This window comes from Anopheles ziemanni, chromosome 2, assembly GCF_943734765.1.
Source record: "Anopheles ziemanni chromosome 2, idAnoZiCoDA_A2_x.2, whole genome shotgun sequence".
NCBI classification, from domain to species: Eukaryota; Metazoa; Arthropoda; class Insecta; order Diptera; family Culicidae; genus Anopheles; species Anopheles ziemanni.
The window spans coordinates 13,074,840-13,146,928 of record NC_080705.1 but is presented as its reverse complement, the minus strand read 5'-3'; the positions used below and the strand labels follow the sequence as shown (position 1 = coordinate 13,146,928).

The following is a 72,089-nucleotide window of genomic DNA, read 5'->3' as shown; positions in this document are numbered from 1 at the left end:
TACTCCTCCTTACTACTACAGGGAGCGAGCCAAAGAAAGGCAAGGGATTTCTCAGAAACGCACTCCGATAGGCTCAGAACCGGAGGGGGAACTCGGTGGCGACCTTTTGCCTACGTGGACTCCCGCGGTGTGACGGATCAAAAACATCGTCGTCCATTCACGGTCGGACGAAGTCCCTCTCCTAACAAGACCCCGTCGTGCTTGGCCGGGGGTACATTCTTGAGGAACTTCTTTTCTTGCCAGTCGCGGAACGCGGACCGCACTCGTGGACGTACCGCTCCGAAAAGGGATCCCATCGACGTCGCATGGTCACCCCCGGGGTGGCCTATTGGAGTGAAGATGAATGGCACAGTAGTCGCTGCCGGTTTCATCGGTCCATCATTGTCTTGAGCACACGCACCGGACAGAGCGATTTGGGCGAACGGGAACGATCCACCCCCGGGTGGGTGATCCGTATGTCACGTTAGGTATAAACCACCCAGGGCTTGGCTGACGCCATTATGTCAAAGCGAGGCCTATTTACATCACGAATATTGTTGGTGCGCGCGGTTGGAAATCCAATTTTGATTAGAAAAGACAAGCGATCGGATGTGGTGTGTGACATTTTTTTTAAATAATTTAAAGGGTGATCGAAGTAACATAATTAAAATCACCTAAAGAACACAACAAATATTCAACGAATAATGTAAATATTTGAGGAAGAGAAACTAAATAAATAAAATATTTTTAATATTCACTTATCTACATAAACATAGTGATCTGTCAATCATAGAAATATTCCTTGAATCGCAATGTGACTGTCGGACTCCAACAACGTCACATTCTCCGATCGGGAATGCGAATAATATCGCTAAGGCATCCCTCCGAAATAGCCCCACCAGGAATGTATCACCCTCCAACCCACCGCCCGGATGCTTCACGTTCCTCCGTATCAAACAGAGCACGGTTAAATTCACTCGGTGAAGGAATTTCCAGCCCACGCGAGCTTCCCGGTCGAAGCTCATCGCCACCATTGGCATTAGGCAAACATTAGGCAATTCCGTCGGCATGGTGGACTTTAATGGCGATGGCATCTTCCGTAGATTGGATTGACGTCTCGTTCCAAGGGTTGCCGGCCGGGTAACCCGGTGTGCGCAGAAGAATTTGGAAATGGAATTCGCCAACCGTGGGTTTGGGTGAAGTGGGTTAGCAGTGAAAGAAAGAGGAGGATATCCAAGACACGGCACTGTGAAACAGGGAATGAAAAGGCTTTTCTGATTGGACCGTGGATGGATTCATAGCCGAGTAGCGTTAATTGCAAAGATGGTCTATGTAAAAACGTAAACAACGTTGTTAATTTTTATGTAGAAATGTTACGTCTCCAAGAAAAACGAAGATTCAAAATATGTTGTGGGAAAACTTGGGACGCGAAGGTCAAAATTTTCTCAAACAAAAGAAATGAATAAAAGTAAACTCCCCTCAAAGATCATCATTCCCCTGAAGCTACTAATGTTTTCGAAAGAACCGAGGCTGATATATCATGTTCAAAATTTCGTTGGTTCCAAACTAATTATTAGTTTATTGTTGATTTTCACACGCTTTCAATTGGTTTTTGCATAAGGCTCAAGTGCTTATCAAATGAGAAAAAATAAAAAGCCAACCGGTCTAGCACAAGATTGGAAGTTAAGGAAAGACAATGATGCTTAAGTTTTCAAATTCAGTTCCTGTGATGTAGTTCTATTTTTATCCATTAAATTATTACCATCTCTGGGAAGATAGCAACTTTAATTTTGTAAACCAAGTGAAAGCCATTCAGAGAAAATAATTTAAAATAAAATGAACATATTTTGAGGGGGCTTAAGTTTTACATGCACAAAACAGCGGTTACGAGTTCGAGCTCATCTTTTCCTCACCGAAATATCCATATGGCCCCTGCTCAATTACACTCCCCCTCCGACCGACCAACCGCAACCGCCACCAACATCATCACCCTCGTCATCCTCCTCATCATCCTCATCATCATCAGCGCAATCAACATTACCTCCTGGAGTCGGAAAAGTGCGTCCACAGTCGTTAATCACTTCCGAGCCTTGCCGAGGCAGACAGACAGTCGGACAGGGCCTGCCCTCCCCATTTCCCGTCCCATCCCCTTTCACCACTGATTGCAAACCCGAAGTATCCTTTCGCAGCGGTCCTTCAGCTCGGTCGGCACCACGCGACTCACGATGGAGGAAAAAAAAGCAGAAACGGATTAGAATCCGTTACAATTACAACAATATTTCCCTGTTTTCCAAAATCAAACCAGCGAGCGGCGGGCCCGCCTGGAAGCGGAAGTCGAGGCTGGGAAAATGAAAGAGTGTGCCCCTTCGGTGTACGCTCGTACGGGGTCGATGTGATGGTTTTGCGTCGTTTTGCTTTGCCCTTTTTTTATTTTTCTATTAATTCCAGCCATACTTCATCTTCCCAAACTGGCCCTGTTTCGAGTGTGATTCGATCCGAATCCCGGCACGGAACCGCACATTCGCATCATGCTCGATCGTATCGACGTGCCACGAGGCGAAGGGGGAAAACGATAAAAAATGATTCTACCAGACCAGGAGCGAGCCGGCGAGAGTAGGCCATCTCGCCTTTCGAGGACTTCCCTTCCCCTTGGAGGGTTCACCATTCCTCGACGCATACACACAATTATGGACCGAAAACCCGTTTCCCCTCCGCTCTCCGTCCGTTCGTCCTTCGCGCCTGATTGCATCCGTGCCATCCGGTGCACACGCAATGACATCGCATAAAAAACGCATTGAAATTATTCCGTCCATCAAATCTGGGTCGGGCGCTTTTCGTCACGGTTGTTTTTCCGTTCGCGTTTTCGTCCTCGATTCGAGTGCCGCTATCATTACTGCCATTACGGCCGGCCCTCTGCCCGCTGGGATGGTGGATAAGGTTTTTTAAGCGGAGGTAAAAGAGGGAAAAGAAGTATTCCGATCCTCCTACAAGGCGGCCTCGGAGACGCACAATGATGATATTGCTCAAAAATCGTCACGCTACGCCTTTGTCCCGTTCCCTCCTCACCCGACGAAGCGATGGAGGGCGGTCAATGGTGGTAAAAACAAGTAATGATTTTTTATTACATACTTACCTACTAGTTTCTTTTTTTTCCATTGGTTTAGCGGCATTCGCTAAGGAAAGCTGTGTCAAAGTGTCCCAAAAACGGCCTAAGGATAAAACATTCCATGACGTTCCCTTTCCCGCGTGGTATTTCCAGCTTTTTTTATCTTTAATTCGAAACTATTTTGCGTGGAAAATCCGTTCGAGTGTCCGTTCGCAAATTCATCTTCCCGGTCTCCAGCTTTCCACCCAACCGCAATACCGCTTTCCATCGATTCTGCCGTTCGATCCTTATCAAGCCGCCTGACGGGCGATTCTCATTCGCAACGGCGCCGAGATGAGCGGAACGATGATTAAGCATAGAAAATGTTGCAGCTGCTGGATTGTCACGTGAGCATAATTTTTATGATAGGCCTGGGGAATGTTTTTCCCTTCATTTTTTTCCCCCTCATTACCCCTCACCCTTCGTGTCGGTCAACTGCGAACCCGCTGTAAGAGTATGTTTGTCCCTTTTTGCTCCTGTGTCCCCTTGGCTCCTGTGCGGGACTGCTGTCATGCGGTTTCTCGTGATTTTTTGTGCGCTTTCGTTCCATCATGGGGCGATAATCGATTTTCGCTCGATACTCGAAGGACCTGCTGGAAGAGCGGTTTTTTTATTGATTTTTATATCTTTTTACCCATCTTGGATGTTCCGCACGTTCTACCTATTTTTTATATAAGAAATGCCCAAGCAGAATTATACTCTTATGCGGGATCAGGAAATGTCCAGACATTGAAAAACGACATCTAAACATGATCGACAGATATTAAAATCGATGCTGGTACAAATTTATCTCGGTTTTAATTAAACCGATGCGTACAGTTGCAAAATGCAAATAAATTGCACCAAGATACTTTTTGGTTTTTACATTGATCCTCTTTTCGTTAATTCAAACTTATTGTGAAAGTCATATTAGCTTATACTTTGCCAATCGCTCAGCTTACCACTATGTTCATCATAATATCATATTTACTCTGACCATGTTTTGCTCTGATTTTCGTTGTAATTTGTTCAAATATTCATGGAGTTTCCCAATATTTAATACTTTCATAGTAAGGCATGTTATGAACACTATATTCAATAACATTTGAATTTCCTTCATATTCGAGGCCTGGACATAGTTTGTATCATTTGATTATATCGTATTCAAATATTGATATTCACTTTAATAGGCTTTATCCTGTTGTTAACTGCGTCTATTACTTATGGAAATTAAAGTGCTTGTAAAACGACATCATTTCAACAATATATCCTTATTTAAACTCTCTTGTACATGAACTGAATGTTCCTTTCGTCCAATACGATATTATACGATTATAATTGCTCAGAAAACGTGACCCGAAGTACCACGAATTGCACTTCGGGAACTCAACTCGACCGACGAGTTCATTATCTGCCCATGCAAAGCGGTAAACCTGTGCTGTAACGAAGTGGAGCATAAAATCTGCATAATTAATAAGACATTTTTAGCTTTTTTTTTTTGTTCCTGAAGCAGTGAAACATGTTTTATGCTGTAATTTCCAACACTCAACGGTACAGTACACAGTCGCTGGGAAATCACCTGTACCCGGTGCGACAAATGTTACCCTCTGGCCTGCAGTCATCTTTCCGAGTCGTGCTCGTTAGGAACTTAAAAACTGTACCACTGCTCCCTGTCGCATTTTTAAGGAACATCGTTTCTTCGAGGACTGCATTTTTGCCATGATTTTCCCGCTTTTCCTCTAGCGCCCTTCTGGAGGGTGCGAAGTGGATTCCTGGCGCAAAATTCTAACCACACAATTGGTGCTCGAAAAAATCTCTACCCTCTCCAGGAACGGGATAAGTGAAACTGGAAGGTCCACGAGCGGGCTAAAGAGGCGGCAGAGTCCCTCGTCAAAAACGCGGCCCAAAGCCCTTCGCAAACAGCGTTTATCCCGTTCACCCCGTACGGGGCGCAGTAAGTCACCGCCGACCACACTTCTCTCGAAACTCTTCCAAATATCATTTGCACTGGTGATTATCCGGCGACCAGGGTTTTGGAGTGCCGAACAAGAAGAGCCTTGCAAGTAATAAAAACCGGGAAAACACCCCCTATACCGAGGTCGGATTTGGAAGGCACGAGCTCAACGACGTAGTGTAAACGTAGCTTCCCGGCGGTGGATTTCACGCGAGGCACCAAAAATCCTCGACCCGGACACGGAGGACGCCACCACGGGATCAGCTTTCGACCGCTACGTGATTGAGTGCGCGTGTGGTGATTTTCTGAACAAGCGCTTACGAACGACTTGTGTCCTGAGACTGCGGTATTTCGGGGGTTGATATGGAACGCCTTGCCCAAGTTTGCCCATGAAAATTCCCCCTCGAAAGTCAACCTGTAAAAGAGAAAAAAAGAGAGAGAGAGAGAGAGAGAGAGAGAGAGAGAGAGAGAGAGAGAGAGAAACTCTTTGCGGTTGATAGTTTTTTTTTACTTCGGTCGACCGCATGTGACACTTATTTGCATGCGGATTTGCCGGCGAACCAATTCTCGACCAATATCTGGAAGGCACCATACATTCCGTGCGTTTCGGTCCCTCGCCCACTTTACAGGGCGTAGAGCCCTCACCCTACAAACGCTACACGAGTACTTCAGATGTTCACCCTCCCACGTATTTATGTCCGTTTTTTATGCACAACGCACAATGCTAAAAACTAGCTGTGTGCGGTGGTGTGCATCGTCCAATAAAACAAAACCACATCCCAAATACTTATAAGTTGCAGTTAAATATGTAAAATTTAAATAAATTCACAAATTAAAGAAACTCTGTAGCTCCATAGGAACTTGAAGAAAAACAACGTTAAGCAGAGAAACTTTAAGAGGTACTTCGGTTTGATGTAAGTTCAGATATACCCATACTCACCCTGATACTCTTCCTCGAGTGATCATCAACGGTCAAGTGGAGATGAAAGTTCTCTCAGCTTCCACGGCGAACTGGTGGGCCTGGTGTTTCCTACCTACGTGAAATGCGAAGAAACAAAAACATCCTCCGAGATACCGGATTCTCTGAAAACACAATTTCCAACCAGCGACATCCGACGAGCAGAGGAGTAAAGCCGTACTTCGAAGATTTCAGCTACCAAAAGGGAAGGCCCCGGTGCCGGCGGAAGTGGATCGGTTTTCACCACAGGCTCAGGTCGTCGATTTTCCGGCTGCATCAAGATGCAGATCCGTCAATCTGTTCGCTTCCGAAAAACCCCTCAATCATACTCCCAAGAGCCCAGCCACTACACTTGAAACGATCTACAAAGGCGTACAAATCCGGCTGGTGAGTTTCTTGCGCGGAAAATCCTCTACTACTCGAAACGAATCAAATGCGTCGGGCGAGGGGTCGCAATACACTTTTTTATTGATTTGTATCCACCGCAGATTTTCATTCCTCTCTTTTTTTTGTAGAGGAAACTTGGCTTAGGTGGGTGAATCTTCCGCTTCGGGAAGGTCCTGTTAAGACTTTGGGCAGCCCGAGAACCGCATCCCTCGGTTGAGGAACGGTAAGGATTAGCAGTGCGCTAAGCTGCGATGATTGCGAGAAACAGAAGGATTAGATCCTTATCGTCCCCTTCGTCCGTAGGGTGGTGGTTTCCAGCGTTCCCAGGCCGTGCGGAGGGTTTATGCGTCCAGATTTGTTTCACGATATCTTTTTTTATGGCGCATCACTTCTGCCTACTGTCCGATTGGTCCGAGTACCTTGTCTAGCCTGAATATTGCGAAGGGATCATGTGCTCAGTAAAAAAAAACTAGGGAAGATTCATAAAACATCGTCCAAATTACGTAAAGTAACATGTGCAACAGGAATGAGGGGCTCGGCTGGAGACAGATTGTTATCATCAAAGAATGTCTCGGTGGAAGTCAATAGCTTAATCCGATGTCCGGTTGCTTATGGCCAGTTCGATGGGATGGTGATTATGCTGTGCAATCAAACCGAGACCGCAGCTGGAAATTGGTCAAAAGATGGTGGTAGAGTAAGGAAGGAAACCAATTTTTATGTTGACAAATCGTTTTCCTTTTGCGAGTCCTTGAGAATTCATTGTCAACTATAATAAATGCAATACAGGAACAGATGTTCAATCAATGATAGATTAATCGTTAGCATTTTAATGTTTTATTTTATAAATTCATTCATGAGTTGGTAGTGAATGAAACTAGAAAAAGTGCACCACACTAATTCCCGCAATTACCTCTCTTAAATTCTGTTTCCGGAGTAAATCTCGGGAGAGTTTACAACATTTGTTGATCTTTATGTCAAACTAGTACAACTTTTGGATTTTTTTTAGATGAAATATATGGATTTGAAAAAGAGTTACAATATTTATATTAGGCACATACTTTGCAAGTATTTTAACAAAATTAGGTTATAAATCACATAAAACAAAATTAAACTTTAAATTGTTTGTTTAGCGTGTTCTTTTCTCACAAATTAATCGAACCGTTCGCGACGAAGTTTGAGATCGGAAAGAATCGAATTTTATTCCTACTTCCTAAATTACGCTAAGCACACTACTACATGTTTAAAGTTAAAATTCAATATTTCAATTCGTTTGATGTAACGCACATTTTTATAAAACCTACAGTGCTGTGCGCAATTGTAAGGCTGCCACAATACTCCCCTCCTAGACTAGGATCCCTCTACTGGTATCTGGAAGGGATAATAACTCGTCTGCCAGAGCGAGTTACTCTAGTCTGTGGAATCTCGGCAGGAGTTGTGGCTGCTGGTTCTGTTGACGCTGGCTGTTCACTGCATACGTACGCGGGTTTCAAACGGTCGATCGAAATGTTGACTTCACGTCCCCGTATGCTCAATTTGAAAAACTTTTCTGTTCGATTAAGAATCTCGAATGGTCCTTCATACGGAGACGATAACGATGGTCTTATTGAATCGTTGCGAACGAAGACGCTCTTACATGTTCGCAGGTCCTGGTGCATGAAAATGTTTCGCTTCCCGTGCCTGGCAGTCTCTTGGGGGCGAAGATCACGCATAGTCGATCGGAGTTTAGCGACGAATTCTGTTTCGTTAGGTCTCTGCAGGTTGTCAACAAAAAATTCAGACGGTATCTTGAGAGTCGTACCGTATACCATTTCAGCAGGCGAAGTTTTGATGTCCTCTTTGTAGGTTGTCCGTAATCCAAGTAAAATTATCGGTAGATGTTGACTCCAGTAGTTGGGATCGTGGCAAAGGATCGACGACTTAAGGGTCCTATGCCATCGTTCGATGATTCCATTAGACTGGGGGTGGTAGGCAGTCGTGCGCAGGTGTTTAGATCCGATCAAACGAGTCAATTCGGTGAAGAGCGATGATTCGAATTGTCGTCCTTGATCAGACGATATGTAGGCGGGAACACCGAATCGGGATATCCATCCGGAGACTAGAGCTTCGGCGATTGTAGACGCGGTCATGTCCGGCATGGGGAATGCTTCCGGCCACCGAGTAAACCTATCGATGACTGTAAGACAGTAACGGTTTCCTTTACTCGGAGGGAAGGGTCCAACGATGTCGATATTTATGTGCGAAAATCGGCTGTCCGGTGCTGGGTACCGCGCTATTGGCGACTGCGTATGTCGGGTCACTTTCGAGCGTTGACATTGGATGCAGTTTCTGGCGAAGGCGATGCTGTCCTTTCGAATGCTCGGCCAAACAAATCTCTCAGTCATTAATTTGGCTGTTGCACGAGTGCCAGGGTGGGATAGATGATGCGTTGCCTGGAGTGCTGCGTTGCGAAACCGCTTTGTAATGAAAGGACGAATGCTGTCACTCGAACAATCACAAAGCAGTTGATGCTTTCCGCCTGGAACCGAAAAATATTTTAGAATCAATGAAGATTTAATTTTACCCTGCTGAATATCCTGTAGTTCGCCGTCGGTCTTTTGGTCCTCAGCTAGCGCGTCGAAATCAAGCATTGGTACAGTTTGGATGCTTTCGATGCGAGAGAGTAGGTCTGCTACGATGTTGTCCTTGCCCACTATGTGCCTGATGTCTGTCGTTAATTGCCCGATGAAGTCCAATTGGCGAACTTGTCTGTTGGATGCTTTATCAAGCTTCTGCTGGAAAGCGTAGATGATCGGTTTATGGTCTGTGTATATGTGGCAACTCCGTCCTTCTAACATAAACTTGAAGTGCCGCACTGCGAGGAATATCGCAGTGAGTTCACGATCGTATGTACTGTAGCGTAGTTGAGCGGGGTTAAACTTTTTCGAAAAAAATCCAAGCGGCTGAACCTTATCATCGACAATTTGGTGAAGGACCGCACCTGCGGCGATATCTGAAGCGTCAACCCAGAGGGACAATTCTCCTGTTTTAACGGGGTGAGCCAGTAGGGTTGCTTCGGCGAGTTGAGTTTTGCATTTCTCAAATGCAGCTTTTGTTTCGTCGGTCCACTTCAACGGCGTACGATCGTTTCGCTTATTGCCAGGTGTCATTGCTAATAACGGTATTTGCGTTTGGATTGCGTTCGGTATGAATCGTCGATAAAAGTTAATCAAGGCTAAGAATTTTTTTAGTTGCTTAACTGTAGACGGCAGCTTGAAGTTTTTAACGACCTCGACGCGATCCGAAAGTGGACGGATTCCTTCGGTGGAGACGGAATGTCCCAGAAAGTTTAGGTTTTCTCGTCCCAGTTCGCTTTTAGCAACGTTTATCGTTAAGTTATGCTGCTTGAGTCTCTCAAATAGCAAGCGCAAATGTTCTCTGTGCTCCTCTAGTGATGACGACGCGATGAACAGATCATCGATGTAGGGAAAGATGAAATCAAAACCGCGAACAACTTCGTGTATGAGGCGTTGAAAGGTTTGAGCTGCATTTCTTAGCCCAAAAGTCATAAAAGAGAATTCAAAGAGTCCAAAAGGAGTGGTGATGGCCGTTTTCGGGATGTCGTCAGGATGGATAGGAACTTGATGAAACGCCTTCTGCAAGTCAACTTTTGAAAAAATAGTTTTACCTTGCAAGTTCGACGTAAAATCCTGAAGGTACGGTAGGGGGTACCGATCCGGAATGGTCTGCGCGTTTAAGGCGCGGTAATCCCCGCATGGTCGCCAAGAACCATCTGCTTTCTTAACCATGTGGAGGGGGCTGGCCCAATTACTACTCGACGGTCTGCAAATCCCGAGCTTCATTAAGTTTTCAAACTCCGCACGAGCTGCTTCTAACTTGTCCGGTGACAAGCGTCGCGGTCGAGCATAAACAGGTTGGCCAGTAGTCTCGATGCGGTGGCAAGTCGACGATCCGTTGACTGCTCCCGGGGTAGCGGGACGGGTAATTGTCGGGAAATCGGCTAATAGATCTGCATACGGCGATACTTCACAAAACGTTTTTACGGAAAGCGTGCTGGTTTTGTCGAGTGATCCGCTTGACTCGAGATAGGTGGTGTTATCGATGAGACGATTGCGTTTTAAGTCGATTAATAGATCGTAGTGACTTAAAAAATCTGCACCTATTATTCCTGATTGCACGTCCGCAATCATAAAGTTCCATAAGAACTCTCGACGAAGACCAAGATTTATTTTCAATAGTACTTCTCCGTAAACTTTTATGGGTGTTCCATTCGCGGCAAACAATTTTAAAGAAGAGGGCTTCACTTTCGCTGAATGTATTCCTCGCGGCACCACGGATACGTCTGCTCCCGTGTCGATCAGAAACTGTTTCCTGGTGGTCGAATCCGTTACCCGTAAGCGAAAGATTGTGGCAGTGGTGGATTGTTCGCCGATGTCCCCCACTGCTTCAGCTGAGCAACCTCATTCTTGGCTTGTTGGACCACGTGCACCGGCGGTGCATGGTTTTCGGCACCTTCGGGCGTCGTTCCCGAACTTTCTATGGTACCAACAAGGTCCGTTCGAAGGATCTCTTTCGTGACGACTTTTGTTCCATTCTCCGCCACGAGAATGTGAACGCGATCGCCCACGTGTATTTTTTCCGGTGTGCAATACTTTATCCAATCGCTTAGATAACGATGCGATTTCACGAGTAAGCTCCGCAATTGGGTCAATGACCGCTTTTTCTCGAACAGGTGTCGTTGGTGTCGGCGTTTGCACGTGATCGATGGCGTCCACTCTACGAAGGCCCATTGAATCAACGATGGCATCGGCTATTGTTATCTTGTCCGACGCATCGCCTCGAGAAGCAATGACCGCTACCTGTGCATGCGGCGGCAGCCTAGCAGCCCACAAATCCAGCAATACCGTTTCGCCTAAAGCATTGCCTGCCACACGCTTCATCTCGTTGAACAATTGGCTGGGCTTTTGATCTCCTAACGGTAATTCTGATAGTACACGTTGGAGGCGGCGCTGTTGGCTATCGGCAAAATATTCGATCAATTTGCGTTTTATATACGAATATTTTTCACTTGCCGGTGTTCCATCGATAATGGAGCGCAACTCGGTTAGCTTGTTGGGCGGCACTTGCGCCATTACGATATTGTACCGACGTGCGTCATGCATGGAACTAATGCCCGATGCTGCAAACCAAAATTCCAACGAGAGGAAATAAGTCTCGATATTGGTATCCATCATGCTGGGCGGGTTTATTCTTGGCACTTTAACAGATTCGACGAACGGTTCCGCGTGCCCGCTGACACCTTCAGCGACAGGAGTTTTATTGTCTTCGGTTGCCATGTCACTTTTTGTAGATTTTTTATTCACAGGGTCGTCGGGTCACTTTCGTCGGGGTCACCACTTTAGCGTGTTCTTTTCTCACAAATTAATCGAACCGTTCGCGACGAAGTTTGAGATCGGAAAGAATCGAATTTTATTCCTACTTCCTAAATTACGCTAAGCACACTACTACATGTTTAAAGTTAAAATTCAATATTTCAATTCGTTTGATGTAACGCACATTTTTATAAAACCTACAGTGCTGTGCGCAATTGTAAGGCTGCCACATTTGTAACAACTCAACTTACTTTTTATTATTTTTCTCATTTTATTAAAAAAGTTAGTTAGTTATTAAAAATAAACTGAATGTCTTGCTAAAAGTGTAATAACGTTTAAAACCTGGCTTTAATAAACAGGAAGAATGTAAATAAGATAAAAGGTAAATACATACGAATAAACGTAGCATGAAAAATTAATCGTTCCGCTAAATTCACTCCATGACAGGTTCTGTTCATGGAGTTCCCCTTTCCAACCGCACCCCTCAGGAATGTAATCCACCAGGACATCCGACGCATATTACGCAAAACCCTTCCCTTCCGGTGTGTTCTTCCCATTAACGTCCCTTACCGGGGAGCCGTCTGACGAACAATGTCATCAACGTCACCGGTTCGACAGGGACAAGACCAAATCAATCCGACCGTTCTTCCACCCACCCAACCCCACCCGCTCCAGCGCCGACGGCCACGCTGGGTTAGATGTAGAAAATTTAATTATAATAATCCGCATATAAGATTATCTGTTAATTGAATTTCCATTTCCCGTGCGCAGCGTCGCGCACGGAACGAGCAAGCCGATCGAGCGAAGGCCGGGATTGGTTCAGACAATCATTACACGAGGACACATTTCCTACGAAGAAGGACACTCGCTTCGGCTTTCTCGGCTCGGTGGAAATGGCGAGCCAGAATCCTTCCAGAAAATCCATTGAGAATTTACCGCCCGAAAGGACCCACATCAGCATCAGCAGCCGGTTCCGGTAGGGCTTCTGCACTATGGCTTCCCGGGACCGCATTCACGAGCATCCATTCGATTGCCGTTGGTTACCGATCATCCTCAACGTCAGCGCCATCGCCATCACCATCATCGTCATCATCTTCAACGCCAACCCCCGAAACCGAACTGCGTGCAACGTCAATCAAAATGTGTCACAACAGATTTAAAGCGATATCGAAAATGTAAAAAGTGCTTCATTTGGTTAAATAAATTAATGTCACGTGGCCGACCGTGCGCCGTCCGGTCGCCATCCCTCCCCCTCGCACCCGCTTCGCAAATGATGGCTCCGTAATCTGCTGGGTGGGTTTCCCCTGCCATTGATTGAGTGAACTGACAGCCGCAAAATCTCACTTCCTGCCAGGCCTCGAGGCCTACTACGGTGGCACACGCGAGCCCCGTGTCACGACACGTCGGTCAGTCAGGCTAACCTCAAACGGTACGTACCGCGGGACGCGGAACGTGGACGCAAACTAATCCGCCTCTGCGTAGAGGCGATTCGAAATTAACTTCGTGCTCCACGTGTGCCTTATTAACTGACGATGATTATCGATTTCATTACATCGCATCTCGCACGGGGGGCGATGTACGGTCACACACCCACCTGGGTGGAAAAGTAGTTGGCATCTTTGGCAGAACGGATGGACGTGTAAGAGCATTAGCTCAATGAATATCGAGTTACGCAGTGACTTGCCAGCAGGGCATCGGCAGAACTCGTGCCAAAAACGGCTATCCTTCACCCCTTTGATTGGTACAAGAGGTGAACAAACTAGTGGAAAGATGATATCACGAAATGTAGTACTCAGGATTAGCTAACAATCTAGCGGTATTGAGCTTTCATAAATAAAAGAACAAATATTAAGTTACACTTATTCATCATGCAATTTCTATAAAATTCTAGGGAAATGTTAAAATTACAAAAGACATATACACCTTATACACTTAATTTTATCAAAGAGGACTGCAGTGAACATCGATACAATTCATCCTAAAATGATCGTTATTCATCTTAAAAGCTATAAAAAAGAAAAGAGTTATTAACATAACATAATGCCTTGTTTATAAGTATTTTTTCATACTTATACTACAAAAATAAGTTAAAAATCAACTGTTAAGCTAATTACATGAGTTTAATTTTGGTGCTGTTGTGCATAGTTTATCATCATTAAAATATCTTGGTGTTAAAAGAGTTCGGTAATTTGTAAGCGAATTAAAGATTAATATAAAACAGTTTCTCATTTTGAAAATTCTAAAATGAAAGCTATCTCACCTTTGGAGCTTTGTTCTACATATTTGACACAGAAAATTTTCTCAATAACCGACAATATGTTAATTTGTTGGGAGTTTTCTCGACTAGTTTACTCCATCAGCTTTTTCCAACTCGCACGCGCCATTCCCTTCCGAACACATGTTTTCCTGCATCGCGTGGCCAGTTGTCATTATCATCATTTTCTGCGTGATAATAAACACGCGCACACACACACACTTACAGGCCGAACACTCTGCGGGTCGTCGGTCGTCAAATGCAATCCTAGAAGCAGTCGGCTAACAGCGTCGTAACAGGAAGCGGATGATAATCACCATTAGGAAGCCATCGAACGTCGTCCGAGCGCGCTGATTACCTTTCGCGTCGATCCGACTGACTTCCGGCAAACGACGTCACACTGAACGTGTGTACGCACATTACCATCTTCCCGACTCATCCTCATCGAGCCGCAGGCTCAACCCTCCCGAGGCCACAGGAAGCGGCAGTTCATTCCTACATTCGGGCCTACAGCCTGAAACGGGTCTGATAAATGTGCGGATAATGAAATTCAATTTTTGCACCCAACCCGAAGGCGTCACCCTCCTGGCGAGTCATCCGGAGGGATTGGAATACAGCCATCGGGATACAATCATCCGTCAGGCGTCAGTTTTTCATCGGGCGGGCAGAAGCCGGCGTCATCGCGCAGCCGATGAAGTCTATCAAAAGTCTTGCGCCTGACACCGATGGCAACCGACATTCTCAGAGCCGTCGCTAACCGTCGGGGCGTTACCGTTGAAGTGCGTTTCGGCACGTGACGAGATTGTGGCGAAAATTTTACAACACCCACCCGGGTGCCCCACGGTCTGACGATGCTCGAGGGATGCTTCGGGACACGTCTTAGGGTTGGATTGCACGGCTACCGGGCCAACATGCCCTCGATGGTGAGTTTTACCACGGTTGTACAAACTCCATCTACCGGTAGATCTAAATTAATTTAAATTAAGTGTTATGTTAAGTGATTTTCTCCTATATTAGATTTTCACCAACTTATGCACAAGTTCTATATAAAAAATCTTTTTCTTTACATTCTTCTAAATGTTCTGCAGATTCGTTCATATATCTCTTTGATTTAATTCATAATAAAATCAATTGCTTTTATGTGTGTTTTTACAACTGACAGCAACAATGTGTGTATATATTTTTTTCAGTTCAAGTGACATGAGTATTAAATCGGTAATATTGGTTGCCCAACATGATTATCCTTGATCAGGATGCGATTAAGTTCATATAAAAACCATTTACCTACATTGTCACGCACGTTCCATTGACTAGCTGACGTTGGCTATTCCCAGAACTACCTACTGCTGGACTTTTCTAAACCTTGCTGCCATTTACCATTTCTGCGAATCAAAACGTCATGCAATCCTGTCCCTGTATGGCCATTTTCTAGCCCGAAGCAAGGCACGTGATGTACGCCGCTCTCAAAGCTGATTTTTTCACTTATTGTCGATTCGGTTCCTTCTTTTCCTCTCCAGTAAACGTACCGTCAATAACCTGTTAATCAACGGGATAAATTAATTAGATCCTACGGCCGATTTGTTCGTACACTCCGAGGACAAAAATAACAACTCGAACGATGATTTTATTTTCGAAAATTTCGTAAGTTGCAATTTGCGAAGCTTTACATTTTTATTTAACTCGCAGGAGTATTTTTTTAGAGATTTTAAAATTTTAATAAACAACAATCAGGTATAAAAAATCACTGACTGGCTTAACTGAAAACAGAAGTTGATCACTCATCGCTCATCGCCTCCAAAATCCAAAAAGCACGTTTATAAATGATCCGAATACATCCGTTTGCCTACTTCAACATACCACTGCTCTGCGGTAGCGCCATAGCAAATTCATACAGTAGATTAATTTCTCATTATTTTCAAAAACCTCACGGTTAAACACGTTTTCTATGAGGTTTGCAAAACCATACTCCACACGAAAGAACCGCACAGGTAGCCGCCAATCGTCAGTGGCCGATGAAAATGAGTGGAAAATAGTCTCGAGCTGACGACTCGAGGCAAAATGGCCAGGTGTACAGCCCTTCAAAAACTTTAAACTCAATTACATGATCATCACCGCTCGAGCGCTCCGGTCCGATGTCGCTCTACTAAATTTCCCTTTCGCATACATTCCCAAACCCTTCCTGGATTTAAAAAAGAAAAACAAACATCCTCTCCAGTGCACGTTCAACGAGTACTAATGGGAGTTTTGGAGTCCCATTTTAAATTACCATCGTCCGTGTAATGCTGCTGAATCGAGTGGCTTCAGATTTTTCTAGCTTGGCCCCAAACGATCTTGGTGTTGGTCCTGGTCAACGTCAAACGTCCGCATTGGGGTTGGACGGCTGGTGATTTAAAAAAAAACTGAACGTCAATTGGCCATGGTTGTCTTCGCTCTTGGCGACCCCCCAATCCGTCCGGAACCACCGGGAACCACCAACATGAGCAGGATGAAGGCTAGGAAGCATAATTTTTCAACAACCTATTTTAACCTGCCGTTTGTATCCTCCAGGCAAGGGTGGGAGGTTTTCTTTTCATTTTTGTTCCATGATATCCATCTGGAACGAGCAAAATACCGGACGAAATCAAGTCCAGTAAACCAGTAGAATTATTGCGTACTTAATAATTGTGCTGTTTTGCGTATTTTATGTCATGCCTTAGCAATATGCCACAGCATTGAGTCTCCTAAAAAACCACTTGTGATGGTAATTAAGCAGATAGGCTATTACGTTTATTCAAAAGCTATATTTGTATAGGCTTTCTTAAAGTAGTGAAATTATAGAATATTTCGGTAGGGTTTTTTAAACTTAAAAAAATGGTTTTAGAAATGCCGATGATACATTGCTTTCAAGCATGAACAAAATCTTTTGGAATTCTATTCATGAAAATTAAACATCGAATCTAAGAGCAGATTTTTGCACAAATTGACATTTTCCAAGTGGTCCGGTACCCAATTTCTATGAGTTATTCGAGGCAAATCAAAATGACCATGGTTGGCTTCCCAGATGACCGCTTCGGTCATCAAAAAGGTAAACTCAGCCATCCATCCCTTTTTTTCCGAGACGTGCATCATAAAAACGAGAATAATTCACAAATCAACCTACGCCTGCAACCATCGGAAACCGGGAACCAAACGAAACAGAAAAAAAAACATCTCTGGACAGGAAAAGTGAAATGTCACACAAATCTCGTCATCGTCTTCCTCAGCCGTCAATTTGCCGGCGTGCCGGCGTCCGTTTCGGTCGTCATTATTGCACTATCGCTCCGTTCCGTGTCATTACACATTTTTCACATCATCACGTCAGCAACGGGAGACATGGGACGGTCGTAAAGGATGCGCGAGTTCGGCCAAATCCTTGACGGATGCCTTGCCGGAGCCGTTGAGCACCATAACATCATCATTAGGCGATGTCGCGATGACAAGAAACCACATCGCTGGAGCTGGACATGGCCAGCGGTCCATTTTGAATGACGGAGGTAGAAGGGAAAAAAAGTACTTAATATTGGTGGGAATTTCTACATGCTTGCTATAAAAATAAAATAAAATGAATCCAGATATGTGTCTTCACAAACACATATTAGAACGTACGAGATACAGATCATAACGGAAGATATACATTAATTGTAGAAGATAAGAACTGTATAATTTAAAGTCAATTTCTTCGATAGTGCTTTGTACATTATAAAAAATAAAAAAAATTGTCTGCGCATGTCTTTTGTTAAAAATTTACTCAAGACGAAATGGACAGTAGCGAAAGGAATCCACTTTTCATTTACATCGTTTTTTTTCAGAAAGAAACTTAAATCTCACAAAACTATACTCAAGATACTGTTATGAAGGTAAAAATTCGAATCATATTTCTTAAAGTAAACATATAAACTTTAAAAAGAAACTTCATTCGTTCATTCTCTATGACTGAAAAATATAAAATAATGAAACGTTTTCTGGATTTATCAAAACCTTACAATAATGTGTTAAAGTTGCATAAATAAAGAGTAGTATAAGAACCATTTCTGATAAAACCATTTTCTTGCATCAATACCTTTTCCCACACTATCCACTCTTCCTAATCCTTTATGAATGTTCACACAACTGTTACCCAATGGTACATTTACCCTCAAGTAATTTTCCAGCGAGAAGCATTTCACGCAACACATCCAAAACCAAATTCACTTTTTTGTGTACCCTAATATGATGTCTCACTTCCCCAAACACCTGCGGCAACAATTTGATGCGGTTTATCAGCTCATTAAAATCAATTTGGAGGTGATTTAATTTTTCCGTCCCACCGGTCCATTTCTACCCACATCAACAAGGTAAGGGTAGGGAAAAAATATCGTCTTACAAACACACAAAACACACTTTGCAGTTGTTGTTTAGGGCTAAGATTTTCCTCCATCGTGGGTATCATCGGGACGCTGCTTGACAGCCTACATGTCCACCTTTCGCGCGGGACGAAGCCGACTGATCTGCGGCGGGTTTCCATGGTGGCCGCCGGGGCGAGTGGTAAATGTGTACGCCGGGCTCGGGTTTGATTGATTAGGCCCTAATGCCACGGCTCCGGTTCCGGAGCTCGCCGGTAACGACCGTCATAATTCGCAATAATTTATTCATGCATCCCTGCACACGATAAGCCGCTCGGCGTTTCCGTCCATCCGTTGCGACGCAGAGCTCAAGAACCGGCCCAGGGCTGCCACGGCCGGAAAAGCCGTCAATAACTGCCTACACACACACACAAGCATGCACACGAAGATACAAACACGACCCCGCAGAGGCAACGGAACCCCGGCCGCCGAACGACAATCTTTATTAGATATTATTACATTATTATGTTGTTCTCGGGCATGTAGCGAGCATATGCTGCCCGATCGGGACGAGGTGTTATGCTTCGACACCGCCGGTGCACCGCGCCGGAAAAGCCACCTACGAGCCCGCCCGAAGCCAACTACCCAACCAACCCTCCCTATCCACACGCAGCGGCTTTGGTTTTCCTTCCCTATTTTTCCTCCGATGGATTGCCGAATCGTTCGGATGGGTTACTGGCACTCACGCAACCCTCCCGAGCTAGCTCCCGAGAATTCCACCCCCCTGTGACGGAACCAGATTTTCCTCGATCGAAAGGGGTTGGAGGAAAAATTCAATTTTGCCCTCCCAAATCTCGCCGTCGGAGCGAGATTTTTAAGCGTTGGGAAGGAAAAAAGATTAGACACGGGAGAAACTCTCGCCGGCAGCGTCGTTCGGGCACACGTCTAACGGATTTTCCAACCCGATGAATCGACCGACGCTTAAGACAAACGGTGTGCACCTCAAGAACGGTTCTGGGAGATTGTAAGGGATTTCAGCTCCCACCGCCCGAAGGCACATCACGAAGGCAAACGGAAGAAGCTGTGCAAATCAGGCATAATTAGAAGTAAATAACAATCATTAGGAAACAATCCACAACTTCCAGCACCGTATGGTTCCGCAGCTAGCCGCAGGATTCCGAAATTATGGCCCAAAAGTTTACCGGCACAGGTCTGCCAGCGAGCGGAAATAGTTATGGCGAAAGTTATAATTAATTGTCCTTACACTTGGCTCGTGAGAGTTTGAAGAGAAAATAGATTTAGGTAGGAGATTTTGTTGAGATTTTGAAAAAGAAGAAAAAAACAGAGGAAAGAAATACCAGAATTAAGTGGCCAAATCTTTACCCTCGCTTGGCTTTTGATTTAAGAAAATGTTTTGTTCATTGTCTAAATGCTTTAATTGCTTAGTTTTTAAATATATTTTTTTAAATTAAATAAAAGAAAAACACCGTAAATAATGTTCTTCATTGTTAAAACCAATTTAATTGAAACAACTATTCCAGTTAAGTAAATTTAAACTCACTTATACATTCTACTTTATCCTTTTATTTTAAATTTAAATGTGTTTCATGTTAGTTAAGAAGTAGTTTATTTATTCAATTAGATGCGCGTGCATTAGAAAAGGAATTTGATACCGCCAAACACTTTAACCCTTACTCTTAAGTTCTTATCTACACGGCAATAGATCAGAGTTGCGCATTGGAAAAGTCTTTTAAAATGTCACCATACGCAGTTGATAATAACACGTCGATACCAATATTGATTCGATCCGAAGAAACCGAACGCACCATTAACAACTTCGCAAATCATGAAATATCACCCGATAAAACTGTAAAATAAAACACGCGACTTGCCTTTCCACCCTCGGTCGGCTATCCCGAGCTCTCTCTCTCTCTCTCTCTCTCTCTCAACCTCCAAAACGGCCACCGGAAGGGACACACTTTAAAACTACCCTTGGCGGAAACGCGCAAACAAGCACACCAAGCTGCTGCCAGTCTGGCTGGCGGAAAATTCAGGTTATCCGTCTGCCCATGTTTCGGTTTATCTAAATATTTGCTCACTCAATCAAACCAATCGTCTAAGAGGGTTTACACGCAACGTAAACCCGCGCCAGAACTTCCGGCACCGAAAGAAACAACGAAAAAAAACTACAAGATGTTGCGAAAGACGATCGTCGCCTCGAGAGGACCGTGGTGGATGTCCGAAATGGGACCAGGTCGGCCCACTCCTAGCCATCCCGAGCTTGCCAAAGAGCCGCACGGTGTCTAGAATCTGATTTATATTTACCTCTTTGCTGTTATCTAATACTTTAAAATGTTTCTTCTGCCCCGTGCCTCGCTCGTTGCAATCTTTCCCGCCAACCGCCACATCCTCCCGTTGGCGATTTGGATGATTTTTCCTTCCAATTTCCCAGCCCGATTTCCCAAGGGTGCCGTGCACGGAAGGATAAACGCCCGGCCCCTCTGCCCGACCCCGAGCGAGTGGACCGTTGACTTTTCGACTGCTTCCGGCCGCCTTGGGACGGTGAGACGGTGTTTAAAATGGTCTGCACACAACCGGGCTGCCAGAAACCCATTTTCCGGCGCGGTCGCGTCATTTTAAAAGCGACAGTGGCATGGGGTGTTCTTCTCTAGCAGGGAGGATGAGACGATGTATGCAGGCGGGACCGTGTGTCCGTGTTCGCGTGGCTTTATTTGTTGAACTTATCTTTATTGACAGTCATATTTCGTGAACTTCATCCCTGGGCGAGCGCGAAACGGCGGAAGGAAAGCTGATATGAACTGTAAATGGTTGGCCGGGCCAGGGAGCCATAATGTTGGTTTTATGTTAGTACGCGCAGTCGGTGGAAAAGGCCAACGAGAGTTCGTCACAATTTACAGTAAAAAAAGGAGTAAAGGAGGAAAACGGTCAACGGACAAACGAACTACTTAGCAGGATACTCACAGTTTGGAGAGAAAGAAGTCATGGGAACTTTGTAACATCTTATGCATCACAATGTGTGCTGGACTTTTATTAAGTTTGAATAATTATAACCAAACATAAAAAAATATAATTTTAATTATACGAATAACTAGTGTAAAAATACAAATAACTCAAAAGGCAAAAATGTAACGACGCAAAGTTTATCGGACGGAGCACAAAGAAACGTAAAAAAATACTCGTTTCCACGGCCAAACGCCCCACTATAAATACTTATAATAAAGCATAAATATGTATAGTGCTTTCATGCTGTAGCCAATATGTTTCGATGCACCTAACTTTCCCGATACACCGACGCTGAGCAGTGCAAGAGCAGCTCGCTTCCAAATTCCGGTTGAAAAGGATTGCCGGAACTATAAATTAACGATAACGCTTATGTTTAATTGGATACTTTACAACCGGGCGTTTTCCTCATCGTTGGGAGTCTTCGAAACGGCTGGCCCTCGAATGGTTCTCGGTGCGCGGAAACGATCGGAACCACCTCCATGGGGAATGGCAAGGGAAGGGAAGGTTCAAATCAATAATTCACTTTCCAAGCGTATACATAAATTAACCATCGTAACGAACGTAACGCAACGCGTACCATAACGCCAAAAAGGGTGAAGGGAGGGGGCACAATTTATTGCCTCAATTATGCTATCGGCACCGACTGCGGCATTCGGTGGTCAAATTCTTCACATTCCTCCAAGCACACACACATAGTGACACGCATACCAACTCGGTCGGCTCGAGAGAACCCCAAAGGATTCTCGTTCGGTTCTCCACCGATGATGGCCATTTCAATGCCAACGCGCGACTCGTTCGCGGCTCGACATAATAAATTAATGGGCACCGCTCGTTCAATTGCACATGCACTTGCAAAACGGCTAGGCAAGGTTGGGTGCTCCATGATAACCCCTAGCGCCCTGGCTGCGCCATTATTCCAAGGCTTCCCGCAACTGCAGTTGCTTTCACTTTCCCACCGAGGGCCTGCAAACTTCGACTGCATGCAAGTAATAACACACATGAGCTACATTGTTCAATACGCTTTCTTGTTTGCTCTTGCACTCTCTTTCTCTCTTTCTCTTTGTTTTTACCTTTCCTCCAGAACAACACACGGTTCCGCCGAAAGTCAACCTTCTAATTTATGAAGGACCCATGAAAACTATCGTAACGTCGTCCGTCGAGAAATGAACCATACGAAGCTGCCGAATCGCGTTTGAGTTAGTTTTCGGCACACCGGGAAGGGTAAACATCGTTCGGATTGAAATGCAGGAACCCTCTTTGCCCCTTCCCCCCCTTTGAACCCTTCCCCTCAATAAACCAAATGCTTATGGTGTTGCTTTTCCGGAACTTTCTGATGCACATACTTTTAGTGCGACGGGTCAGAGTTAGTCTATGTAGTCAAATAAATATTGGAGAAGTATTTTAAATGGTTATACTTTATGTTAAAACTGATGACAGTTTGCAAATATTGCTCACTATTCTTGAAGCGATAAATTTGATTTGACATGTTATTACAGATTTTATTCTAAATATTATTGGATTAAAACTTTCATTGGGAATAAATTTTATGAGACAAAACAATCTAAACGCATTACACGTGTTACATAATTGCACCGAAAGAAAATGAAAGAAAACATTTCATACTTGGAAATGGGAATGAATAGAACCATCATTAGGCATCCGTGCGATGCGACCATCATTAGCCTTATAATATAAAAGATATCTTAAAGTGGATATGCCACTGGTTATATTATAAGCATGCACCAAATAATTCATAGGAATCAACGACACTGCTCTAGCGTGAAGAGCAAATGACACTTCTTGGGGTGAATAATGCGGATGTATGCGGCTAATTAACGGAATTGGCAGAAATGCTCGTTTCAGCTCAATCGTTAAACAGCTGAATCGTTGTGTGTTGTATCATTCTTTGGCATTTTCTCTAGTGTTAGGTTTATTGGAACTCCTCACCATGTCATCATCCTTGGCAGCATCTTTGTAGGCAATCCTTTCGGCATCTTCATTCTAGCAGCAGACCATGCACAAGATATTCACTTCGTTACGCCATCGCCTACACCGGGGTCAACATGCCGAGCAGAAGACGAGTGTTCACACTTACCACGATTGTTAGATGTTATTCATATCAATTTTGTAATTATAATCTCTCGCTAACCTGCTCGGCGGGCAGCGGCATCCACCACGGGCGGCACTTATTAGTTCCGGGCCTACACCTGCTGCGAACCCTCGTCGAGTCTTGTTTTAACTTTTTTAATTCTTTTGTGGCCACAAATCAGCCACTTCAGCGCGCTGACTTTTGATCTAGCATTCCTGCACCCGCCTGCCGGGAAAGTTCTTTCCTCGACTAATTGGACACTTCAAAACGAGCTGCAATGTGAAGGACATACTTCTGCGCCATGGGTTAGCTCGTGCTCGCCGAGGTCGGAGATGCTTAATCCAAGAACTGTACCACTTAGGCCGTCAGGCTCCCCAACAGCATTAAAAGCCAATGTCGCTAAATTGCCGCCCTGTTAGAGCATTAATTATGTGCACTTTTCCCACCACGCACGTAAATTACCGTCGCATTCTTTACCAGCATCAAGAAATACAACTGTATGAAAAGAAACGGTCTTGAAATGGTTTATGCAACTGCAAAATCGTTCATGTACAAGTGACCGAACTAACACTAGATGCAAAATTGTAACCACAGCATTTCCATTAAGAACGAAAGAGAAACGACTTTTATGTTTACAACATTGTAAGAAAACCAAGTCAGTTTTTAAAGTTAAGTCAACAATAGTCTAATAATAAAATAAAAAGTTATAAAAGTAGTACTGTTTAAAAATAACAGTCTAAATAACTTTCATATTTAATTATCTATTGGAGTTATACACATTACGTACACTTTAATCTTACAAAATAAAGCTACTATTAAATTTAATTTTTATCTTATTACTTTCTGAAACATATGTTCAATCGTCAAACAGCAAATCAACCAGAAGACACCTTTCAATCAGGAAACAGCAATCAATTTTGGATTTATGGTATTCTATTTAATCAATGATGGAGGCGCCCAGTCTTTTGTTCCAACCAATTAGTTCGTTCGACCTATCGCTACTGTGTTTCAAGTATCATTAGTCAAATTACATGACAGTAAAAAAAACGTTTGAGAAAAGTGTGCAGCAGTTTCGTGTCCTATTTTGCTATGAAGAATTTCCTCATTATACCATCTGCTTAATATTCGTTTCTTCATATCAATCCAAGAGTTCAATCCAATTGGTGATCAATCCAATCATATCTTATAGAATCAAAGCATATCTTTATAGAATGACAACATACGAATATTTAAGTCAACAACCCAATGAATAACGAAGGATGAGTTTAATAAATTGTTGTGGAATAAATGTGATAACAAATCTTATATTTTATATATTTGATTCTGATCATGACAGATGAGGAAATCTTTTGTAATACGAATCATAACTCCGGAAAGATCAAGTACACACTTATCATTGTACTAATCTTCCTACGAGAATGAACTCTACCGTACATCTTGGCAAAGAGTAATTACCGCTTGTTAGCGCGTAGCAAAACCAGAACTCAATTAATCCACTTTCATGTCGTTCTATTTCAACACCTTCGCGTCGGGCTTGTTTCTTGACTACGGTGCACTTTCCTGCATCATTCCTTTGGAGCCTCCACACGGCATTTCGCACAGAAGCTAGGCAATGCATCGTTCTGGGCCAGAGACGCATTTCTCCCGCAAGACAGGCGAGCCATAATGAAACCGGGGTGTACTAAATGAGATCTCTTTCATCTTTTACATCCGACTGGCCATTGTTTCTGTATTGGCAGCCGGAAAGTTACGAGTGTGCACTTGCACTGCGCTGGAACGCCACGCCGAGTGGGTGCCCGGAAAGAATCAACTTGCATCATACGCTCTGTCACTTACGTGCATGCGCATGCGGGAGGCACAGCAAGGTTCGTGGGATGGGAGAGGAGTGGCCACCTTTCGCGAAAGATCCACTTGGCGGCAATCTTGTGTCCAATTAATATTTCATTTTCGTTGTGTGACTCCTGTGACACGCAACAAACTGTGAAGAAGTAATTTCATTCATATGCAACGTGCATAGATGCACTTAGGCTCACGAGTGGAAAGGTCTCTCGCGTTGATGTATTTTTTTGTTCTACAAAACCACAAATGAGGAACAGGGCACTAAACCTTAATGCAATGAAGAACTCTTATATTCTGTATGATAATGTTTGGATAAAAATATGAAAATTTTGTTAATAAACCATTATGGGAGTTTTATGGTATAATTATATGACCAGTAAAATTAACTCAAAGGAATATTAATTTCATATATTTCTATCGTCGTTTTGATCATATTTAGTAAACAGATTTAACCAATTAGATATACTAAAAAAGAAAAAAGGATCCAAGAAATTGTACATTATGTATGAGTATTTTTTTTGAATTAATCTCAATGAATCTTCCTGTACATAGATTCTAAAGAGACAACATCGTTTCCCACTCAGACCACATTGACATTGTTTTGGATTCAATCACCATGGCCAGAGGCCAAAAAGAGCACGGAAACCATTGCCGACAATCTGCAAAGCAGTTTTTTTTTTATGCTCTTACGAACCCCAGTTTATTTCAGCGATATGTTTGCCAACTCCTTCCGTACCGAAATACTTCGTTCCCTTGGGCCGGAGGGCACAAATTAGGAGCAGTGCGCTCGGAACCAAAACAAACACCTCCGCCACCAACATTGAAGAAGAAACATTGCTCGGGGCACTTGTCAGGACGCTTCCCAAAAACAAACCGAATCCAAGCCATTCCGATGCCGGGAGACATTAGGGAAAAGGTGGAAAAAAACATGGTAAACGCTTTCGCAATGTTCTGCCACTATGCCCCTAGAAAGCACCGAGGTACACGCACGGTCGCTTCCTTTTCTGCAACATTCCATCCATTAACCGAGCGGACTTGGACCTGTTTTACGTTTTTTTTTTTTTTTACCTAAGGCCCTAAACCGTTACCAAAGATGTTCCTTCCCATGGCCCACCGGTAAATCTGCTTAGTTACGCCTCGATGCAGATTGCCATTGCCAACATTCCATTGGCGCTGTTGTGCGAACTCGAAAGAAAAGTACTTAAATGAAATAATCAAAGCCAAACCTTTCGCCGCCGACCCAATATATACGGCTTCCCTAATGGAACCGGAATGTTTTCACACAGCGCAATCAACGCAAAGTGCCCTGCCACCCGGCTTACCTACGAAGCTACTCCGTTCGGTGAATCGCTTTCCGAAATTGCCATCTTTGGGAACTACGAACATGGCGAGCACGACATGCCTGCACACATGCCAGGACGTACGCGTATTTATTTGGATGTGCTAAACAGTAATCGTGTTATCATTTGCCAGCACCTTTATCACGATTGGCCCGAAAGTCCATTTTGCGGAAAGGGCAAGCGAGGAGAAAGGCAGCATTCAGTTTGTTATTTAATTTAAACAACCTTTCATACAGAATTTCTTTATGCTTGCAACGTTTTCTTTTTAAAACACAGGAAAGAAGCATGTATGTTTAGTCCGTATAGATATTTATAATCTCTTAATGTTTTTAAAAAATGTATACAAATGTAAATTTTAATTAGTTAACGATTGTGCTTGCAACCACTGATAGTTTTTACTATTCGAATCAAATTGGATTAATTTAAGCAATTTTGTTTAACTTCTACAGTTTTAACCACAATCGCAAAAGTGTTCCGTAGCTTTCATGAGGTTGCAATTGACTTTCCATGACCAAACAGAGAATTTAAACATTTTATTTTCGCAGTTATATTTTTATATATTTATTTTACAGTTTTATGTTTATTAATTTTGTATTGTTAATGTTTCTGATTGAGATCAAGGGGGGATTATCCTTTAAAATTCGGGATGTCCTTTAAGAATGCTTCGTGTTCTAAGCCGTTCGTTAATCGCCTCTTTAGCTCAACTTTGAGCCTGAAAAAGTTGAAAATCTACAGGTCTTTAAGAAAATTTCAAAAAATCCGGCACCGTCGTCATAAATCACGCAACTTTGACATGTAAATACTCCGGCCGTAAAATGCACGAGCAAAGTTCAGAATAACAAAAAAACCCAAGGCCGGAAAAGCCACATTTAAGGGTTTCCTTAACGGTGTAAACATTATCTACCGCGAGAGGGTCCTGTACGGTTACCTTCCACACGGAAGATATGTGTTGATACGTTGTTCCCTATCAGCAAACCAAGTTCTCGCGGATAATGCCGTGGGAAGCAGCTCATTTCTACACTTTTCCGCGCATACACCGGGGTAGGAATAAAGTAGTCAACCCGCGCCCAACCGACATCCGCTCCGGGAGACCCCATCGGGTGCCATTTCGCGACGATGGAAATAATGGTCGCTTTAGGAAACTATTTGCGGCTCCTTTCGGCTCCAGCAGCGCACTTTTGGTGCTTCCAACCCGATCCGCCATCCATCCTCCTCCAGCCGTGTGTGTGTCGACACACCTTACCCGGTTCGACAGGACGTAAAATTTGTACCGCATACTTCTTTGGTGGTTTAACCTGGCACGATTTTCGCCCAGGATCGGTTTGCGGAACCGGAAGCGGTAAATATGAAAATGCTTTCCTTTTTCGCGCCCCGGCACTACAAAGCCACACAAGCCGTGCGTGATCTTTGGGAAAAGTTTCACACTGCGGTGACGGAAGCGGATGGAAACGGAGGAAAAAAGGATAAGGAAGGATTGCAATGGATGTTTATCGTAATGCGAAAGCGTGTGAAAGTAGGAAATCCGGCCCCACTTGGCCAACGGCCGTGAGTTAACGTTCCGCTGCTCATTTTGTGCCATTTCGATGCCAACGGAGGATATTTTCTGCTTCATTATCACCTCAAACGCGACTTCAAACGAGACTGAACGGTATGTTAAAATTCACGTCAAGAAATTATCAACCCTGAATATTTATTACGGAAACATTGCAATATTTTCACAAAAACATCAACCCTTAAACTCTGATAACGTAAAGTAAACCTCGTTTAGCACAGTTTGTAGAGCAAAATACCTTCAGTCCAATCTGTTGCAAAACGTGTTTTTAAAATCGGCTTTAAGCTCAGTAATAACAATCTTATTTGCAGAACAAGGCATTCGTAAATGTTTATCTATTCGAAAAATAATCTTTTAAAGTGTAAATGTTTCCATATAAGTATCATATAACATAATCCATACCATATTTTACTGTATTTTAACCTTGCGTTAAAAAAACTCAGTCTTAAGTGGAAAGGAGATTTATGCAGCTTTTAAAAATTAGAATTGAATTAAATGCAATAAACCCGTGAACACTATAAGAATTGCCATCACAATATATTTAAAAAACCCATTGCAATACAATCTATCCTTAACACGAAGCAAGATGCCCAGGTGGTGAATAACAGATCAAATTCGAAAAACAAATTGTCACGAATGAAAATGCTGTTATTTTTAAAACGCACAAGAAGATTGCTGCCTTACGGCAACCGGCAGCTTCCACAATGTCCACGTGTAAAGTAGCATCTGCTCGGTAGCATAAATCAAATCATTCCCATTACCTCCCACAACAGCACAGCCGTGGCTTGCAACTCGTATGACCGGCGTATGACCCAAGAAGGAAGGGTCCGCGGTCCCGATTGGTGATCCATTGTTGTTAGCACATTCCAGACCAGCGAAAGGTAGCTGCACCTGGCCCATTAATCGTACCGTTTCGCCTGGGTTGACCGATGCTGTTGAAGTAGTCCTGCGAAGCACGGAACAGGCAGAAGGACGTTCCAAAAGGAAGGATAACCCATCGATCCCGGTGGAAGGTATCGCACCAATCGGATGCCAACGAAAGCGAGTCAATTGAATCGTTCAAGATTTCTTCACTCGAAATTTATGTGCGGGTGTGTATGTGTGTATTTTCTTATATCTAAAAAAATTATAACACCCATTCCTTTAAGCAAGGTATTTTACGAATGAGAATTGGGTTTTAAGCTGAAAAATAAATCAAAACACACACGTGCTTTTTTGTGGATTGTGATGTGATTTTCTCCCTCCCATCCCTCGTCCCCGCTCGTTCACTTTCCAACGCCAAAGGGTGCAACCCACGGGGAGGGGGTGGGCTGGTGGAGCAGTGAAAGAAATAATTGTCCAAATTATGTATGATGGGCGCGCACATCAAGATTACTTTGGCGCGCGTGCCTCGCTCACAATCCCGCCACGCAACTGCAGTCCGTAGCATAAATAGGGAGAAAAAAAATGTACCTTTCCCGAGCACGATCAAACATTCTCCGGCTCGCTTCGTTTTGTCGATCAATTTAGATACCGATCGCGGATCGACGAAGGCTCGCGCTTGTGGCTTTCAGCGAGCCTTCATCGGCCGATTAGCTCCGTTTAAGCAAACGCTTTTCGAGGAAAGATCTCAATTATATATGCCGCGTGAGCGATCACTGCGATAGGGAACGTGAACGGAACGCGAACGGATTTCCCTTTTGGAAAGCTAGTCCAGCACAATGATCGAGAGAATGTGTTACGGTTTAGGTGAAGTTGACGATTTTACGAAAGTGTAGATAGTATAACATAACATTATTTTACCTTGTTTAAAACGAACTTCATCATACTATAGCAATCCGTTTTTGTTACTAAATACTTTTTTAGGTTTGACTAACATTTCCAGCATTTGTTGTTGTTTATACAATTTGAGAGCAATTATTCAGAATATTTTGTGTTTTTTTCTGCTGTAGTTGTTTTATTTCGTTTACATTGATAGTACTTTTTGTATATTTTTCCATTTTCATTTGATTGTGAACTAAGTTTCGAATACATAATTGTTGAGCTCAAATTGTTCTACTACCAACCAACTGAACACGAATTCTTATGAAATACACAACTATCCCTAAACTTAACACACAACCACATAAAGGAGAAGCAACAAACGATTTTTTGCTATTCCAGCAAAATCTCCATGCATGTCGTTGGGGGAAAAGAAAAGTTTGCTTTGTAGAAAAACTCTTCACTTTCATCAAGGGATATCGGCAATAACATCATCGTGGATGTATCGCGGATGATAACTGTCTGCAAATATCCCATCCGTCAGTCGGGTCTACAAAGGGCATCTTTCACACATCAAGCCCCCAATTCCCGTCCAACGCCCGATCTGTGCTCCGATTGACACATGAAGTTCAAATCAGCATCAACGCAAGCGTAAACGACATTTCCCTTTTCGCGTACCTGCATTGAAAATGTCCTTTGGAGAGGATGACGCGCGGGAATGAAAAGAAATGTACAACGGCAAAGCTAATGTCGAATCGTCAAACTTATGTCAGACATGATCCTCACACCGCAGTTCGGGTCGTTGGGAGGAAAAACTGCACCGCCAATGATAACCTATGCCCATCGTGAACGAGCATTAGTCTCATTAAAATTTCACCCTAATTAACCTCACGCCCAACGTGGCCTCGCTAAACACGCGGGGCGTAAATTTTTATACCGGTAAGCGACATGTTCCCTCCAATTTGAAGGCGTTTGTGTTTCGTGCACATTTCCTTCCGAGAGGTGAGCCGTGAAAACCCGCACACAAACCGCTCCGGAATTGATACAAAGAATCACAAGCCAAACGTGGAGAATAAAAACAATGCCCAGACGGTGGAACATGCATGCAAATTAGCTATCCACCGACGTAAGCATGCACCGATGAGCGTGACAGTCTGTGGAAAACTTGGCTTCCCTTGAAAAGAATTCCTCAAGTGTGCCAGGGCGTCGTCCTCCGGTGAGACAAGTGTTCCCGATGGCACCATCCTCGCAGGTGTTTTGTCTGGGTTTATTGGGAAGGAAAGCGTAGTGTCTTGTGGATTTGTCTTCCCTCCAAACAGTGAGGAAATTGAACATTTCAATCCAAACAGCACTGCTTGAGGGAGCTATTTGGGAAGGAGATTCGTTTGGGGTTAATAACTTAGTTCTTTTATTTCGCTAGCTGGGGACGCGTTTTGTAATAGCTCTGAATAAGATGAGCATGAAAGGTTATCAGACGTGTATAATATGTCGCATACAAAATGATCGTTCTACATCACTATGAAGAACGGTATTTTGAATTATGTGCAGTAGTTAAAATAAATAAAACGAACAAGGAAAACAGGTAGTCACTGATTACTATCATAAAATGAATACACTTGTTTCATGCTGATTAACAAGTATAATACCACGTCTGTGTGTTTCATCAGTTTAGATCGATTCGTGAGTTATTTCTAATTGAAAAATTTAGATCTTTCTAACAAAAAGACAATTTATGTATTTGATTAATTGGATTGATTGGATGCGATGACTTTGAAATTAATAAAACCGGAAGTATGGTAGATTTCAAACCATTTTAAACTTCTTTCGATAAACTTGCCACAACTGACGATTGATTGTGATGATTGGGGCCAAGGATTTTCGTATAAATTTAAAGATAAACATAAGTTAATGAAAATCATAATCCTACTGCTGAATAAACTGAGTTGCACAATAATTTTCATCGGCACGGTTCACATTAAACGAATATGCGTGCCTGCATGAAATCCATAATCCCCAACTCCCCAGGCACTCTACTTACGTTTCCCCCTCCCCCTCAAGGGAACCTTCCATGAACCAATCCCTTGTCCACCGATTGAGTATCAATCTTCTCTAATCTTGTCAAACGATCCGATCGGAAAATAATCTACCTTTGATTTACATCAATCATTTCACCGGCCGGCCAGGACGATAGGACGAAGGAGGGGGAAGGTAGCGGTGTACGATATGAGGCATGCCGAACGGATTTCCCACGTCCATGCCACCAGGATCCTCGGACATCACTGTCCGCTCGTTCACGTTTACCACAAACCGAGTCATCATCTTCCTCACCCCTCCACGGGCCCAAACAACATTAATCGTTAGTGGATAAAATTAATGTGAGAAAAACGACATATTTCCACCCAGCGCACTGATGCCCCGGTCCGCCCCGGGTCAGCGGAGAGGAAAAATCGAATTAAATTCATATTAGCTCTTCTAACGCAACGCCATCGGGGGGAAGGTTGTTTGGGTTGCGGGGTAAAACGCACGAGCCGTCTTCCAGGCCGTTTGATGCTGTGCGAAAACGTGTGAGAAAAACGAGGAAAAACATTAACGTACACGAACGAAAGAATCATTTCCCCGTGGCTCGTTAACCTCCCAAACTCGGCCGACAATCACAATCTGATAGCGGACATAAATCAAAAACCAAAACCAGCACCGCCACTTTTGGGGGAGGTCTTGAAGGGTACAAAATGTGTGGAGATAAGTCTAGCCAAGCAGTGAGCAATAAAGCAGGATCTTTTCACGGAACGGAATTTTCAAATGAATATTCGAGGACCTGTTGGATCGCAAATGATTTTCATCGTTCAAATAGGACTTTGAACGAACCGACTTGTTGGTTTAATCGACATTAGATGCCTAAAAGAATTTCAGTTTCCTGCAGCCATACTTTGAAGCAGTTTAAATAAAATCGATAAATTTAAACGTTTTGCAAATGAATGTATTTCTTTGAATAACGGTTGCCCGAGTGTTTTAAAAACTATAAAAGCGAGGGTTTGAAAAATCACATCACATCGAACTTTTGAAATAATGCCAACGGTAAGCATTGCTTGCGTTAAACATTGCTTGCAAGCCTACAAGCAATTGCCTACAAGTTTCTGAAATTGCATACATCACGGCAAAGCTGATGTTGATGGAAACTAAACCACCGGTTGGAGGTTTAAAAAACAACACGAGCTACAGTAAAACTGGATTTTTGTTTTGCATTAAGTTTACTCAATCCCTTATGCGACAAGCAGCTACAGATTTGGGCACTACATTGCAATTTCAAGGTTTTATGCTATAGGTAGATTTTGCATTGGGACTCATGAAGGTGGGCTACCTAAGATTACTGGAAGGATAGATTACCCCTATATCAACAACTTGTTTTCCGTATTATAATTCATTCCAGTTTTACGAAGCACAACAACGAAAGTTTTTAAATATAAATTACTGATTGCGGAATACGTTGCCAGTAAGCACCAATCTTGTTTTCATCCGCATTGGGTTTATAACCCCAGGCGCAATTCTCCCCGAGCTTCTTTTTTGCAACATACTCGTTTTGTAGTTTCAATCGTGCTGAAAATCGTTTTCGCCATGTGCTATTGCTGCTAAAATACAACGATCTTGTAAATAGTGAAACGTATGTCCGCACAGCGCACTAACAGCATGGTTGGAATTGAAGCGATAATGGGTCCTACCAAATTACAGTACCGCCTACACACTGTCGATGAGTTTCTGAAGTACCTGGAAGTGCTGAACATGGAGCATCTGCACAACGAACGACACAACTTGCCGATCATCTATCAGTTGTTAAATCTGTTGAGCTTGTACGAAAACATGGTGCTTTTGTGACACTTCGGGAAACAGCAGGCGGACCTGGAAAGTGAACATGAATGTTGACCAACAACGGATGACTTTTCAGCTTTGGCTAGAAAAGTCGAGTTCATTGGTAGGGCTTTCCGGGAACGATAGAGATGTAGATTATCTGATAGTGAGTTTGAACCATAATGCAAGGTTTCGATTCTTGGAAAACCGTTATCAATAATCCTTTTGTTTCTCCTCCAACTGGCTGATTTGATCGAAGTTGACATGCTACCATTATTAGACGACGTTAATCCATGCGATTAACCAGCAACAATGTCAATTTCTGTCAACCGAGTAATGTTAACGAACTTGTTCCAACATTTAAGAGCCATTTTTTGAAAAATGACATACTTTAGAATTTGCAACTTTTTGGTAATTCTATTTTGATCTTTCATATTTATTATTGCAGGATTATTTTGTTCGGAATACTCTGTAAAACTAGTAAAAACCGTGGTTTCGAATTGAATAAAACATATGGGAATGACAGATGCGGAACGCCGTCGGTGAACTTTACGTCAGTAGTGGTGGGGAAACTGAATCCCTACAGGGATTCGAATCTTTCAATTCAAATCCATTCTGAGATCCGGCTCTCCAAATCCGAATCCCAATCCGTCATATCATACATGCTCATCTAATGCCGATTTTTCATATGATGTGTTTAATTCAATGAATGATTTACATAAGAATATCAATATAGTTGACATTATTCTTCTAATTGTATTCAAACAACACGAACAATCTAGTCCTTTTTGGGAATATGCAGACTAACTGATTTACCCGAGTTTATTCCAAGAAGAGTAGCATTTATTATGTTTCAAAAACAATTATGACAGCGTTATCATTCAAGTTGAATCCATCGTGGGTCACTGAAACAGCAAGTCCTTTTGACGTTTTTCCCTACTTCCCCGGCTGGTACTTTATCGCGGAATGAACATGTTTGAGGTTCTGATAATAGCGCCTCAGACATGGCGCCTCAGACATGGCTGATATAATGTATTTAAAGCTAGATTGCAGCGACAGGTAAGTAAACTGGTGCTTTGCGTCCATTACAATATATCTAACGTATTTAAGATTTTCAATTCCTACATCCGCTGGGCCCCCATGGTTGCCCAAATGAGCTGTTTTATTCACAGGTTCAAGCTTGTAAACGCACCACAAGCTCACTTTTTTCGCCGCTCGTTTTTGGCGGGAAACGGCGAATTCTCTCCCGAATTCTGAGAAATCCGGGCGAAATATGCTCACGACCTCTGCAGGTGGGTCTTGTTCTAGCAAATGACCTCTAAACGCTGAACCGGTAAACCGGTTCGGGCGAAACGTAGTTTCTGTACACGCACCGCGCATGTGCAAATACAGTGCGCGAGAGGAAATTTTCTCTTTTCTCTCGACGTGAGCTGATAGAATAACTAGAAAAGATGGATAAAATGTAATATGTTCCTTGAGACAAAATTACGCGTCTTACAAAGACCTTTCGTTTGAGGGGTCATTTATGGAAATCGGTCAAGCAACCAACAAGTTATGCGAGAATTGGCTTTTTTAACCTAAATTGCCAATCAATCTGATTTACTTTTTCGCCCCCTCGGGCGAACACATTCCCACCTGTGGTTTTTATCAAAAACAAGAAAGTACGGAAACATCTACTTTCAAAACAAATGCGCGTCTTGAAAAGACCTTTCATTTAAGGGGTCAATCATGAAAATCAGTTGAAAGAATCAACAGTTATTAATAAATTAGCAATTTTTTGCGTTTCAGTATTCGAGGTTTATCAACCTTGTTACCGGTAGACTGCTGTCTCTTTTCCACACAATTAGTTTTCTTAAAAACTAGAAAGTATGGATGGATCCATTTTTCTACAAAGTTGTTTGTTTTGAAAAGACCTTTCATTTGAGGGGTCACATGTGTAAATCGGTTAAGCGATCATGAAGTTATTAACAAATTTGTTATTTCAGCAGAAAATACGAACCAAGGTATCTGTACCTTCGTCCCATTCAAAAGTTTATTTCATAAACCTCGTTTCGAGGTGGAATCTTTGTTGTATGAAGTTGTTTGCCTTCACAAGACCTTTCATTTGAGAGGTCAATTGTGAAAATCGGTTCAGAAACTAACAAGTTATGCGAGATTTGGCAATTTTAGGTACTACAACCAGCGGAAACAACGACGGCCAGTTACTCTGGGTAAAATGTAGCTATCTACTCGACGGCCAGTTACTCTGGGTAAAATGTAGCTATCTACTCGACGGCCAGTTACTCTGGGTGAAATGTAGCTATCTACTCGACGGCGAGCTACTCTGGGTAAAATGTAGCTAACGTCCCGACGCATAGGTTCACCGGCAATAATGATGCAGTATATGAAAAATAGTTTACCGGGGTATATGTTTGATGGGCAAACGATGTTTTAGGAAACCAAATATTCTGAATTTTTTAAATATTAAGCAATATATTAGTAACGAAAGTACCTGCTTGGTAATATTTTGAGTAACTAGTTAGTATTTTTATTATCGATACCTAGCAACAGTAGCTAGTTATACAGTTACAGCTCCCTTCAGTGATTTCAGTGTGCTAAGAGCAGCAGCTAGAGGCAGCAGCACAGCGAAAAGAAAGAAGTGTGAAAACAGTCGACCAGGCATTTTAGTGAGAAATTTACCTTTGCCAACACGCAAAACAACGAAACAAATAGCGCACACCGCCATTGCTTGCACAATTTCCCACCGTACGTAGCTATTGCCGTACCGTCGTGACCGAATCGTCGGCCAAGGAGTTCGCGTAGACAAAATTTAGAGCACTGCTATCTAGCAGTTGGCAAGGAGGGTAAGGTGTGTGGTAGAAAAAAAGCGAAGAATAAAAAAAAACGTTCACCCTGAAAAAGTTGACAATCGCCTTCGCCACGCTTCTTTCCCTCGTCGTCTTGCGTGTGACGTCGAATAAGAAAAAAGGAAAACCTAGCCAAGGTGCAAATAGCCATTCTTTTCCGTACTACGCACGCATTTTCAAAACGTGAAAACCGGGCATTGTCCAACAACAGTTTCCAGTACGCACGTTTTCGTTTTACTCTCTGCAGGCGCGTTAGATGAAAAAGAAGAATCTGGAACAGATTTGAGAAAAGTCGCAACGCAACCGTACAGTAGGGTAAAAAAAGCTGCCACGACGGTCGTCGGCCATCGGTGTCGACAGCAAAATCCAAAAATCGGTACAAGGACACTGAAACGCAAAACAAAAGGAAAGTAGGAAAACGTGAAGCCCGAGTATTATATTAGCCCCATTTTTGCAGTAAGGATAAAGTAGTAGTTGGCATAGCAAGGACGGTGCGTGTGTTTTGTTCTCGTAGGTCTGTGCGTGTGTGTGTGGTACGCAATAGAAAAAGCGATTGTTTTACTTATTTGATTCTGTTCTTTTGGAAAACAAGGAATACCGACTGATTTGCCGTTCGCTTGCAACATCATCGCCCGTACTGCTTATCATTGCAGCTCGCTACTTGTCGATACGTACATTCTTCTAGTCTCGAATTTCATCATCAATTTTCTTGTTTTTCGTGCCGCCTGCTACAAAAAGATCTGTGATCATCGACGAAGGAAAAGCGGCCCTCTTCTCTGCTCTAGTGTTTCGCCTATCCTGTCTTCTGTGTGCCTATTTTGCTGCCAGTGTGTGTGTGTGTGTGTGTGCGTGCGTGCGTGCGTGAAGTGTGTGAGAGAGAAAGAGAGAGAGAGAGTTGTGCGTGTGTTACCATCCGACGACAGTGTTTCGCGAGTGTTTAATCTTAAGAAGTAAAAGAAAATTCCATCACACATCAAGCCAACCTTCGCTGCAGAAGGAAAACTGGATAAATCATCCGTCCGTCCGTTCGGAAAGTTTGACGGCTGTAAATGGTAAGTTTGTAGGGAAACTAACAAACAAATAATAATCATGTTTTCGAAGCAGGAAACGTCTAGAACACCCTTCACTCCTAATAGAGTACTAAATTTAAAGACGATGTAACATCATGGGGATTACAATAAGGCATTGGAAAGCATACTGGGAAAATTACTGCCAACACCATCCCAAGGCTCCAGCAAACGGAACTGACCATTCTCACCAACGAAAATTCTTCCAACCCCTCGGGTGGAAAAGTCTTTCCCCCAGTTTTGCGTCCCGTGCCGGACACGTGTTGAATGACGCCGTAACATACGACGGAATTTGCCTGCATCGAAGCCTCCGGTGAAGCGAGCGAGCGAGCGAGAGCACATAATCCGCCTCTCTGTTCAACTCCCAGCTGAGGGCAACATTCGCAGCGCTGCTGCTGTTGAGGGTAGCAAAAGCAAAATGGCAGAAGCGAGAGCAAAAGCCGTATCTGTCCGTGTTTGTCCGACGTCGTGAGGAGGCACTGTGTGCGGCGGCTCTTTTGCCGTGTGGTTTTTTTCTCTTCATTTCTTTTTGCCGCCTCAAGACGGTGTGTATACAGCGCCGGATCAGCTTCTCGGGGAGTGTCAAGCACAAACACACCAAAAACCACTTCACACTCGCCGCTCGCCCTGTCTTATGTGAAGCAAAAGAACGGTAGAAAAGCGCGAAGAAGCTTACCAGAAAGAAAATGAAGCGGCGATATATTCGAATGACGACCATTTTGGTGCTGTTTTCTTACTTTCGTGGTAAGCTACTACCCCTCGTGCCTCCTCGTTGTGCGTGTTGGTTCTCTTCTCGTTTTGGTTTCCTTGCGATATCAGACGGAGATCTCTGTTCAATGTTTGTGCTACTGCGTTCGTCGTCTGCTAGGCAACGTGTTTTTTTTTTGCTTGTCTTCAAATTCATCAGCGCCCATCACGACGGTAGCCTTTTTTTTAATTTGTGTCAAACTTCTTCCCACCTTTCTCTGGGGATTCGATGACCTACAGCTTGCTTCCGCTACAGGGAGCAACAATGCTTGCTGTGTTGGTCACACAAGGATATGATTTCTTTCCTGACACAACTTTTACATTGATCTTGCTCCAGCCATTTTTTTTTGCTAGCCTGCCATGTTTTTCTTTGCTCCTTTCCCATAGCTAGTAATTGTACCATAGTTTTAATGAACAATTTTATAAAAAGAAGAAAATATTCATAAGTTATAAGTTTGAGAGTTTTAAATACAATTTAAGGCACTGTTAAATGCTTCAAGGCCCATGATAGCCATGTGAAATGCTTCAAGGACTCACGTACCGAATCGCAAGGAATCGAACATCTGCTGCTATTACACAGTGGGAACGTTGTTTACCCGATGCGGCAACAAACCTCCTGCTTTGCCCTGTCTGACTAGCAGTGATTTCTATTGGCAATTAAATAAAAACACACTAGAAATGACTAGTCTTTGGCACGATGATTGTGCCGGGGTGGTGATTTTCCATTTGTCATGTATGTGTGTACCGTAACCTCTGCCCTGCCATAACCATTCTTGAGGCACGTAACGATCGAGTCTTTTACAAGAGCCGAGCGCGAGGGAGGGTGTGTAGTATACGCTGATGACCTGCCCTTCCTTACGTGCCCTCCCGTGTTCCTCACTCCACCGTAAGGTTTTGCCTGGCAGGCAAATGTGTCCGAAAACAACATGCCAACGACGTCGTAATCATTGTCGCTATTTATATCCCGCGGTTAGTAGACTCGCCGCCGTTTTACACACAAACACACACTTCACCCAGGCCCAGCTGTGTAGTGAGCGCCAACACACAAACATGACTTTTTGTTTTTTTTTAAAAAGGACATAAAATACACGCACGTGCGCAGCGGACGAAACGCGAGATTCCCTTGTGCGAAAACACGTCAAATGGATGACTAGCTAGCGGGGTGTACTAAGACATTATAGTGCCAAACAATATTAGCAGGTGGGAAACGCCAGGGAAAAACGTAGTAGACCGTGAGTTAGGGGGCGGTATCATCATCTCCACCCCTTACTTGCCTCCCTGAGGGGGAGGTACTCAGTTTGGTACTTTGCGTTGTCCGTTTTTTTTTTCAAGATCGAGTTGACATTGCGCGGCAACGACCAGAACGAACCGTAGTGTAAGATGATGCGTAATATGCCCATCCCCAAGCACACGGGCGCAATGAATCGTCGAAAATCGGCCAAAAACACATACGAACAGCGAAAGCGATTAAAATGCAAATGATCGGCGCCGTATCGTTGCCACCAAAAGTGTACAACACACCACAAGCAAGTCCTCCACGATGCAATTCCCCACCAGTCAGTACTGCACATGGTGGTGGAGACTATGTACATAACCTTACCAAATCCCATCCCTACAGCCAACCCCGGGTGGGGGGGTTCACCCCAAAGAAGGTGGCGCAAGGTGTTGTTGGTTTATTTTACACCGCACTTAAGCAAACGATAACACGCGACGGCGATAAGAACGGCCGTTCCTGTGTGCGATCATTTAGAAGTCCTTCTCCCTTCGCGACCGCAGCGGAACGGACGGAGTTCTCCCAAAAAAAAAAGGCTATCGCGGCGGCTTCTCTCGGTGGTTGGTTGCGTAGGCTTTGTTTTTCCCTTTTTTAACGTCTTATAATAGAAACGATGGTAATTGTACGATAGAGAGGTGGTACGGTACGGTGCGCTACTTGCGTCTCGGAAAAGGTGCCATCCCCGATTGATTGGGAAACACCAATACGAACATTTGGGTGCTGCCACCTCGCGTTCTTCCGAACGTCTTGCTTCCTTCCAGTGCGAGAAGAGACGGCACCACCGGAAAGAGATTGCTGGTCGGTCGCCGCCGCCATTGCCATTCGGTGACTTTCGCTGGAGTGTGGGAATGAATTGCAGTTTCCCATTATGACGAAATACATCCATCCTGCAAAATCATGGAATCGTGCCGGACGTTATCACTGCAATCCTTATTTCCGCCGAAATCCAAAACCAGTGGAATCTACTCCGGCTTGGGTTGATCAAATATTATCTAAAAACCGCGTTGGACAGAAACGAAAAACCATGGGTTCAATGTAAATGGACCAGTAGGCTGTATGTAAATCAATTTGTCCTTGCAAAACTGTTTTTTTTTAAATATTTCTCACCTTTTGTGGTCATTGCTGCCCGGTAAGACTATTCGGTGAAAATGGTTTTTTTTTTTCGTGCGGCCCAATGTCGCGTATCAAATCTGTGAACAACAACGTAGTTTGACGTTTTTTCGGTACCCAGCACTGAATCCATACCGGTAGAAAAATGGCATAAAAATAAAGTTGCGAATGACGAATGAGGACGGACGTGGAGGAATGCAAAATCAAAACAAATAAACATCAGCTGTGCTGGTTAGGGTTCCTCCGATGGCAGTATAGATTGCTACACTACAATTCGAAAACATAAATAATGTTTACGCTTAGAATTATCGAGTTACTTTGTAGACGGTCAAAAAACTTTTCCGATTTGCTAAATTTATATTCGAGGTCATCCAAAATTGTTTCTAATTTTATCAAAGGTATGAAACAAGATGCGAGATGAAGCATGTTTTGTTCGGACTTTCCAGTTCTTGTGTTCAACAAGAACGATAATGCATGTCTGGGAGAGATCTTTTTTGGGTATCATTAATTATTGTATTCAGCCGCGTAAGATTTATATTTTAGATATTTATTCTGATAGTAAAATAATTCAGCGATGGGTTTGCCTGTCACCATTACGCAATCGGTTTATTATTATAATCATTTGCAAATACCATTTTAAATTACGCATTGGATTCACTGTTCATGAGACTTTGTATCGAAAAATTAGAAATCAATTTTCATGCAACATGTGCACATGGTCGACCAAACGTGTTTCTTCACTGTTTAACAAACAGGGAACAATAAATGTAGGACAGTAAACAGCAGCAGCAGCAGTACGATGCACATGTGTTTGGGACAATCGCTCCTATTAAGCCTGATGATGATAAGATTGATAATAATATTTTGAAAACGGTCGCCAGGCAGCAGCAACAGTAGCAGTGGTAGCGGGCATTAGGGTGGGATTAACGTTTCTTTCTCCGCCATCGCTGACAAACAAACCCGCGGGGGCATTAATAGGACGAACGTCACAATGAAGGTTGATGGAAAATTTTACTTTCATTCGAAACGCCAATGATGAACCGAACGCCACGCCACACAGAAACAATCAAACGTGGTTGAATTCCTCCTGGATTTTGCTTCAAGTGCAAATGCTTTCCTTCCTCGTCGAAGCGACCAGAGAGGTGGCATACGTTTCTGCAGCGTGTGTTTTATTTTTCGCGAGCCACAGAGCATTGATAAGAAAGTGAGAGCTACCGCTGTGCATTCTTGCTCGTACAAGAACCAACAGCATTGAAACATGCTAAAAATGGTTTGGTTGGGTCGAATGGGTCGAATCAAAAGTCAGCTAGTAAAAAATAAAAAAGATTGCCCAAACCCCCCAGGGTCAGATTCATTCACACCGCGCGACGAGCGGGTTGCAGTTTTCCGCACGCCTGCATCATCTCTCCATCCTGGGGCGCACGTTATCGGCAGGTTTGGCGCTTATCGCGAACCACAACCGACGCAAAACGCGGTCGTACGGCAACGGTCCCTTCACCTAAACATTCCATTCAGCTGTACTGCACTGGCGTTTGCGTTGTGGTTTCTGTGGATCCTGCTGTGCTGCGATAGAGTAGAAACAGTATAGGGAATGGTGCGTCCATGAATCGGAGGAACGAGAGGAATGAATTTTTAAATTCAAGTTTCAAACATACTTTGATCGATATTATTTTTAATATACGTTCACCTTTATCTATTCTCGAAAAACAACAGATGGCTCTCAACATTGCCGTGCCGATGTCGGGCGTTGGTGATCTCCTGGATGGATTCGGACTGCTGTCGCCAATTTCGCCCGTCAGCATCGGCTGCCACAGTAGCCGGAAGGAGGCGGTGTCCCCCGTTGGCAGCGAGTCCAGCGGCGTTAGTTCGTTGGATTTGGAAGATATCAAGGTAAGTTAACGAATGTCGTCCTCGGGTGGAGAGACCTCGGTTGTTATTAGTTTACTGAAGGGATTGGATGATTTAAGTGCTCGAAAACAATTTCCTAGCCTTACTGATTCTAAATTTATTTTACAGTCTCATATTAACAATCTGCTTCTCGGAAGAGCAATCACTAATTACAACACATTTACTCTGGTGTCAAAGCAAATCCCGGAAGGTATCCTTTTTTTCATTTTTGGGCCTGAACCAAATCTAGCTGAAAATGTGTGCATCGTTCGTCAGATGTGTGGCTGGCTGGCTTGCATTACCTAAAGTGTCTCATGATTATGCCCTACCCTACCCTTCTTGGGCGCAGCAGCTGCACCCCGAGCGGACAAAACACGTGCATAAGAAGAGCGGAAGAAAATAGCCGTCCATGACCTTTTTTTTCTCCAGTTTCCCTTTAGAAAAGAATGTTTGGCATTGGTTTATCCTTTTCGATGGTAAATCATGGTTTAATAAGATACCCCCTCGGAGAGCCGGGGCTAAGGCGTGTGGGGAAAGGCAGAGGCCAGGGATGAAGCAGGAAGAACCGACAGCTGCTGCTGCTTATTTGAAGGCGCTTTTGGTTCCGTTCATCGCCCTGCCCAACAATGCATGTGCGTGTGATCTGCTTTCCCAAAACCTCCGAAAGACGAAAGAAGATCCTTTTCCAGGTACGAAGAGAAATTCGGTCTCCTTTCTGGAACTACCTGGTCGTACGCATTTACCTGAATTGTGGCATCGTAGTAAATCATATTTTTTCTACGTTGCCAAGGTAACGAAAATTACCAACGCCAGAGCAACTTTGATATATGAGCTCGTTGTGGAAAAGAACAACGACAAAATTTTAAATCATTCAAGTTACATAACATTGATTCAGAGGTAGAATTAAACGACGTTTAATTTACATCGCTCTGCTGTGCATTAAAACATTTGATTTCTGGATTTGCAAATCGGTTCCACTCCGATTCACCTCAATCGTACATGAGTCCGTTCTTGAGGATCATCCGCCGGGTCATTCGAGCACGATGGTAAATCACGGCCGCTCGCGTGCAATCCATGAACGTCGTCGGGGGGTATCCGCAGGCCATCGGGGGGAGTAACCCATGGCAACAACATGCACAAGGTCCTCCACGGCAAGTTTTCGACCCGGCACAACAGCACGCGTAGAATCCTCCACCGCAGCAAAGTTGGTCACACGCGAAACTGCACGTCATCTTCCGATCGGCCGGCACAGGCGGAGATCACGACGATTTTTTGCCCAATCGTAGCGACAGATGCAATTTGATGCTACCGGACTGTAACCGTAACCGCAGCAGTAACAGTTACTGCTAAAGCACGATAGTTGTGGCGAGTAGCCGCAAGAATAGTACGGTCCACCGTAGCGATTCGGATAAAGGCACGTTGGTGTGGTATAATAGCAGGAGTAATACGTCGGGCTGCAAAACATGACGAACTACCAATCAAGTCAAGTTTGGCAGAAATTAAGTAATTGCTCGCAATGGCTTAACTTTCATACTTACATAATTAGATTTTTTTTTAATTTTCTTCACTAAAAATTTGGTTGCAAACACGTGTTTCCGCAATGAAGTTTGGTTCAGTAATGCATGAACATTGGTTAAACGGTGTCAAATGCAATTCGTAAATGAGTACTTGATGATTTTTTGCTACGGAGGCCGTTGCTATGGTGGAAAACAAAAGACAATGGTGGAAAAATTTATGTTTTCAATGGAGAAAATCGTTATGCTAATTATTAGATAAAATTAAGTTTTTTAAAGCTCCAAACTTGATTTAAATGCTCTATTGGCAAAGATTTTTTTTAAAACTATTAATCTAATTTGTAAATATATTTCCTCTTTTTTAGAAACAAACACCATCACCGCCAACTCTTCCCGACGAGTCCAAGGAAAATTCGGACTCATCGACCGGTGGCTCATCGTCCCCGTCGTCGGACTCGTCCTCCTCGTCCGCTGCATCGACCATATCGACGACCTCGTCCAGAACTACGTCCACCTCTTCCTCGTCCTCGTCGGCTTCGTCGGACGATGACGGCAGCCAGTCGGCGGAGGAGAGCGACCGAAAGCAGCAGCTCTCCCAGGACGAGCCGACGAGCGACAGTGCCCTTCCGTTCTCGCCGCTTCCCTCGCCGACGTCGTCCCTCGCGTCGGCCGGTGTTAGCGAGTCGAACGAATCACCACAGCCGCCAACCATCGGTGTGGCGGTTCCCACCGTGAACAACAACGCTTCGACTCCGTCATCCTCGCCGACACCGCCGACCAAGCTGTGGTCCACCTACGGTGAAACGCTGTTTGTCTCGCCCTTCCTACCGATAGCGCCGGTCACCATCACCTCCACAACGGAGCCCATTTACCGCCTACCGCGCCCAGCCATCCGTTACGCAAACCGCGACATTCTCGACCTGGCCAGCAACATCCGCTGGAACGGTGGAGCCGGTGGACCCGGTGATTTCGCGGTGCACTTTGCCGAACTGCCGGAGACGCATAACATTCAGCTGTTCCTGAACAACCGCTCCCAGTACCACCGGCTCGGACCGAACGGACACATCCAGGAGTACCGTATGGCGTCGTGCGAGTGCTGCGACTTCAAGTATCCAGTGAACGCTGTTGTTGGAGGCGCTGCTGGTGCTAACCACCAGGTTACAGCTTCGACCGGCATCATCCCGATCAACTTCGGGTTGAATATTTCACAACAGCAGCAGCAGCAACATCAACAGCAACAGCAACAGCAACAGTTGCAACAACAGCAGCGACTTCGAATGCAGCAGCAACAGCAGTTGCAGCAGCAGCAGCAACAACAACAGTTTCCATACCGCTTTAACAACAACAATGTGACGACCACCAACGGAGTTAATGGCATGGGACGCGAGTACAACATGTACCAGCAGCAGCAACAGCCGGCTGCCATGGGCAACAATGGCGTCGGAGGAATGTCCTCCCGATTCAACGCTGGCGGCTATGGTGGTGGTGGTTCTTCGTCGAATGGCGCAGCGGGCGGTGGTTTCTACAACAACAACAGTTCCACCCTGATGGGCCGTGACCATCTCAACCCGATGGCTTCAGCGCTGCAACAGCAGCAACAGTACTTCGGTGGCAACCTAAAAGGAATCTCTCCACCGAACGGTGGCGCCACCTCGTCTGCCTCGTCTTCGTCCCTCCGCCAGCAGCAGTTTGAAATGCTGCAGCAGAAACAGCAGTACGGTAGCAACTACCCCCTAGGGGCGGGAAACAATAATGGTGGTGCCGTTCCGGCCGTTCTTTCCGTTGCCGCACGACTTCAGCAGCAGCAGCAGCAGCAGCAACAGTCGTCGCAGTACTACAAGAAGAACCAATCGATGCGCTACGGTGGTGGGGCTCAGTCGGGTGCTGCGTCCTCGTCCGTTTCATCATCGTTGGCCGGTGCCTCGAACGGTGCCTCCAACTGGAAGAACTCGACGGTCAACAGCAACAACATCCACGACACCACCGCGAAGTTGCTAATGGAGCTGAACAAAATCCAGCAACAACAGCAGCAACCCTCCTACTACTCACCTTTCCTGTAAAAAGAGGCGCATCAGGTGGCGATGGGAGCGGCCAGCTGCATTTGACGGGGGAAAGAGAACGGAAATCGCGACGATATATGCACTTGTGATGCACAAGTGTAACCAATTCCATCCCCTCCCACCTTTCCATCCTCCAACTCCGGAGAGCATGTTGAGATTATTCCATCGGGGGAAAAAACTAGGACGCGGATGAAATGATGGTGGATGGAATGCACGAAAGGTGAAGAACAAGTTGAGATAAACACGGAGAAGGAGAGAGAAAGAGAGAAGCATAGAGGGCAACACATCGACAACATCCGTTGCGCGCCCCATCTCGCCATCGTTACCAAAGTTGCCAAAGCCGGAGCAGAATGTGAATGTTTTCTTTTTTTTTTTATAATTTGTTAATCCTCGTAATCGACATCCATGTCCACACGGCTCTCCTTCTTTATCTCTCAGTATAGTAAAATTACTAAAATTAAACAACGGGAGGCTACAATTCCCGTTTTTCGCGCGGTCTCTAACAACACTCCTGAACGTTGGCCGTATAGTAAAAGAAAAGCAAGGGAAGCATAGCAAAACGTAGAAAGCCAACGTCGTGCAAGGAGAGAGATCCCTAGTCCAGCAATCACCACCCATCCATCTACAAACCCCCATGTGAATGATGTACGGTTGTTGTACGTCCGTTCTGCAGCTAGGACAGGAAGAATATGACATTCTATTTGTCATGACTGCGCGCAACCCTCCTCCAATGTCCACAACTACTTCTTACGCTGCTGGTGCAGCGGTTGTTATGTGTTGCCGAGAGGGAGGGAGGAGGAAGACGACAAGAAAAGGATACCCAAAAGGTTTCGACCGCATATTATTACGTTGTTCCTAAGAGTAATTAAGTTTTGAATACAGCAATGCAATGCAATGCGCCTCACCAGCCCTAAGTATAGAAGAAAAAATACACCCGCTTGTGAGTAGCAAAGCGAAGAGAACAGTGATATTCAGAGCAATTCGCCAATCGCGCCACCCAAAACGCAACGCACCATCACCAACCGAGCCCGATACGCGCAGCATCATCAGCCGGAAACAAATGTGTAAAATAAATGTGTAATACGCCTTTCCAACGACCGATCGATGCAAGTTACTGCAGCAGCGTCAGCCGGGTCCAGTCCAGCCACCACTTGCACTTGCACTTACGGCCTAGTCATATTAAAGGTCGTGAAAATCGTGTATTTTACTATCGCTGATCATCGTACATTCCTCGCACGAGAGGAGGGACGTGATTAAAACGTAACAACTTCTACCACCAGCGCTGTCCTCCTCCTTCTTCGGCAGCGAGAATGTCAATGTAACGAGGCATGCAAAGGCTGGATGATGCGGAAAACATACTGCTGTGTACCAACGTCAAACAGCGGGGGCGGAGGAGAGACGAGAGAAAGAGCACAGAGAGCAAGACAGAGAGAAAGACAACGAGGGAAAGAGTGTGTGATATTCATGAAAATATCTACGACTCGATTTCTTCACGACATCTTTCGGATATCATTCCGTAAGTAAACCTGAGTGTTGTAAAAATCAAAGTTAGCTTAGGTTAGCATCTTAGTCTTAAGCCTACTGTGTTCATCACATTTCTTACATTTATAACAAGCACCAAAAATACCTGCCACTCATAAAAAGTTTGAAATCTAACATCGTTAACAACGTGTGTCTTATTTTCTTTCTCGACCCGCTCTAGGTTGCAATCTTCCAGTTATTTTCGTATGTAAGCAAACCCCCTGAAGCAGCAAAATACACAACACAAGACGACGAAGTGAGCTCTTTTTCTTGTGCTCTAAAATCCGCCATCCTGGTGCACCCCTGGGCTTATCGAACGAACCAACGATGCAACGACCCCGCAACGATCACTACCAGCACACGGCTGGCTGCAGCATCCATCCGCACCGGCAATCATCACTCTCTACGCGTAGGCATGAAACAAAGTGAGTCGTTTTGAGGTACACGAACGAAAGTATTCTCTACACACAAGCTAAAAGGTTAAGTTTAATACGAACGTTTACATCTGCGATGGAAAAGAAGTTACACGTGTGTGCTCTATACCACACCAAAAGCGAAAACCTGTGAGACAAAGAGGAATCGGGAGGGAAGGAAGCGTGCGAAAGAACGCGGCCGGAACAAATCAATGTTAGATTAGGATATACGAAAGCAACAGCAAAATGCTGCGAAGTCACTGAGTGTGACTCCTTGAAAGTATCGGCTAGCTAAAAAAGTAGAATTAGAAAAGCTTATCTGTACAATCTATAAAAAAACACACACACAAACACACAATACTGTAAGTAATTTAAGCGGGTGAAACAACACACAGTGCAGGATTATTTAAAAGATGTGTTTGGCAGTGTTCCTGTGGCGTGGGTAGTCCAAGGGACGATGTGGGATTCTAAAGGAAATGTGTCTTTGACTAAACACCACACCACAAACATACCCACAGACACAAACACACACAAACACGCGCGAAGATACGGAAAACAAATCTTTTTTAGTGAACTACTAGTGAAAAGAAAAATGAATAGGTTGACTAATGACTACTATTATGATATAATTACGATTATTACTACGGCTCTATTATATACATATATATTTACCCTTTAGTATGTACGACTACGATTACTGCTACGATATCCATGTAAGAGTAGGATTTATTGGCCGTGAGCAGTAAAAACTGCACCATTAGAGAAGAAACGAAAAGAATCGTCGGTCAATGATGAGTTTGGAATCTTTTTTTCCCAGCTCCTACGATCATTCAGTACCACCACCCACCCCACCCACCGGGAGTCGCGCGCGGGGGTGGCTAACTAACAAAGTAATGCATAGCAAAAAGAGACTTAATTAAAAATCGTTTCATAATCAATGCCTAACTGTATGTGTGGAACGAATGTTTGAAATTACGCTAAAGAAATGTGTGGGCGAAAAAAATTACATTCAATCACTCAAAGACAAGGTGCACATTCAGTCATACACCCACACACCCAGGCAGATACACATCTTAAATAGGCTGGTGATAATGTTGACCCCAAAACGTAGTAGCGATAGAAGAAACGAAAAACACAGTTCCCGAAATGATGGTGGAAGAGGAGCGGAAAAGGGTAGTTTTAAAATGTGAAGGGACAGTCCCTGTAGCAGTTATGTATAGGTGGTAGAATTTAATTCGTTATAGCTCGAAAGCGGTAGAAAGTAGTCATGAGTAATTACAGTAGTGGTTTCCTTTTCTTTTTTAAATGTTGAACTCTAGTTTTCATCCAGTCTGTTGAATTGATTGAACTCGAAATGAAGAAAAATAACATACAAACAAACGGAATATGCAACTTTATCATCGTCATTGTGAACTAAGTAAACACACCTTGCGTTGTTGTGGTAAGAAGGATGTGCTTGCGTATCCTTTTGCACCAGAGAGGCATGAGAATATGTCAAGTTAGACAGCATACCACGGTAGCAAATGGTTGGAGGGAGGAGGGGGACGAAGAAATGATAAACACAGAGGTACAAACGAATCGAAACGAAACGAAATGCGCACTACAGGGAGATTTGTATTATCTAAGTAGCCCGTTGTTGTGGTGTGGTTATAAGGATCGGGTGTAACGGAGAAAACGGAAAGCAAGGTTTCGCTAAGAACAACACACACATACACAATCACGTACATCTCCTAGTAAGTGAAAAAGAAACAAGATTTATGTAGCGAGAGAGCAAAGAACGGATGTAATTTAGAGTGGCCAAATCCGTCGATGATCGCAGGGAGAGCAAAGTTGAATGCGAATTTAGTGAGAATTTTATCATCGTGTTATATTAATATTTTCCTAATCTTAACGTTATCTTGTTTCGTATCTTTTAGAGAACTTGACGCACTTTTTACTTATCATACTTGTATACTCCTACCCTCCCCGCCTCTTGCTCGTTTGCTGCAAAACCAGAACTGAATATTGTTGAAATTTTGTTACCTTACATTGTTGTGTTAGTTTGAATAGTTTTTTTTCCTTTTCTTTTTTTTTTGTAGTTTTACCATATCGATATTTCACGCAAGTAACAAACCACAACCGGTAGCGACATGTATGTGACTGATGTTAATGCTTAAAAAACGGGCAAAGGATTAAATCCGATTAAAGACCACACTTTTAATGTGTGAGTGTATTGGTTTTGTGTAGCTCTGAAATTCCTTGCAATATTTGCTTTCTTTTGGGCTTTGTGATGATGTGAAGATTATCAAGGAAAAAAGGGGTTTCCATCATTAGATAATTTCCTGCAATAATGGAGTGGAATCGCTGGATTTCAGTTTTTTTTTTATATTTTATCCGCGTAACACATTCTTTAAATTTCTCCACCATTCGTTAGAGGTATTTTTTCCTACAATATTTGTTAAGAAAAGCTAATGCATTAAAAGTTCGATCCAAACACACACACACCCACAACTACAGCTTACAGTTTATCGTCAACAAAATGGTACGGAGAGATAGCGCGAGAAAAATAAAAAGTCCTTTATCCGGACAACACATTTTAGCTCGTTTGCTTGCTGTGCCCACCTTGCCTTGCACCTGTCGCGCATCTAAAACCCAATACACCGGGGTAAAATGACAGAAGGAAACGAGAGTGCCACTTAAAAGAAAAAGAACTGAAATAACGCAAAAGAAATGAAATCAAAACTTGTGATAATAGTAGTAGTAATAGTAGGTCAGCTGTTAGTTGGGAAGGAATCACGCTTTTTTCACATGTTTGTGTAACAATATGCGATTTGAGTCCGTCGTCCATGATTTCTTCCGTTAAATATTGTTTCATTTTTATTGCCACCCAAGAACTACTATCATGGCTATCGGCGACGAAGAAGACAACTAATGCGCCACCATCCTGTTTGGTGTGCGCCTCAGTTAGGAATATTATCATCTCCCGCTCAAAGGAAAACGTGGTTTGGTGTCGAAACATCTTGATCTAGTATGTAGTGAGCGAACCAAGGATTGCTAGGGTTGTAGAATAAACAAAACAAACAAGTAGAATTACGAAGAGTATGTTGTGCGTTAGGCAGTGAAAAAACAGTCACCAAAGCAAAATGCAATTACGAATCATTCGAGACTCGATTACTTCCGCCCACAATCGGGGACGCTTTGACGTTTTGATTCAGTTTAGTTTAAAGCGGGCTTCTCGGTCTCCAATGGATGATGATGGAGCTTCGTGATCTCTTTTTCTATATCTCTCTTCACGTTTTTGGTATTCATATGCTATGGCCATCGTATCCTTACAATTGATAAATTATTTACGTAATATTGGCATGTTTTTTTCTTTTTTGTTTTTCATTAAACAAACAATTTTTCAGTCAATCCGTTACGGAAATCCAAATTGGATAGTAAACGCTCATTTAAAAATCAGTATTCTCCCCCAGCAAGATGGAGTTTTTTAACAAAATTTGTCATCAATAAATTAGTTTAAAACAGAGAAAAACATGATCATTGCTGGAAACAGAAAGTTAGTAGAAAAAACAAGAAGAAGTGAAATAAAGGCTACAATTTGAACATAGGTTATAGATAAAAGTAATTAAAGGTTGAACCATTATCGCTATGCTGAATTTTCTTCTTGCACAGATAATCAATGCAGAGTAGGAAGGAAACGGTAGATACATCTCTTTCTGTGAAAAGAATAAGTATATATCAATTATCTATTAGTACTCAAGGCCATTTAATTTTTCGAAACACCACAGATTTAGTTTATTACTTATTTTCTTTTGTTTCTCGTAGTTGTTGTTTTCTTTTGATCGGTAAAGTGACTGTTAGTGCTGTGCAAAGCCATCTTCGATGCAAATAAAGCAATGTATTTGTGGTGGGTAGTTTAGCGTATGGGGCAATATTCGTTCTGGAATAACATTGCAATGTGTGTGCTTTAACGGGAATAGCTTTTGGATCAACAGATAATAAGATGATGTGATCAGCGCTTATTAACCTTTAGGATGAGGAGGTCGCGCCAGTAGGAAGAATTCGGTTAGTTTTCCTTTGAGCGGAGTTATAAACATGCATTTTGACAATGCCCATTTTGTACAAGATTCGAATGGGCCTAATAATATTAAAGCGCAACTAGAGTAGAATATCGGCTGGAGGTGTATTGCTGGGAGCAGGATGCGGTGGAAGGTGTGGGGCAGGGTGGCGGCATTTTGTTGTGTTCCGGGGTACACATAAAAAAATACAAGAGCATTAACACGGCAAACACATACGTACACACAAATACACACACTTGCGGGTTTATAACACGGACTTTCGACAGACTAAGATCTCATAATGCAAGCAGGCAGGGCCATTCGTGGTAAAATACTATTTAAAACCGTATCGCTAGCCGAACACTAACTTAAAACCTAAAGCCAAGCAGTGAGATCAGCAGAACTGATAGGTAGCATCAGTATATTAGTCCCTACGAGGAAATTTGTCAACATGTTTTCAATCATGAGAGTGAATTTTATACTATTCTTCGCCCAGTTGTCTAGAAATCATACGTACATAAGAGAGCTTGTATTAGGTTTTATTGGGCACGTTTTAAAGAAAACGCAGAAAATTAGACGCTCAATCAAAATATTAAACAAACAACAGGATAAAAAAAGATTCCTCATCGTAATTAGTGTGAACTGGCCAAATTTCAAGTGAAACTTAAGCAAATTCGGTGCTAGGTACCACAAGAAGAAGAACCACGTCTTGAATTAAAAGAAAAAGACATCCATGCCCGCGTGTCCGAAGGGCGACGTACGTGCTGTGCCCAAATCCATCGCTGATTCCTTTACTGGGAATAATGTATATGTCAGTTACATCATGAGCCATTACCATTGAATGAAAACTGCTGTTACACACAAAAAAAAACTACGAAGATAAACACAAGTACCTAATATTTATCACTATTGGATTATCATCGAGCTACTATTGAGATTTGTTTTTTTTCAATAAATTTTTCTTGATTCTCATTACTTGTAAATCGTTGCTACTTACTTACCAATAATAATCAGGGAAACAGGGGTGATTATCGAACATTTTAATACGCTTGCTATAGTAGACTGCATAGTGGCGTTTCTGGTCCGAGATGGGGTGAATTATTTTAATTGTGTTTTTGTTTTGTTTTTAAAATCCCAACACACGTGAAAAGAAACGGAAAAAATAAAGAACTAGTAAAATGACTATGATGCTCTAAGTCTTTGGTACAGATCGTTTTTAAATTATTCTTCCAGTACATATTTTTGTGCCCCTTTTATCGTTGTTTACGTTGTTTTGGTTTGCTTCCTTTAATATTATTTTTATAATACTCTCCAAACGTACAAAATGCATTCTTAAAACCGTAAGCGTAGTAAAAAGTTATTCCGTTATTAGTCTCTAAATAAAAAGTCGCATTACCCAACCTAGCCATTTGCTGAGTAAAGAGAAAAAAAGGTCCACTATTCGCTACAAAAGACATTTCATTCATCCGCACTCCACCGAAAGTGAAGGAAAATAGAAGAAGACAAAAAAAAGAACTATCGGCATGCTTATGACCAAGACTAAGTTGAACAATAAAGAAATGAAAAGAATAAGGAAATTTAATAAATGATAAATCGAAGTGCGATAACACATCCTTCCAAACGATAACGATATTGTAAACAATTAACTGGATTAATGTTAGCCATAGCAAAAAGTGCTGACCATTGCTACAGGAGCTGATCGTTCGTATGAAAATTTTAGAAAACAGAAACTATGTAGATGAGAAAAGATAGAAAAATAAAAGAGAAAACCAAAACACAAACGTTGACGCACGCATCAGCCAGAGAGTTATATCAATATATATATATAGAGAGAGAAAATGCGTACTTTGAAAAGTAGTGATACTGAATCGAAGGCGTCAACAGTGTAAGTAAAAACAAAGATGCAAAAAAAGAACCAAATAACCAAAACAAACAACCCCTTACAATGCTGCAGCAGAGCGTGTTCGCCCGTTTACACCTAGCTAAATCGACAATTTTCTACTATTTTACTTAAGCCCTCCTCATCTCCTCAGAGGGGGGAAGGAGGTTTAATTATAGTTACTCTAAAATCAAATCATTTTTACAACTACTTTGTACTCGTACTACTACGTGTCTTTTGCGTAATGTTTTTTGTGTCTAATCGAGGCAGGCGGGGGCGAGGGTAATTTAACAATCATCAACATCGGCACGGCCAACATGATCGCTCGACGAAATTATTGTGTACGCTTTACCACCGCCAACAACAATGTTGTAGAGGGGGCAAGAAAAACAAAAATGCGTGCAAAAGTAGTTTGCGACCGTTGGAAAGACATTAACAAATAATTTAAAGTGTGAAGAGCAGGGTGACTATATGTAAAACAAAAACTATGAGTGATAATTTAAAAAGAGTTGAAAACACAACCAGTAAAAAACGTAGGGAGAGAACGCGGAAAACGGAGGAAAAGTGAAACACATTTGAACAATAAATAAACGTGCATTGCCATCGCTTAAACGAATTCTTTAGGCTGGGCGGAAAAGAAGCATTAAATACGAATACTGAATAAAACTTCAAAAAAGACACACAATAGACATATGTGGTAGCAGAAATATTTAATGGGAGGTGTTTAGAGTTGTACCGGAAATTGTTGGTGGTTCAGCTCTACATTACATGTGTTGCTGAATATTTGTCCACCAATTCGCTAGCATGTACGTTACTGTGAGTGTATGTGATTGTGTGTGTCTGTGTGTCTGTGTGTATTGGTCTCGATGTTAACGACCTTCGGCGTTCCAGTGCAAAGGTTGCAAGCACACGATCAACGATAATCCTTTAGGAACTTACCCATCGCGCACCGGAGGATTCTGTAGGTTATATTCGCAATATTCCCAAAACATCATCCTTCCGCACCGTGATTATGCCCTCTACCTCCGCTAAAGCAATTGGGATTTGTCGGACGTTTCGTTGTTCATCGAAAAAGTGTGTCCTATTTTAGCATCACGTTTTCCACACCTGTCCCTGTGGGCACCTGAAGGGGGTGACCAAACTGATAATAATATAAAGTAAAGATAAATCGAAAAGAAAATCATACGACCACCCGATGTTCCAATCGCTTACTCTCGAGCTCCTCTTATTCGTGTAGTCTGCGCTATCTCCTACTTGTTGCGTATGTTTAAAGGATAAGGTAGTGTTTGAAAGTTGAGAACAAACAAAATAGGTATCCTTTTTTTTGTAAGTGATCATGCCAAAACAAAAAACAAAAACTAGAAAATAACTGTAATATCGTTGGCAATGATGACTAAAAGCAAAACGTACGCCTTTTTCCGTGTGTGTATGTGTGTGTTTGTATGTGTATGGTGTGGTGGGGGTAAGGGAAGGCCCTTCGTGGGTTAAGGATGTTTAAACATTAAAGGGAAAGGAGAAGACAATCTGTCGTCGAAAGTTTAATGTCATTTTTGTAATCGTAAATGAGTTTTGTTTTGAGTGTTTTGTGTATTTTCTCTTCTTATTCATAGCTTTACTATTTTTTCCAAATTTTTCTTTCCAATCTTTTTTGTTCATCCTGCACACAACATTACTATCAATCAAAAACGGTGTGGTAGAATGATGCACCTGCCATCCTGTGGTGCAATTTAGGAAAAATGAGATTTGGTTGTTTTTTCCCTATTTTTATCGCACGAGCTCAATTTCAAAGCAGCATCGATAGCGACGTAGAGTAGAGAAAAGTTAAAATTATTAAAATGAAATGAAACGAACGAAAAAAAAAAATGAAAAGAAACGAAAAACGCCAACAAGTAGTGGAAAAACGTGTAAAAGAGGACACACGAGAAGCATGCGAAAGTATAGAACAAAATTGCGGAAGAGAAAGTAATGCTAACTAAAACTTTAGCAGAGTGTTTGGCGTGTAGTGATATAGTGGTTTGTTTTTTTTTGTTACTCTTTGCTAACTAACTAAGTTATGTAGAGGATGTAGAGGTTTTTTGATTTTTTTTATTTGCCTAAGTTAATACCAATTCATGGATTAATGGGATTGAACAGTTTCTATTAGACAATTAAGGTACCTTCCAGAGTGTAGCTTATAATTTATTTGATTAGTTTTGCAATCACACTTCGTTATGTAGTGGAGGGGATATCTTTATCATCATTACAATCTACTTTTTTGCTTCTTCTCATGCAAATAAAATGTTGAAATAAGAAACCACTATCAATAATAATAAAAAATCAGACACACACACAAAAATAGTAGCAAAAATCGAACTCTACAAAGCAAATAGCAAAACTACAGATGATGATGGTAGTCTAGTGAAAGGCAAACCGCAAGAAAGAACATGTTAGTAGCAAGAAAGCTCCCTTATCAACAGAATGCAGGTGATCGCAGTTTCTGCCCTCTTTTCCGCCCATGCAAGGAAAACAAAATATGTTAAATTTTAAAAGCAGCTGACCATTTACGGTCCATTTGTTTAGGGAAAGATTTCGATCGATGTCAGTTGGTTTTGAAAAAAAAAATACCAATTAGTTGATTGGTTTATGTTGAGAAGCGCACTGGCCAGGGACATCTTTTAAACCGTTTTGAATGCTTCATCAATGCCCAATCGTTTGTCGTTCCGCATTGTTATCAGAAAGCAATGATACGTGCACAGAAAATAAGGTCACAAAACCAAAAACGGGGTTTCCGGTGAAGAAATTAAAAAAACGGCAAAATTGCAACATTAGATGGCATTCCTCTTGCAAACGTAAAAAGGATTAAAAGGAAAGAAAAAATATGGCACTCGCTAAAATCCCTTTCAGACTGGTTTTACATTTCGATTTCGATTTCTTCTAAATTTCCCCACTGGAATACTCCTTTAAAAGGTGTGTCACTGATAAAGGTCCTGGTTAGTTTCGAAATTTCCATCCAGTGTCTCGTTTGCCCGTTCATCTACAAGTACAAAAGTGTGCCTTACTGCAGCACCGATTCAAGCCCAACGCCAACGGCAGGCGAACCTTCGATACTGTCCCCCGGCAAACGCTGACCGCACTGATCGAAGGGCGTCTGTCCGCAAAGGTGGATTGCATTTAGTTTTAGTTTTCAACAATAATAGAATACTCAAATTGGCAACTATTGTTACAACAAGTCAAGATCCTTGTATGATTCCTAGGTCAGTTTAAATTTCACTTCATCCATCCAACATATAAGCTTTAACAAAACGTAAGGAAACTGATAAAAGAACAGTATAACCGGCATCAGTAAATTGGACTGAAAGATGCAAACTGCATTAGAGCTTTCTGAAATAAACCGTGGAACAATCCGTTATACGTAATAAAAAGCTGTTTCCCTAAATTTGTTCATCAAATGGAAAGCCCAGTACGTTGTGCCAGAAAACCATGCGATACGACGAAGCATTTAAAGCGGGTTTAAGCATTGGTCATGTTCCGCGTTCGAGCCACAACAAGAAACCAACAACTAGTGGAACAGCTGGTAGCAAATTAAAATTTCCCAACTAAGTACTAAGTTTGGATCGCATCACAGCAAGCTAAGCTAAAAAGTAACTAGTGGGAGAAAAGGCAGAAACTACGAAACGGACACTATTAAATTCTGATTAATTGAGACTGTGTATTCCATTGTGATATAAATGAAGTAAACAAAAACTAAAATAACAAACACTAAACGCTAAAGAAAGCGAAAACCCATTATTAATGAAACACAATACAAATGGAAGGGAACGGAACGGAACCCGACGGTTAAAACGAATAATGATGCTGCCCTACCATCAATATGCGGGTGTGCGCCATATGTTTTGAAACATAATGCAGCTAGAGAACACATTAATTTACGATGAGTAATAAACAGAATGCAACTGTAAAGAATTTGACAAAAAATAATCGAACGTAGATGTGTTTTCTTTCCGCTCTACTGTGATGACACTTCACGAAGAGTTTTTGGATCAAACTTACCCTCAGATATGATGAGAATAAGGTAAGTTATGTGTATTGTGTAATATAATCTCAAACATTTTAATACTTCAGTCACCCACAGGCAAATCCAGCAGTATACTTGAATGGATAAACGACACTGTAAAGCACCTCATGGTGAATCGTCAAACTTTTTGCTTGGAACTCCAAACGGATGAGGTACGCAATTCGTAGCTTTGGTAAGTAAAACGCTGTAAAGGTTTTCTTTCGTAATGCGATAAATCTTTAAGACTGTTTTCTATTCCTAGCAGTTACATTTTGGTTTTTATTAATATACGATGCGTAAAGGGCTCTGTTTAATCCTTTTTATGTCGACAAATATTCCGTTGTTCTGTCGCATTTATTATTCATGAATCGAGCAAAGGGATGCTTGCTAAAGTCTCTATTTGTCGTGCTTTCTGTTTTATCCTTAAATCGAGGATGATAAACTTAAAATAAATCGTTTTATTTCTTTTCTCTTGTCGGTGTGCGTTGAAGAAGGAATGAGTAATCCGGTTATCGATGGCAATTTTTCTGTCTCGTACGCAGAACATTCTGCTCAGTACCCGCCGCTGCCGCTGCCCCCACTGCTACCCTTCTTCAGCAGATCCTTGTTGCGCTCCAACATGTCATCCTTGCGCTCCTTGCGAGCCTTCGTGAGCATTTTCTCCAGCTCCTCCAGCGTGGCGTCGTCCGCCACAGCTGCAATCGCCGCTGCACTGGAATGCGATCCTCCTTCTCCGGCTTCCAACGCTGCGGCATGATCGCCCGCCGCCCCGTTGTCTCTGCGGCGCGATGGACCGGCGCCTTCCTCCCTCGGGTCATCGGCCCAACGGCCCTCTACGTCGGGTGGAATCCGCGCCGATCCACCGCCGCTCGAATTATGACTCGCAACGGACGACGAACGGCGGCGGTCGCGCTTGGACTTTGCGCCCACCGTTTTGTCCCGCGGCGATCCGGCCGGTGAACTGTCGTTAGCGGCATCGTTGTCCCCAGCGTGCTTAGAGTTACCTGCCGACCCCCCAACGGAATCATCCTTTGAGCGCCGTCTCGGCGAAGAATCGCGATCCTCGGAACGTCGGTTGCGGCTGTCGGCACGCTGATTGTCGCGACTGTCCGCCCGGCTGCTGCCACGCCGGGCAGGTGAACGCTCCCGACTGTCGGCCCCACCACCGCGACCCTGGCCCATCACGCTCCGGTCGCGACTGTCTCCACGCCGACCATAATCGCGTCGCGAAAGACGATCGTCCCCGGGACTGAGTGGACGACGGTCGGGCGATTTGCTCGTGCTACGGCTGTACGACCGCTGGAATCGACCGCGATAGCGAGGCCGAAACGGTGGTCTATCGCGACCTCCTCCTCCGCCTCCTCCTCCACCTCCTCGGTTACCCATGAACCGGTTGTCCCTGAAATCGCGGAATCCTCCACGCCGGTAATGACCACGCGGATTGTTGAACCGATTGCCCCCGAACGAGCCCATCCGGTCGCCGCCACCTCCGTAGCCTCCACCGCCTCCGCCGCGACCTCCGCGATAGATGCGACGATCGAAGCGGCGGCGCTCGAAGCTGCGCGACCGGGATCGGCTGCGCGAGTAGCTTCCGGACCGGGATCGGCTGAACGAGCGCGACCGCGACCGGCTGAACCGCCGCCGGAAGCTGCCGGAGCGCGAACGGCGTCGCTCGCTGCGGGACCGTGAGCGCGACCGCGAGCTACCGTACGTGCGGTGTCGCGACTTACTGCGCGATCGGCGCGATCCCGGCGGAGCCACCGACGGTTCCGGAGGCTTCGATCCACCGCCGGCACCGCCACCACTCCCTCCAGGCGTTTCGGCCGTTGCCAGGCGGAAGTTGCCGAACTTGTCCAGCACCACCGGCCCGGACTTAACCAAGTTTGCAGCGGATGGCTTCATCTTTTCTACGCTTCCACCGCGCCCTCCACGATGCTCGTCGTAGCGTCCGCTACTGAACCCGAACCGGTTGGAGCGCACATCGACATACGGCTGTATTTTGGGCGCACCGTACGACGATGGGCCACCACCCGGTGACTCGTCATCCGATTCGTTACTGAAAGCATGCTGCTTCGAGCCCATGGCCGCAGTGGAGGTGCTGCTGCTGCTGGCCGCTGCCGCCGGTGCCCCGGTAGCAATCGGTTCTTTCGCCGCTGCCGTCGGACGCTTGTCCTTGTTGAACATCATGCGCCATTTGCCATCCTTGGTGTTATCGTCGGCTGCACCACCCGGTCCGATTCCTCTCTCAAGATTAGGTAGCTCGGATGGTTTTGCTGAAGAATTGAAGAAACAGTTTTAAGAATAAATACTACAAACACTTACAAAAGTGTGCACATGACAAGTTCAATCGAATTAAATTGGGATCGAATGAATTGCATTGATCGTATCGACTACAACATTAAAATAAACACACAACTGCCACACTGAACTCAAATCATTTACCTCGAGAACTTCCGGCACCACCGCTTCCGGAACCGGAACCTAGAATAGCGGATAGCGCTTCAGCAACCGAGCCACTGGACGATTGCTGCTTTTCGATTTTGGCGTAATATTCGCTCAACTTCGTTCCGAGTTCATCCAACACGGGGAAATTTTCGAAAATTCTGCAAAAACAAAACGTAATAAATATTTAATGAAAAGTTAACAACTAAACACCAAAGATCACAGCAAGCAATTTCTCATTTTACGTACTTTAACGCTTCACGTAGCTTATCTTTGTCCAGGCCATCGTCATCACCGCCGCCGCCACCACCGCTCTTGTCCTTTTTCTTCGACTTTTTCTTCTCGTCCGATTTGCGCTTCTTTTTGCTTTCCTTTTTCGACTTTTTCTCATCCTTCTTCTTCTTCTTCTTGGATTTGTCCTCCAGCTGCTTGCGCTCCTTCTGATACTTGTTCGCCTCGGCCACGAACCTACGAACCTTTTCTTCGTAGTCTTCTTCGTCGCGCGGCATTTCCAAAAACTTGCGAACCTATAGAACATTTCCGGGCATCATCAAATCACATCATCAAGTTACAGGAAAAGTTAAATTTGTTTTGCACGAGTTTACCTAAAAAGAGAAAAAAATAACGAAAAAGAAACAACACAAACCTGTTGTTCGTAATCATCGGTCTGACCGTGGGCAGCTCCTACTCCTTGTCCAAATACGCTTCCCTGTCCGATCGGGTAGCCAACAAGCTCGCCCGGTCCACCAGAGCCACCTACCCCGCGCCCACCCATCGCCGCGGACATACGCTTGCTCAACGGGGACAGAGATTTGACTTTTTTCTCGCTCTTCTTCTTGCGTTTCTTGTTCCGGGAGCCCGACGAATCTGCAAAGGAGAGCGGAGGGGGAACGGACGATAGAAAATACGGGGTGCAGCGAAAGGTTGACGATGATTGACCAGCAGCCCGGTACCATACGGAGAGATTGATCGCACACAAATTGATCAGAGAAAGTTATTTGCGCTCAGTCGTGCATCTTTGTGACGAAACCAACGTAACAAGCGTTCATTGAAGGCATGAACAAGGTCACTCCGCCGTTGTTTCGTTTCACTAATCCATTGGTAAACTCTCAATTCTGATAACTGGCCAATGTGTGTGTTTGGCTCTGAGTTCAGCTAGTTTAGAAGACTGTGGACATCAACTATAGGGTTTAGTACCTTGAAGACGCTTTTCATTACGCTTGACATTTCCTTCACCGTCCAGTTACAACGAGCCGTCCTACAAAAGAGAAACAAATCTTTTCTGCATAGCATGCTGTTCCCGCTTGGGTTGATTGATTGAACGTCGCTTTTTCAGGCACATTCCAGCAGTCCAAGTAGCTCGAACAACTCTACAGTGGTTTTGTTTTTCCCTTGATTCATCTCCTGCTACTAACATTTCGTCCGACAAGGAGACTCTCCGTGCTTTCCATACTACAGCTTGTCGGAAGTCAGCTGCATTTCGTTGTTGTAGAACGCTCCGTAAAGTAAACTATCCGTAAAGCTTCAACCGACGCAACAGACCGCTGCCCAGCTGTGCCGGTGATGAAGTTGACCATCACTTCCGTTTGTACTGTTTAGCAATTTCATCATCATCATCATCATCATTATGAACAATAAATTCATCCCTCGCAAGTTTTGTATGAAACTTTGTTTTAAACCTAAAACATACAGATAACTGCTGTATAGAAATGTTCATGTAAAGCGGTGGAAGATTGAATTGATTATGACGTAATAGACGTAGGTTGCTTGGATAGCCAGACATTTCTTCTTTCTCGCTCTTGCACTTCCTAGCGCATTTAGTGAAGCTGGAGATGTGAAAGTGAAAAATCGCTCTCAAAGCGTGGCTCGTTTCCCGTGTGGAATATGTGGGGGATGGTTAATTTTGCGGGCGAACGCAGCAGGACGAGACAAACATTCGCGACTTCCAATCAAACAAAACGCAACATATATTGTCACAGATAGGAAGCATAACATGAATGGGGAAAGGGAGACCATTACTAACGAAAGTTTGAGAGAGGGCTTTCGTTTTATGATCGCGGTTGATTCTTTTGATCAGGTTCGCACGGTGAGAGCCCATCGTTAAACAACTACCTACCGGAGGTGCTGGAATCGGTGCTGCTGCTACTGCTGCTACTCGAGTCACTGCTCGAGTCGCTGCTGTCCGTGCTTTCCGAGCTGGACTCGCTTGAGCTGCTGTGATGCTTCTTGTGACGCTTCTTGCGTTCCTTTTTGCTTTCCTTTTTGCGATCCTTGCGGGACGGTTCCGATGTGTCACGCTTGCTGCTACCGCCGCCTCCGCCGAAACCACTTCCCCCAACACCGGATGTGTCCGGTTCTTGCTTGTGGCGATCGCTAGACGATGGTTTTCCGATGTTGAGTGCTGACGCGGAGAAGGGTATAAAAAAGGCTTTTGATTATTATGTAGTATTCACAATTCCAGCAGCATAAACAGTTCTACCATAGGTTCAAGGGTAATTGGTTTCCCACAAATTTATCTAGTTATCAAAGCTTACTTAGGTGTAATCTATTTTAGTTAATCCAATTTCGTCTCGCTAAAATGGCAAAACACTAATAAAGTGGTAAAATGCTATTGGGACGAAATACGCTAATGTATAAAGTGTATAAAACAAAACAAATGTCCAATAGTTCTATGCTAAAACAAAATGGTTTCATCGTGTTTGAGTTTCAATGCGGATTTTTCGCTATAAATAAACTTACTTGGAATTTCCAGCTCGGTCGGTTCGACGATCTGCTTGCCGAACGGTTTCGTTTTCATCAAAAAATCAAGCGAAGTCTGCGCCTCCTCGTGGAGCGGTATGATGTTCAGACAGTCCTGGTACGCTTTCTTCGCCTCCTCGATCCGGTTTTCCTCCTCATAGCTGCGCCCGAGTGCTACCAGCGTCTCCCCCATGTACTTGCGGGCGTTGGCGTGCGCCGGGTTTAGCTTCAGTGCCGCCTCGAAGTCGTCGACCGCCTTCTTGAAGGAGCCACTGTTAGCGTACAGTGCACCGCGCGCCACCAGTCCTTCGACGTTGCGCGGATCCATGCTGAGAGCTTTATTGAGACACTGGAAGGCTTCCGAGTGGCGTCCTTCCTTGAAGTGTTCGATGCCTTGCGCGACCGACCTGAGTGAAGGAGGGAGGAAACATTCAAAGTAAATACAAAACACGCATTCCGTACTTCAGTCCGAAACTCACCTGAATGCCCATTTGCTGTTTTGTGAGTTGCGCAGCTCGCTCGCGTACTCCTGCGAGGGATAGCGACCCTTCATGCTCGACATGTTGGTATAGAAGACGGAACTGTCTAATCCGACCTCTTTGTACAGCCGTTCCGTGAAGCTGGGATCACGGAACGATGGTGATTGCTCCAAAAAATCTTCGTAGACTTCGTTCTTCTTTGTAAGTGTTATCCTGAGATGAGACAGATGAAAGCAACGACCGAATTAGAATCGGAATAATGCATATACTGATACGATAACAGCTGATACAACATTCCCAGCCTCATTTGACACTTAAACCTAATTGGTTAGCACTCAATCATAGACAACCGAATAATAAGTAGCACCATTTTACTACATCAAATAGGAAGCATGTTTGCTATTTCACCCAAAATAAGTGCCCCCTTTCGCGCCCTTTCTTCTGCTGCTCGTAACCGGCGACACTCATTTGGTTTGTTATCGTTTATTTGAGCCATGCATTTTTGTTGTTTCTTAAAACTCTGACAAAAATTAGCCAGAACGGAACCACGAGATTCGAGTTTCTTAGGTTCCTGTGTTTCAACCCGTCAGTGGAAGTGGCCGATGAACTGGGCTGAAGGCGTGAAGCCTCAAACTTACTTGTAAGGCAGAGGGACATCATCCTCCTTTACCACCCCATACGCAATCGATTCGGGAACGCGAGCTTTCATACTGCGCCACGTTGAGCAGAACAATCGCAGGGCGTCGGCCGCAACGTCGATCACCTCGCAGCAGATCGTTTCCGCCGTGTAGGATGTTTTGGGCGCTCCGTTTTCGATTTTAACCGTCGGTGCCATCATCTGCGGGGCGATTGTGGCCTGCAAAATGGTAAGGCGAAAGCGCTTGGGTAAAATTATCCACTACAATCGCTTCAAGAGACATGGCACAGGCTAAGGCAACATTTTTCATCGATTGCCCATCGCAGACAATACCACTGAGAAGCCATAGCAATGTCTCATTGAAGGTAGCACGTCGGGGACCTACCGCCACGCTTACCTTGATCGGAAGATTTCGCACGTAGTACGTCACGTTGCCGATGATGAGCAGCGGTTTAAGCATCGTACCGTGTGCAGTTTTGTGCGGCATTACCGTTCCGTACAACACATCGCCCGGTTGTACGTGCTTGAAAGAAGGAAGGAACAGTTTTTAAAATAAACCAAATTCCATCATCGACTCAGTTCTCAGTACCTTCAGCAATTGCTCTGCCTTGTCGTTCGAGTCCTGGGCCATAAACACATCCATCGACGGTATGGTGAATTGATTACCTACAATTGTAGCCAATATAGGCAAAAGAGCAATGACTTATTGTTTCCATTTCTTTAGCATCGTTCGACCATTCAAAAGCAAATACAAACAAAAAGTAATGGCTTTCTATGATCGAAGACTTACATTGTCTGTAGTCCTTCCAAAATTGTTCAGGTGATCTGACCGACAACGAGGCACTATACAGTATATCAGCCTTCTTCACCATGAACTGATGCAGCTTCAACCGCTTGGCTCGGTCCTTAAGGGTCAGATGTTTTTGCCGTGCGATGTACACGGTCAAATCCGGATCTTTGCCGATGCCGATCCGCTGCAGATCGTTCTCTCGGCGTCCCGTTTCCCAGATTTTTTGAAACGGTTTCCCATGGTATCCGAGCGTACGCTCCACCAGCGCACGGTCGATCAACGATTGTTGTGTCATGATTTTATCCTGCCACCAACCAATTGCCTTGGGCACACAAATGCAAGCTGCCGGTGATAATCCTACTGAATGGAGAGCACGGGATGCGAAGAACGCATCATTCACTTTGAGAACTTTTGACACACTCCGAAATGGTAAAGACCGCACAGTGTTCCGGGTATTCCCCCACAACCGGATCCACGAGGGAGCGGCGTCGTACCACCGAGATCTCTAACGCTGATAGAAACGGAAGTAACGAAGTAATGTTTCTAGCATATTACTGATGTGATGCCTGCCCGTGACGGACGTTGCAAACAACGCCTACTGCACGGCATCCGAAATAGCCGCTGACGACGGAAAGGAACAAACTTCCGTCGCCATAGAAAAGATGGCTGACAGCTTTCGTTAGCCACACACGTTACGGAGAAGCGGAGCATCAGAAATGTTGCTCATCGGTTATATTTACCTGAAAATTTGCTCTCAAACACAAGCAACCACAACGCGACCGAAATCGGTTGCTTGCGGATCTTCCTAGATCCTATGCGATGTTCGATAAAACGATTTTTCCTCTATCCGCTTCATCAACGAACAAGAACGCACAAACGACTACTGTTCTTTCTGGGTACGGAGATCCTCTTCTACACCAGCGGCATGATGTACGAACTAGAGTTGTGTAAATCTGATTCAGATTCATGAATCTGAATGAATCTCTGCCTTATAAGGGATTCATGAATCTTTCGATGAGAGATTCATGAATCCTGAAGAATCACCAACTGTTGAAAAGTCACCAGTAAAAACTGGGTTAAGGGACCCCCTTTTTTTGGTTGCATTATCCACGCCTATGAAAGAATCGGGGAGATTCATGGCAGATCCATGAAAGATTCATCAAGATTCATTAAGGTTTCGAAAGATTCATTAAGATTTGAAGATTCGAATCCGCAAAGATTCATGAATCCATCTGAGTGAATCTTAGGTGAAAGATTCATATGAATGAATCTCGCGAAAAGTTTCATTAAGCACAACACTAGTACGAACACTTCGAGGGATGTGAGTCAAATTATTGATCACTTCAAGTGTCAGAAAACAAAGAGCTGTGAGCGTCTGCTTTGAACCACCAAATAACGAATTTTATGACTGTTAAAATTATGGCAGCGCACCGTTTTGGCCACGGTAAGATTGAAAAGAAATACGTCGTTCCTAATATTATATACATTACCAGATAAGAACATTTTAGGACATAAACATCCTGCACTGGTCTTGTTTTAAAATTGCAGTTTGACAGCTTGCTAGTGTAGATTATATTGAACAAGATGTCTATATACTTACGCAAACTCCCGCTAGGCAGCTCGAAATATCGTCCTAAAAACGTCCTACGCGCGGAACAAACGTGCTACTTTTTTGTATGAGGGTGAAACAAATGCAGCATGTTTTCGAGCTGTCGTCTAGCGGGCTTGAATTGAATAGTACGTTTTAAGTGTTGTACAGTTGGTACTAAATTTACGAAAAGGTTCAAATTGTAGAAATAAACTAAATAATAAATCACTGCAATACAAAGCAATGAACAACACAATGAAGGGATTTCATTTAATGTAGGATTTAACATGATATGTATTTGCTTATTGTCGCGTTTGGAATTTCTTCACCATTTAGATAAGAGGCATAACCTCGTACATTTTTTTATCTTATCTTTTCCCTCCTACCTTCTGCACTGTTTAAATGGAATCGTACAGCACCAAGTGATTCTAAATATTACATGCACCAACTACGGCGGGTTTACTTCATCTTTGACTCCAGGTATTGCTTAACATGTGGCCAAATTTCATCAGTCGTGCTTCCTTTGAAAGTCGCCAGTACTCCTTTCTTCTCGAAGTACTCGTTAATGGGTCGCGTACAAGAATCGTACACTTCCAACCGTTTCCTCACAGCCACCGGATTGTCGTCCGGCCGTTGGCTCAGCGGTTCACCGGTAACGTCGTCCCGACCGGGCACTTTTGGGTCGTTAAAACCTACGTTGTACACCCGCCCGCTCGGAAGATGCACCCACCGGCTTTGGATCCGTTCGATGATTACCTCAAACGGTACGTCGAGATTGATTACCGAATCGATTCGCTCCTGTTGCCACAGATCGTCCGCCTGCTCACGTGTCCGGGGGAAGCCGTCCAGCAACCACGAGTGGTTCTTGATCTGATCCAGTTCACCCAAAATGCACTTCGTTATGTAAATATCGGGCACCAACTTTCCCTCTCGGATGTACTTGTCCGCAATCTGTCCAAGCTCGGTACGTTTTTCGATGTTCGCACGCAATAAATCTCCGCTGGAAATGTGCTTCATGTTGAAGTTTTTTACGATCCGTCCCGATACGGTGCCTTTGCCGGAACCAGGGGCTCCCATGATTATTGCACGGAACAGTCTACTGCTAGCCATGGTCAAATAATTTCAACTATCTTTGCTTTTATTTAGTTAACAGCTTATTCCATAAAACGTACATCAAGTAACGAACAAACGGATTCTTCTTGCACCTAAACACGCTTCCCGATGGTATTGCTGCTCTATGGTGACCGGTTTTATCAGCGTACTTTGAACCAATGTTGGATTTTAATGACCTAGCGGTATTTTCACTCAGCTGTTTGCGAGCCCCGGGTAGTAATGTTTTGGTGTTTGATGTTGATACCAGCATTGCCGGGAAGGGCGGTGATCGTCGAGGTCCGGGAAAGAGATCACCCGCCTCTCGCCCCATGCGTTCGAGCGCGACAGACGAACTAGTGTTGGCAGAATCGAGATTTGGAAGACTTGAAGATTCGATCCCTAGACGGATTCCACAGATTTGAATCTCATCTGACAGATTCTAAAAATTTGATAGATTGGGATTCGAATCAGATTTGATTGCGTTCGATCCATTTATGTGAATCTATTACCAAAGACTCAATCGAATTGATTCATACTTCCTTGAAGGTTCATATCTCAAAATATTGATGAGCCTTTCAAAACTTTCAAACAAAGTAGCGTTCGAGTGAAAAAGAATCATTAATTGAATGGGATTTTTATAGCTTTGACGTGTTTTGCTTGGTTTGAAAGTAATTCGCTCGTTTCCTTATTTTTCTAGCAATCAATTATATGCTCCGAACGTTTGCACCGAAAGAGATGTTGAGCCGGAGCCACAACCGGATTCGATAACCTGTGGTAATCGGCTTGTTTTGTTATCAAAATGCTCTAAATTGACCAACCTTTAGAGTCATAGCTACATAGAAGCAACCTTGACTGCAGTGAAAAATAAAAACACTCGCTGGAAAAGGCTCGTGCTGGTCGTTTGCAAAAGTAAAGATAGTAGTTATTTATAGTTAAGTTGCAGGTAACTTTGTGGGTGTTGACCGGGGTGCAGTGGTTTTAGTTTAAAATTCAGCAACGAACGTAGCGGTCCCGAGTTTCCATTAAACACGCTCCCAATTGCTACTTTCGTGCAGAAGAGGCAACAGCTTTTCAGCCACGGCTCTACTCATGGGCTCTACCCGATACTTTGCGAACCCTTTTCCGGACTACGGCGGGGGGCCGATACAGCGATGCGATGACCACATCAAGGGGCTAATCCAGTCGTACGTGAATCTGATAGTGGAAAACACAAAACCCGACCGAAATACGGATCAGCGGGGTGACTTATACGTGGGCGATGCTGGTAGGGTGCAGTTCTTTATTGCTTTGCAGTAACTGACATTTACCATGGGGTTGCTTATGTTTGATTCGTTTGGTTCGGTTTGGTTTTAGGTATTGCCTATATGTTCCTGAAGCTCCACGATGCCGGAATATTCGGCCAGGAAGCACTGCAGTATGCCAAGCAGTACGTCGTGAACGCTAAAGCGCTTGCCGCGCGGTATGCGGGTCGACCGGAAGAACGGTGCTCGTTTCTGTGTGGGAATGCGGGTGTGTACGCGGTATCTGCGGCCATTGCACACCGACATAGCGCCAAGCAGGAGATGGACGAGGATCTGCGCTGCTTCGCGACCGGCATTGAAGTGTGCAAACGGCTCGATTTCAACAAGAACGGCAGTGATGAGATATTGTTCGGGCGTGCCGGGTACCTATCCGGTATCTACTGGCTGCACCAGACCATCGACCGCAAACTCTTCCCGCCCGAGGTCATCGGCGTCATCTGCGCCAGCACGCTCGAGAGTGGCAAACGCCACCGTACCGGCCTTCTACCTCTCTACTATCAGTGCTACGGGGACGACTACCTCGGGGCGGCCCACGGTACGTCCGCCATCATGCACATGCTGCTCGAGTCCCCGTTGCAGCAGAACCTGAGCAGCGTCGAGATGTCGCTGGTGAAAAACACCGTCGACGGTTTGCTCGGTCTGCAGGACGCCGAGGGCAACTTTCCGACTACGCTGCAGGACTGTGTGCGGCGTACGCGTGCCGAACCGCTCGTGCACTGGTGCCACGGAGCTGCCGGGGTGGTCTACCTAATGGCCAAAGCATATCTGGTGTTTCAGGAGCAACGCTACCTGCAGTCGTGTGTCCGCAGTGCGGACCTGGTGTGGCGGAAGGGCCTGCTGCGGAAGGGACCGGGCATCTGCCACGGTGTGGCCGGTAGCGGTTACGTGTTTCTGCTGCTCTATCGACTCACCTCCGATCCGAAGTATCTGCACCGGGCGCTGAAATTTATGGAATTTCTTACGCACGAGGAATTCATCCGGAACGCACGCAACCCGGACTGCCCGTTCAGCCTGTACGAGGGTTACGCCGGTACGGTGTGCTTCCTGATCGATCTGTTGCGCCCGGAGAAGGCCGCCTTCCCGTTCATGGATGTGTTTGAAAAGAAATTCTAATCCTCCTCAACCCTGTTGTAGCGCCATAATGTTTAGGATCGGTATTTTCTTCTAATTGTGCGACGATGTCGTGAGTTCGCGATCACTGTAGTTTGCCCTCGAGTGAGGCCGATTAGATTAGTCAATGTCCTTCCCGTAGAAGAAGGACAACATCGTAGGAAAGAGCATGACGGGGGAGGAAGCGATTATCGCGACCAAGACGAACGGAAACAAATTAGAAACACTCGTAACGAGTCATTAGAATATGTACTTACAATATTAAACACACACACACACATGTAGCACAAGAGATTTAGTGACGGGAACTGTCCCCGCCTCTGCATATTTATTGAAACCGTTTTCATTTTCCCCATAATAGGTGTTTCCTTTGCAAGGAAAAGATTGTAATGCACATAAACGAAATTAACGCAAACCCCGAAAAGACATTATTCTCGAATCGGCCACCGTGTGGTTCGCTATCGCTTCGAACGGACGGATGCAATCAACTGCCATTACATTAGTGCAGGTGGCGCGTAATCGAAGGATCGAAGAAGGAATAATATAATTATTAGAGTAACTTATAAAACGATGTAATAGCAATGGGGAAAGGAAAACAAAAATTGCATCAGTAGATACTCCCGTGGTACTGTGCACACAAAGACACGTTACAGTTGTGATTCGTAAGTAATTTCTCTTCTTAGTATGTAAAAAAAAGGATATTTAAAATCGAACTGCGCTTCTAAACAATTCCCGATCGATGGCCCTGTTCGAACCGCGCGGGCTCAGGTTCCTGGGAGCATGAAATGTCTCAACAAAAACGAAAAAAGGCCACCTTAGAATAGATACAATTCGGTTTTTCTAAATCCGCTCATGCTTCCCGTGGAACTTCCAAAAGTCTGTGTTTTTTTTAAATTAACATAACTTCTCAGTCAAACTTTTATGATGCCAACTATCGACGACTGTCTACAACAACTTAGCTAAGTAGCAAGCGAATAAGAAACGTGGGGCGCGGGAATCTGAACGTGACTGTTTGTCCTGTTTGCTGTAAGTTTAAGTGATTAAAAATAAATTAAGACAAATGCTGTCTGGTGAAATGGTGAAGTATATCTTTTTGGATGAAATAAAGTTAATCATATGAAATGTTCATTCAATGCAAACGAATGCTGCAAGATGGTTGTTTTATTTTCAGGCCAGTTCCTTTTTCCTTGACTTTATGGGCCAGTAAATCTTTATTTTTTCATCTCTTGCATGTTTTGAAACTAATAATGATGTGAGTGCAAAATATTCGATTCAAAATAGAAGATGAATTGTGCAAACCAAACGAATCTTGAGATAAACCATGAAAAACTGTTTGTGAAGAAAATTACATCCAAAATAAATGAATCCCGTTCTTGGGCTGATGAGTTAAAATAAATAAAATAAGTATATAAAAGAGCTTTCGAACGTTATTGTTAGATGGCGCTGCAGATTTATTGCTTTCTTGGGTCGAAAACGTTTTTTAAAGATTCTTTAGAAAATTTTTCAGAAAATACTGAACCAACCAGAGGAAGACCTGAGGAATATGATTATAAAATTGAACGGAACCATCTAAACCAGCAAAAACTGTATTCATTATAAAGAATGTATGCTGTTTTTAGAGCAGCTAGGCCTTCTTGACATTCAAGATATAGATATTAAAAGAAGCGAAAGTATAATTGCCATGTTTTAGAAGTGGAATAAGAGAGCTCCATGGCCTATCACCAAAGCGACT

The 72,089-nt window shown here is 43.8% G+C and overlaps 4 protein-coding genes across 4 annotated transcripts; 2 read left to right on the top strand and 2 right to left on the bottom strand.

Moving 5' to 3' along the window:
• Positions 1–37,526: 37,526 nt before the first annotated feature.
• LOC131281033 (AF4/FMR2 family member lilli-like) lies at positions 37,527–46,365 on the top strand. The gene is made up of 3 exons (XM_058310284.1): positions 37,527–37,690; positions 42,549–42,725; positions 44,602–46,365. Exons 1-3 carry the CDS (start codon positions 37,688–37,690, stop codon positions 46,294–46,296), a joined length of 1,875 nt encoding a protein of 624 aa, XP_058166267.1. The 5' UTR covers positions 37,527–37,687; the 3' UTR covers positions 46,297–46,365.
• Positions 46,366–58,629: 12,264 nt separating this feature from the next.
• On the bottom strand, positions 58,630–66,134 carry LOC131282531 (dentin sialophosphoprotein). Its single transcript, XM_058312024.1, has 12 exons — positions 66,007–66,134; positions 65,267–65,626; positions 65,066–65,142; positions 64,874–64,999; positions 64,478–64,695; positions 63,840–64,052; positions 63,361–63,767; positions 62,738–63,022; positions 61,268–61,488; positions 60,871–61,148; positions 60,622–60,782; positions 58,630–60,452 (listed from the first exon to the last, which is right to left on the bottom strand). The coding sequence occupies exons 2-12, from the start codon at positions 65,559–65,561 to the stop codon at positions 58,732–58,734; spliced, it is 4,002 nt and encodes a 1,333-aa protein (XP_058168007.1). The 5' UTR covers positions 65,562–65,626; positions 66,007–66,134; the 3' UTR covers positions 58,630–58,731.
• Positions 66,135–67,146: 1,012 nt separating this feature from the next.
• Positions 67,147–68,215, bottom strand: LOC131294888 (GTP:AMP phosphotransferase AK3, mitochondrial). The gene has a single exon (XM_058322941.1). The coding sequence runs from the start codon at positions 67,962–67,964 to the stop codon at positions 67,314–67,316; it is 651 nt and encodes a 216-aa protein (XP_058178924.1). The 5' UTR covers positions 67,965–68,215; the 3' UTR covers positions 67,147–67,313.
• Positions 68,216–68,832: 617 nt separating this feature from the next.
• Positions 68,833–71,490, top strand: LOC131284138 (lanC-like protein 3 homolog). The gene is made up of 2 exons (XM_058312995.1): positions 68,833–69,210; positions 69,300–71,490. The coding sequence occupies exons 1-2, from the start codon at positions 69,036–69,038 to the stop codon at positions 70,358–70,360; spliced, it is 1,236 nt and encodes a 411-aa protein (XP_058168978.1). The 5' UTR covers positions 68,833–69,035; the 3' UTR covers positions 70,361–71,490.
• Positions 71,491–72,089: the final 599 nt, after the last annotated feature.

Bases quoted from the DNA above. Each gene is read 5' to 3' on its own strand.
- LOC131281033 (XM_058310284.1), top strand. The intron at 42,726-44,601 runs GTAAGTTAACGA...CCTCTTTTTTAG, and splicing joins TGGATTTGGAAGATATCAAG to AAACAAACACCATCACCGCC.
- LOC131282531 (XM_058312024.1), bottom strand. From the start codon at position 65,561: ATGACACAACAATCGTTGATCGACCGTGCGCTGGTGGAGCGTACGCTC. The intron at 63,023-63,360 runs GTAAGTTTATTT...TCTCCGCGTCAG, and splicing joins GACCGAGCTGGAAATTCCAA to CACTCAACATCGGAAAACCA. The intron at 61,489-62,737 runs GTAGGTAGTTGT...TCTCCTTTGCAG, and splicing joins CACCGATTCCAGCACCTCCG to ATTCGTCGGGCTCCCGGAAC.
- LOC131294888 (XM_058322941.1), bottom strand. From the start codon at position 67,964: ATGGCTAGCAGTAGACTGTTCCGTGCAATAATCATGGGAGCCCCTGGT.
- LOC131284138 (XM_058312995.1), top strand. From the start codon at position 69,036: ATGGGCTCTACCCGATACTTTGCGAACCCTTTTCCGGACTACGGCGGG. The intron at 69,211-69,299 runs GTAGGGTGCAGT...GTTTGGTTTTAG, and splicing joins CTTATACGTGGGCGATGCTG to GTATTGCCTATATGTTCCTG.